The 71626-nt window shown below is 43.5% G+C and overlaps 6 protein-coding genes across 6 annotated transcripts; 3 read left to right on the forward strand and 3 right to left on the reverse strand.

The window, feature by feature from the left end:
* Positions 1 to 631: 631 nt before the first annotated feature.
* On the forward strand, positions 632 to 1576 carry LOC101530220 (olfactory receptor 2A12-like). The gene has a single exon (XM_004591674.2). It carries the CDS (start codon positions 632 to 634, stop codon positions 1574 to 1576), a length of 945 nt encoding a protein of 314 aa, XP_004591731.2.
* Positions 1577 to 13655: 12079 nt separating this feature from the next.
* On the reverse strand, positions 13656 to 14603 carry LOC101529971 (olfactory receptor 2A12-like). The gene has a single exon (XM_058660847.1). The coding sequence runs from the start codon at positions 14601 to 14603 to the stop codon at positions 13656 to 13658; it is 948 nt and encodes a 315-aa protein (XP_058516830.1).
* An 8307-nt stretch (positions 14604 to 22910) lies between these two features.
* On the reverse strand, positions 22911 to 23858 carry LOC101533516 (olfactory receptor 2B6-like). The gene has a single exon (XM_004591509.2). The coding sequence runs from the start codon at positions 23856 to 23858 to the stop codon at positions 22911 to 22913; it is 948 nt and encodes a 315-aa protein (XP_004591566.1).
* A 10107-nt stretch (positions 23859 to 33965) lies between these two features.
* Positions 33966 to 34904, reverse strand: LOC101533273 (olfactory receptor 2A12-like). Its single transcript, XM_004591508.2, has one exon. It carries the CDS (start codon positions 34902 to 34904, stop codon positions 33966 to 33968), a length of 939 nt encoding a protein of 312 aa, XP_004591565.2.
* Positions 34905 to 49158: 14254 nt separating this feature from the next.
* On the forward strand, positions 49159 to 50103 carry LOC101529471 (olfactory receptor 2A12-like). Its single transcript, XM_004591672.2, has one exon. The coding sequence runs from the start codon at positions 49159 to 49161 to the stop codon at positions 50101 to 50103; it is 945 nt and encodes a 314-aa protein (XP_004591729.1).
* A 14319-nt stretch (positions 50104 to 64422) lies between these two features.
* Positions 64423 to 65361, forward strand: LOC101529217 (olfactory receptor 2A12-like). Its single transcript, XM_004591671.2, has one exon. It carries the CDS (start codon positions 64423 to 64425, stop codon positions 65359 to 65361), a length of 939 nt encoding a protein of 312 aa, XP_004591728.2.
* Positions 65362 to 71626: the final 6265 nt, after the last annotated feature.

The following is a 71626-nucleotide window of genomic DNA, read 5'->3' on the forward strand; positions in this document are numbered from 1 at the left end:
AAATCTTATGAGATGGGTGTTATTGTCTACAATTTCCAAATGAGGAGACTGAGATCCAGAGAGGTTAAGAAATTGCTCACACAGCAAGGGCCAACTCTGTGGTGTATCAAGTTAAGCCTTGGTTTGTAGTGCCAGCCTCCCATATGCCAGCTCAAATTCCAACTGCTCCACTTCTGCTCCCTGATAATGGGCTAGGGAAGCCACAGAGGATGGCCCATGTGCATGGACTCTTGCACCAACATGGGAGACTCAGCGGAAGTTGCTGGCTTCTGGCTTCAGATCAGTCCAACTCCAGCTATTGAGGCCATGTGGGGAGTGTATCAGTGGGTGGAAGATCTCTCTCTGTCTCTCTCAGTAGCTTTAACCTTGCTTTAGGCTGTAGGCCTGACTGAGTACATCTTCTTTGTAGTCATGGCTTATGACCAATATGTGACCATTTACTACCCACTGCATTACATGGTCATCCTTAACTGGGGCCTGTCACACAGTTGATATATGTATAGAAAAACTACACATCAAGAGAGCAGGGAGGCTAGAATTAGTCCTACCCAATCTATCTCTTCATTCTTACCAGGCTGCCATATTTCAGATAATGAGAATATGAGTGTGATTCTTACAGGATCCTCCAATCATGTGGACTCTTACAGAGCATAACGAAAGCTGGGTTTCTGAATTTGTTCTGCTTGGCTTCTCCGGTGAGCCCCTGACCAACAGGATCCTCTTCATTGCCTTTCTTCTCCTCTACTTGAGCTCAGTCCTGGGAAACGGGCTCATCATGACCCTGATCTTCCTAGACCTGCATCTCCACACACCTATGTACTTCTTCCTCTGCATCCTCTCCTTACTGGATATAAGCGCCATTACCACCACTATGCCTCAGATGTTGGTGCATCTGCTGTCTTACTCTAAGACCATCACTTTTGCTGGCTGTTGGCTGCAGATGTATGTGTTTGGTGCCCTAGGCCTGACTGAGTGCATCTTTTTTGTAGTCATGGCTTATGACCGATATGTGGCCATTTACTACCCACTGCGTTATATGGTCATCCTCAACTGGGGCCTGTGTACACAGCTGGCAGCTGGGACATTGGTTTGTGGTTTTGCCTTCTCACTGGTCCATACTTATCTCACCATGAGATTGCCATATTGTGGGCCCAATGTGGTCAACCACTACTTCTGTGAAGGCCCCTCTGTGCGGAGCTTGGCTTGCATGGATACCCACCTCATTGAATTGGTGGACCAGGTCATCAGTGTCTTTATGATCGTAATTCCTGTATCTCTCATTGTGGCTTCCTATGTTCGCATTGCCATGGCTATTCTCAAAATCAAGTCCACCCAGGGACGCTGTAAGACATTTTCCACCTGTGCCTCCCACCTGACCATGGTCACATTCTACTATGTTCCAGCCACTTACATCTACATGAGGCCCAGCTCCAGCTATTCCCCTGAGCAAGACAAGCAGCTCTCCCTCTTTTACAATGTTTTCACTGTCCTGCTTAACCCAGTGGTCTATAGCCTGAGGAACAAGGATATTAAGGAAGCTTTTTTCAAGACCGTGGGTTGTGGAAATGTTGCCTAGTGATATAGGAAAGGACTAAAAAGACTGCCCAATACTGAAGGAAGTCTGTAATTATGCAATATAGTGTGTTTGAACCAACATAGTCCTTCTCAATGGAACAAATGTACATGAAGCAAACATGGCTGTCTTGATCATGTTGGGACATTGTGTGACAACTGCAATAATGGCTTGCAATAACAGTTTATTTATTGCTAGTATTTCAGATACGAGCTGCTATGGCCTTTCTGTTGTCTCAGATGCGCCCTGAAGGAGGAGCCCTTATCTGGAACATGGCACACTTACTACAGAGGGAAAGGAATATGGCCAAAACATATGTTACCCTTAAAGCTTCTGATAAGGAGAGAGACACATGTAGTTGCTCACGTCTCGTTGGTCAAAGTAAGTCACATGGCCAAGCATGGTGGCAAAGGGGTAGCAAGTCTTCTTTCTACAGAGAAATACTGCAAATCACACGGCAATGGGCTGGCAAGTCTAATTCCTCTATAGAAGGGGCAACAGAGGACAGGGATAATAAAATAACCTGTTGTAATATCACAGAAACTCATAGAATACATGTTAATAAGCACAAAACATTTGATCTGTAAGTCTTGTGGTACATAGAAATGGCAGAGAACCATGGTGATATAAAAAACATCATTCATGTCAATAATATTTGTTGTTGGTATTGAACACTAAAGCAATAAGGTATGGAACCCATACAGCTCCTGGACCTAACTTGGTGCCCAGAATCCAATATGGCTCATGAGGCTGATCCAACACTGTGTTGTGTTGTGACTGGACGAGGGACTTGATGTTAAGTGACCTGATCCTGCCCAAGCCTGCTGTCTTGCTGTTTGTGTGATTTTTGTCCTTTCTCTGGACCTCACTTTATTCATCTATAAAAATCACACTTTGAATTTAATGTTCTCCAAACCCCCATATGCCTTTAAAATTCTGTGTTACAGTAGGTGAAATAGAAGCCATATGAAACTCAAAGGTGATAAACTTGTCAAAGTCCTCTGTGACCCATAACAGTAAAAAGGAAAACACAGAAAGACAGGTCACTGTTCTGGATGCTACTCCAGGTACACCCTAATGGGTAGCACATGTGGCAGCAACTTGTGTTCTTTCTGGAGAACTGAATCACACACAGGGATCTCTAGAGTTTCTTTTTTTCTTTTTTTTTCTTTTTTTTTGAGGTTCAACATTTAAGAAAGATTTATTGATTTTCTCCTCTCTAAATCTGTCTTTCCAATAAAATAACCTTTTTTGTTACATTTTTATTTTGAGTTTTTGAATTTTGTGGTACAATTTTATATAGACTGGAATTCCTCCCCAAACTCCTCGACAGATTTTCCCCCGTGTTGCTACAATAGTATAGTCCTTCATAAGGAGTCATAATTCCATCAGTCTCTTATTTAAGTGTGCCCCAATATTGCTGGTACAATGTCAGGCAGTCTAGCATCTCATGGTCAACACATTTCCAACAGTTTAATTGAGAGTCCATCTTTTGCTTGGAAGCAGGGATGCATGTTGTATTGTACCCCAACTCTGGATGTGGTAGACCCCAGTATTCCATCACTATCCATTTCCATAATTGAGAAGCCATGAAACAAGGTCAACCACTGGTATGAATTAGAACAACAACAACACAAGAAATTACAGCACCATGAAAAAACACGCCACCGAGTAACCAACACATGGGTGACAAAAAGTGAGCCAACTGACGGCTCACTCCCCAGATAGCTGCAACAGCTAGGGCTGTGCCAGGCTAGAACCAGGCACCAAGAGCTTCATCTGGTTCTCACAGATGGGTGCAGGAGTCCAGGTATTTAGGTCATTTTCTGCTGCTTTTCTGGGCCATTAGCAGGGAGTTGAATCAGAAGTGGAGAACTGAAACTCCAACTGATGTGCACATAAGTTGCTGGAGTCCCCGATGATGGCTTCACCCACTATGCCACAACATTGGCCCTGATTTTGCAGTTAACTGAAGTGACTAGTGATATCATGGGAATGAGGTTTTTTCCCACAGGTGATAGACAAGGAGGATCCCACATGAGCCACCATTATGTGGCTTTGCAAGAGCTCCAGAATTGGAATTAGGTAGGATGAAGGATGACATAAATGGAAATGTGTCTTTTCAGACCTTAATAAATAAAATGAAATGAGGTCATAAATTTTGAGGCCTAATCTTGATAGAACTGACATCCTCATATGTATATATAAAAAACTGTGGCTCTTGTCTCCCATGCTTCATCATGTGGGAATCTCACCATCTACGAACCAGGAAGAGAGCCCTAGCCAGAATTTGATCATGCTGGCCCTTGATCTCAGACTTTCTTCTAGCATTCAAAACTGGAAGAGAATACATTTTTGTTATTTAGCCTACCTAGTTGAGGATATTTTGTGATAATCTGAGCTAATTAATATATAAGCCAACTCTAAGAAAATATTGTTTCTAGTAGTTGAGGAATAAGAGCTTAAAATAGAAGTCAGGTTCAGCTATGAAAATGGATTTGCAGAACTCTGAAGGAAATGGAGTTTTGTGATAAAGAAAATGAGGGATAGGAACTACTTATTGAACATGGACTAGTAAGATTTTAGAACTAGGAATTTAATTTATGTCCAAGGATAAGCAGGAAACATTCATGGAAGGAGCCAAGGAGGGAATTTTCAGGCAGGGGCAGTCTCTGTACATGACCATAAGTCAGGAAAGCACTTTGTATTGTTTGATAATGGGAGAAAACTTGTGTGGTCAGCATAAAGTGAGTAGAAGCAGGAGAGGTGGAGATGTTAGGGAACAGTGCAAATGCCAGTCCTGAAGAGCCCTATTTAAAAATGCTTACTGTGTGTGAAGCCCAGTGAATTAGATTCTGGTGAGGGAAGTGGTGCAAGTTGGGTAAATCAGATTCCAGTGTGTGTCTGACTTTAGGAAAGGGGACTGAAAAGGGAGTAGGTAGAAAAGGAGGGAGGCTTTAGGGGACTCATGGACCAGGAGTGAGGATAAATAACCCCTTTGGAAGAGCCATAGGAAGGGAGAATTCAAGGTTCAGGCTATTGGAAGGAGTTTTTTTTTTTCTTTTCTTACACTACTGCAAATTACACGTCAAAAATAGGAAAAGGAGAAAGGTGGAGTTGGTCAATGCGGGGATGAGCAGAGTGATCAATGAGAAATAGGGGCCTGGGGATAATGAGTGAGTAGAGGGTTCTCAATTAGTCTCTGCTGCCAATGCACAAATTCAGGCAGAATGGTCCAAAGCATTTGCCTGGAGATGTAACAGGACTGGACAAGGCAGATGTTCTGGGAACCAGGTGGGCACAGATGCACCAATGAGCTCTACGTACTGGGATGATTACTCAGTGAGAACAGAATGTTGGCTGTGGCTGAAGAGGTCTATGGAGAGGTGAATCTTGTGGTTAAAGTGTGATGAGGTCTCGTTTGTTTCTCTCCCAAGATAGAGTGTAATATATTTTGAAATTGAGGATGTTATATGATTTCATTCTGAAGTTGATAAGCATCTTATTTGGTTCCAAGGGTAAAGAACAAGTAGAGAAGAGGTAGTGACAGTGTTAACATATTGGTGGCCAGTACAGTGGTGCAGCCAGAAAAGCCATCACCTGCAGCACCGGCAATCCATATGGACCCTGGCTTGAGTCACAGCTGTTCCACTTCTCATCAAGCTCCCTGCTAATGTACCCAGGATGGCCCAAGTGCTAGGGTCCCTGAACCCATGTGGGAGACCCAGAAGAAATTCCTGACTCATGGCTATGGCCTTGCTCAGCCCATCATTTGTGTCTTTTGGGGAATGAATCAGCAGAGGGAAGATTGATCAATCTCTCGCTCTCTTTCTCTGCCTTTCCTCTCTGTAACTCTGCCTTTCAAATAAATAAAGAAATCACTTTTAGTTTTAAAAATTGATTATACTTCTATTTGAAAAGGGGAGAGAGAGAGAGAGAGAGATCCTCCATCTGTTGGTTCCCAAAGGGCTTCAATAGCCAAAGCTGAGCTGATCCAAAGCCAGGTGTCATGAGTCTCCTCCAAGTCTTCCATTTTGGTGCAGGGGCCCAAGGACTTGATCCATCCTTTGTTGCTTTATCAGTCCGCATGCGAGAACCTGGAAGTGGAGCAGCTGGGACACAAACCGGTGCCCACCTGTGGAATCTTAGCCTACTACTGCACTGTGCTGGCCCCCATAAATAAATCTTTTTAGAACAATATTTTCATAATGCTTACAGGAAATTGATAAAGAGATGGGGTTGAGGAGGAGGACTGAGTAGGGGAAACCTGGCATAGTAAGTGAAGGTCCTGGACTTGGAGGGTGGCTGTGAGTGGACAGATGTTGAGAGACAAAGGTGAGGAAAGAAGCAAGAGCATTCGATGGGGTGGATGTGTTGGTGAAAGAAAGAGGAGTCAGGGAAACTAGCAAAACTTTCAGTCAGTCCTGGCATGGTCTCTGCTTCCCACAGCTCCCTGATGGGGGCAAATTTCCTGTCAGCTGTCACTCCCTGATGCCTAACCCTGCTGAAAAAGTCATTGTCTTTTCTCATGGAAACTGCAGTCCACAAACTAGCACAGTTCATGGGAAGCGCAGATGTGCGTAGGGGTGGGTTTTTGTAAATATTGCTATCAAAAGAATTCTTTATTTGGGTCACTGCGTTTTGTTTTGTTTTCTTACTCTGGGTTTCCTTTAATGAAGAACATGGATGTGGAGTGGTTGGCGGCTGCCCAAGTCTGGTGGGACACATGCCTGACACTTGAGAGAAGCAGCCTTTTACTAAGCTAAAATGTCTCCCTCCTTTTGGTCTCATGCATAGCTTGGTCAGCCGTAGACTCGTCAGACTCATTAGAATAGATGCTACAGCTTATTAGCTGTTGGCCTCTCAACAAGAAATGTAAGTTTCCCCAAACTCCAGTTTTCTCTTTTAATAATAAGCCATTTGTTGTAGAATGAATGCTTGTGTTCTCTCGTCTGTTGAAATCCAGTCTTGCATGTGGCCTTTGGGAGGTGACTATACCAATGAAGCTGTGCAGTCAGCGTTCTTACCAATCAGGCTCCAGGAAGCTTCCTGCCCTCTTCCGTCTTGTGGAGTTCCGGGAAGGAGGGGCTCTCTATGAGTCATCCAGCAGATTCTCACTATACCCTGAGTCTTCCCTGCCTTGACCCTGGGCTTTCCAGCCCCCAAAACTATGAGAATAAATTTCTGCGGTTATAAACCACCCAGTCTGTGATACTCTGCAGTAGCACCCTGAACACACTGAAGCTAGGAAAGCATAAGAAATCTAAAAACCAACCAACCAACAAAAAAGTCCCACAAAAACCTCATCAGTGACTTACTTTCAGAGCTCTGTTAGATGAAGTGACTAATTTTCTAGGGAAATGCAGATCACAAACATTAACCCCTTAAAGATAGAAAGTTTCAATGGGCACATTTTCATAGATGGATAAGAGAAATAGATAGATATTAAGCAACTGCTAGGTGAGGCTGTTTGTGCACAATCCCAAATCCATGTTTTGAAATCTTATCCCCTCCTCCAGGTGATGATATTGGAAGGCAGGACCTGGAGAAGTGACAGTCACGAGGGCTCTGCCCCGGTCTTAGGTCAGCATTGCCCTTATACAAGAGGTTCCAGGAGCTTGTCACCCTTCTCTGTGTGGGGTTACAGTAAGCAGACATCCATCTCTGCAACAATTGAATGCTCACCACACCCTGATCATCCAGGTATTTGGATCTTCCAAACCTCCAGAAATGGGAGAAATAAATTGCTGTTCTTACAAGTCATTTGGCTTGGTGTGTCCTGTGATGGCAAGCCCACATGGACTCAGACAGCAACTACTTCCCAAGATTGGAAGACTGATAGCGAGGAGGCTCAGGGAGGAGGGAGAAGCTGTGGACAGACCTCTCATAGTGTGTACCCCACGCAAACAGCCATAAGGGGCACATCTGAGTCTTTGAGTCCAAGACCATGTGTGGTGGTGCTTCCTAGTTAGCGAGAAAATTTGAGTTCAGGAATCAAGTGGTTAAAGTGCAAGTGGATCCTCTTGTTATTATGCCTGGTAACTCACACAAGAGTTTCTTCTTTTGCCACGTGGGCTCCGCTAGCTTGAAGATATGAATCCCTAAGAATGTTTTCACCAGTGGATAAAACAATGGTTCCAGGGAATCACAAAATGGCATTTTCATCTGGCTATTTTGGAGCATCATATGCCACTGGACCAACAGGCAAAATAAGGAGCTCATCTACGGCTGGAATGATTGATCCTGAGTATATTTTTTTACTAATTGCTGATACACAATTGCAGCCAGAATCATTATCACTGGAATCCTTAGGATTCCCTAGGGGGCATTCCTTAGAATTTCCACACCCAACAAGAAAACCATGGACATTCGGAAAGGCAAAAATCCAGCATGACTGAGGATTCAAACCCTGCAGGAATGAAAATTCCAGTTGATGCAAGGCATATATTAAATGATAAATAAAGAAGTATAGATGTCAACTATGATGTCACAACCAGTTACTGAAACCAAGATTGTAGTTTTACATATTTTTCTATGCTTGTAACATGCATATGTTTTTCTGTATATAATAATGTACATGTTATATTTAATAATCATCTTTTCACCTCACTCATTCCTATTGAAAGTTATTTTATAGGACTTACATGGCAGCCTGTTGGCTGAAGCCCTTACCTTTTATGCACTGGGATCCATATGGGTGCTGGTTTGTATCCTGGCTGCTCTACATCCCATCCAGCTCCATGGTTGTAGCCTGGGAGAACAGTAGAGGATGGCCCAAAGCATTGGGACCCTGCACCCTCATGGGAGACTCCAAAAGAGTCTCCTGTATCCTGGGTTTGGATCGGCTCAGCTGCGGCCATTGTAGCCACTTGGGGAGTGAACCAGTGGACGGAAAATTTTTCTCTGTGTCTCTCCTTCTCTCTATAAATCTGCCTTTCAAAATAAAATAAACAAATCTTGAAAACAGTTATTTTATGCACATGTGATTGGAAGTTAACTTTACAATTTTGTCTTTATGTCTTGGATCATTCCATAAAGTTGTGACTCAGTTTGAGGAGTAATTCATAAAGCCTGTGTGGGAAACAGCGAGTATTGGTACTACACACCATAAGGAGAGTGACAACCACATTTGTGAGAAAGATCAATGTGTCTTGTTAAAAGTAAACAGTTGTTTTGGTGTTGTGTAAAAGGGTTTGAGTGTTCATAGAAGGGTGCATATGAAAGCTGAATAGGCAGAAGGGTGGACTCTATCAGTTGTCCATTTATTGCCTCTCAGTTCAGAATGTAGTCTGCAATGCATGCTCTGTAAGAAAAAACAGTATTCCTATAAACATATCTTCTTGAATATGATGTTTAACTCTCTCAGTAGAGGTCCTGGAGGGTCATGGCAGGAGAAGGATGTCTTCTGTTGTTTTTGTTTGAGCCACAGATTCAGAATGCACTGGAATTTGGCAGCCTTGGATCTAGCCACCCTCTCAGCTTGGAAACGAGATCCCCACCACAGCCAATCACTTGCCTGATGCCTGAGTATCCTGCATCCAGACAACTGGTGAACTAATTTAGGAAGCCCCCACACCACACGTGAAGTCTGTAGGGTCACACATGGGGAAGTCATTTCTGTAAACGTCACACACACTGTGTCTTTGAAAGGGTCTTCTGCTCCCCAGAGCACCTTGCAGCTCACTACGTGTACCTAGTGCTGGTTTCCTGCCCCATTCTCTGTGATGTGGGAGAAAGGCTTCCATTTCTCCATTAACTCCAGAGTGCTGCTGGCCTGGCCACCTATTAAATGCTCCTGCAGTTCAGCATGTGAACCTTAACTACCCTGATAAAATCTAAATCCTTTCCAAGTCTGTCCTTCTTTAGCCCCAGGATACCACTTATGGTTAATACAAATTTTATTAAATTTCCCCTGTTTGGCCTACTTGGATAGTTTCTGTCAGAGTTACAGTTTCTCCAGGTTCCTCAGTGAATAGAGTAACCTCTATTTTTCTGAAGAGAAAAACTAAAGTTCAAAAAACTAGTTCTTGGAGTGGATAGGAACCGTACCTGAAGTCCTGTGCCTTGTAGAAGAAGGAGCTGTTATTTCAGTGTGTTCTGTCTGCTCCATCTCTGGTCATTTCCATTCCAAACACCTCCAGAGCTTCTTGGCATCTCCTAGATCATTTCCTATAGTGAGATTCACCTCCTCTTACAGCTTTTCTTTGAAATCTCTTTCCCCTAAAAGACATCCAAATCTTCCCCCCACTGGCTGTTCCCTTTATCCCTTTAACAAAATTTAAATTTCCCGTATAGGCAGCACATTTGAATAGGTTTTTTTCTTTTCTTTTTTTTTAATTTTTAATTATATTTTTGATAATCTTTACATAGTTAACTACCGTAAAAAGGTTCAAGGGCTATAGGGAAGTGGGTAAGACTATTATTTCCATATTGTTTCCTTCATGTATCTGAGGTAAAGGCAGATATTGAGGGAGAAGCCCCACCCAGTTTCCCACCCACCCCAAGTCCCAGATGTGAGGCATGCTCTGAGATACTTGCTTAAGTGGTTTTGGTAGTTCACCAGTTATGAATCGCTGCCAATCTCGCCATTCCAAGCATGATGAGGTCGTTGAAGAATCCATTGATTGACATAGTCCATCATAGAGTCTCTGTTTGCCAAGTATTTTGCTGCCAACATATAGCTGAGGTGGTTGATTGACTTGTTTTGTCTTCTGTCTTTTCTTGGTTAGGGTTCTGAGTCCGGTTTTTCGATTGGGGAGATCTCCAAAGAAACTTTGAGGTATTCCCAGACCAGATTCTTGTATGTTCTAGCAAGCACAGGGCCCGATACAGTCCATCACCCCAACCAGCTGGTGGTTGCAATTGCTGGGTTGGTTCTGTTTTCAGTCCCGACTTCAACTGGAACCAGCAGGTGTTGCAGTCCAGCCTGGTTCTGTCCAGCACATACTCTGCCCTCGCATAAACCAGTGGGGGCTGCAGCCTAGTCAGAGCGACCCACAATAACCCCCACCAGGCCTGCCCCCTACCCTGGTTTGCCAGTATGTGTAGCAGACTAGTCCAGTCTGTCCCACGAATAAGTTTTTTTCATAATTACCTGGAATACAAGGGTGCTTCAAAAAGTTAATGGATAAAATTGAGTTAAAAGATAAATATATTTTGGTGAAAATTGGTACCAAAACAGCCAGTTGATTATACTATGTACATCAAAATAGTGGGGGTGCAATGGAACAAAATGGAGGATAAAGGGAGTTGATTAGATGAGAGAACAGATACAGTGAAAAGGATACAGAAGAACAAGAAGGAATTGTTGGAAAATAATTGGATACAAGAAGCTTGTATTTCAGAATGAAGAGTACAGGAGCGCTTTCAGTAGTATATGGAATGTGTACAACTCCTATAATGTCGCTGTTGCCCTCCCCTTTGTCTTTGAGGTTTAGAGACTTGCTATGTCTACCAATCCTACATGGCTCCTGCCTCTCCCACCGTCTCAGCATCTTTTTTTTCCCAAGTCCCCTTCCTTATTACTTTCTATTTTTAATTTGTTTTATTTATATTAGAAAGACAGATTTACAGAGAGAGGAAGATACAGAGAGAAAGATCATCCATCTGATGATTCACTCCCGAAGTGATTGCAACAGCCAAAGCGGAGCCAATCTGAAGCCAGGAGCCAGGAGCTTCCTCCATGTCTCCCACACAAGTGCAGGGTCCCAAGGCTTTAAGTCATCCTCTACTGCTTTCCGAGGCCACAAGCATGGAGCTGTAAGAGAAGTGGATATGAACCAGCCCCGATATGTGATCTGGCATGTGCAAGGCGAGAATTTAGCCACTGAGCCATTATGCTGGGCCCTTCTTATTACTTTCTGAAACAAGCTCAGCAATTTTTCTAGGCACAGTTGTGACACACGAAACCAAATATCATTTTCCTTTTTTTAACATATTTTTTAAAGATTTTTATTATCATTGGAAAGCCGGATATACAGAGAGGAGGAGAGACAGAGAGGAAGATCTTCCATCCGATGTTTCACTCCCCAAGTGAGCTGCATCAGGCCTGTACGTGCCGATCCAAAGCCGGGACAAGGAACCTCTTCCGGGTCTCCCACGCGGGTGCAGGGTCCCAAAGCTTTGGGCCGTCCTCCACTGCTTTCTTAGGCCACAAGCAGGAATCTGGATGGGAAGCGGAGCTGCCGGGATTAGAACCGGTGCCCATATGGGATTCCGGGGCTTTCAAGGCGAGGACTTTAGCCACTAGGCCACGCCGCCGGGCCCACAAATATCGTTTTTCTTATAGCAGTGACCATCATCATAACTGCCATCAAGACCACAATCATCATTATTAAGCTCGAGGTACCTTCACTGACACATAGATGGACTGATTTGGCATCCCCTTCTCTGCAACCTTAAGTGCTTTCCTGTGGACAGTGAGTTAATGAAGGTTCAAAAATCCTGATCTTGAAGAGGTTGATTATTAAGAGTTTTGTGCAAAAAAGAATCAGACAATATTTCATCATTGCCTTACATAACCTGGTATCTGTATCCATTTTTGCTGTCAAAAGTCAAAGTCAAATTTGAAGCAAAAAAAAAATCTGTTATAGCTTTATGAGCCAAGAGATAGCATAATGATGGCATGGGTTAGCTAGGGATTTCTGCTTCTTTCTCCCCCTCTCCCCCTTGGATGGTGGAAAAGGGGAAAAGTTGGAGTACGGGAAGGGATTGTGGAAAGCTGGTTAGAGGCTCCATATGGAAGCCTCCCGCTCTGAATCAGGTTTTATTTGCACATCACCTCGTTTCTTGTTGTGATATGTGCTGTGTGGTCACACAGCTCCTAAGGTTCCGTGGGACAGCTTGTCTTCCTTTTCTAAGGTGCCAGAACCTCTAACGCCATGGTTTGGATACTGATGAGAGAGCCCAACCGCATTGTGATGATCTCACTCTACCATTTCTATCAGCAGCCTCTTGATCAAATACATTGTTAACAGTATTATTGCTCAACTAAGATTGGAGAAAATATGTATTAAAAACTCTACTAGGTGGAAATATCAATGAAGAGAGATGTGAGGAAGTGCTGGCCGGTTGCAACCAGGGTCTCTTCATGCAGCATCTGGAGGGGCTCTCACGTCTTAAAGTTCTGAGCTTCCTCACATTAACTAAATTCACAGCAGACTGAAGTATATACATATGCCACCTTTTTCATTTTCCATGTTAGTTACCCTTTTCCAAAAAGCAGAATGGCTCTCTTCCTCTAAGCCAAGGTGATCTTGGGTGTGTGTTTGGAACAGTAGTATTAAACAAGAGAAATAGGATACAAAAGAAAAACAGTAGTGTTTATAGAGAGATGTCAATGTGTAAGCACTTCTTTAAGAACTTACCTCTATTAACTATTCACAACAATTCTACAAGGTGATGATTTGCTGCTGCTTATCATCAGCCCAATATTATAGCTAAGGAGAGAGTTGGTCTTTAAAGTATAAGCTTTTGACCACTATGATACAGTTTGGGAAATGTTTCAATTGAGAGTGAGAGACGCCTCAAAACATCTCTTCATCTTTCCAGGGTGGATGCTTTGTGTGCCCTTAGATTCTCATTCCCCTCCACAGTGCTGTATAAATAGAGGCCAATTCTGAACTCTATTCTTAACATCACTTTTTCTTTCTTCAAAGACAATGTTTCTTCACTGTTCATGCTCCTGATTGAAACAAAATAGTATGACTCTCTGGGGTCCTCTGGGTCATCTTGTCTCAGCCATCCTGAATTAATAGAACCAATTGTGATGCAGTCACTCATCAGCAAATATTATTGAGGCTTTGTCCCATACCCTTTGCTGGGCCCTGAGGAAACATAAACAAATCAAACATGAGTCTTGCTTGGCACTTTGTCTACAGTTGGGTACCTTAATGTCTGTGGATAATTCAGCTGCTGGAGTTAGTAGCAGGTCCATACCAAGTAACCACCTTAACAAATTGTTTCCCTTAACTAACAGCCAATGATTCTTGCCTTTCCGCTGAGTTACAGGAAAAAATTGAGTGGAAGGGCCACAGACTCTGCAGTTCCAGGCTTGGTTGTGGCCCTCTGTGCTCCAAGGACCTCATTCAGGGGCTCTGCCCCAGCCAGTCACTTTGAGGAAAGCTCTCTTCACATCCTTGTTTCTGAGGCTGTAGATGATGGGGTTGAGAAAGGCTGAGATAACGTTGTAGAACAGAGCCAGCTTCTTGTCCCTCTCTGGAGAGGCATTGGCTCCAGGATTCATGTACATAAACATGGCAGGTCCACAGAACATGGTGACCACAGTGATGTGGGATGCACAGGTGGAAAAGGCCTTGAGTCGACCTTGGGCTGAGCGGATTTTCATAATGGCTGAAAAGATGCGGACATATGAGGCCAGAATGAAGGAAAGAGGTACCAGGAGAAGGATAAAGCCCAGGATGAAATCTACTCGGTCATTGAGAGATGTATCTGCACAGGCCAACTTCAGAACAGCGGGGACCTCACAGAAGAAGTGATTGATCTCATTGGGGCCACAATAAGGAAGGCGCATGGTGAAGACGGTGTAGACTAGGGAACAGCTGACACCCCACAGTCCACAAAAGATAACCATTGCCCCACACAGCCATGGATTCATAATAAGCTTGTACCTCAGTGGGTAGCAGATAGCTACATACCTATCATAGGCCATGACAGAGAACAACCAGCCCTCAGTGATACCCAATACCAGGAAGATATACATCTGGGCCACACATCCAACATAGGAGATAGTTTTTTCCTGACAGACTAGATGCATTAACATCTGGGGCACAGTGGTGGTGACATAGCTCATATCCAGCATGGAAAGAACACTGAGGAAGAAGTACATGGGAGTGTGGAGGCGGGAGTCCAGGTGGATCAAGGTGACGATGAGCCCATTGCCCGCAAGTGTACAGAGGTAGAGGAAGAAGAAGATGTTGAAGAGGATTAGATTAATTTGGGGATCCCTGGAGAAGCCCAGAAGAATGAACTCAGACACCGAGCTGTAGTTCTTCCAGGGGAAGTCCTGCATTCTCCTTTAGCTGCAGAAAGAGAAATGGACATTCTACTGGCCAGGCTTCAAATGCGTTTTCAGATATCAAGACCACTCAGCTCCTGGAAAATCCTGGGATTATCTGAATCCTGTTCATGGTTTGTCACTACAGAGAACAAAGTCTACCTGGCATAAAAGTGAGTTTGGGTAGGGAAGGGAAATGGAGATATTTGGCTTCTTGGGCAAAACTGCTTTCTCTGAACTCCAAAGGTAACATTCCAACCTTCCATCAACCCCAGAGAGGCCACCTGATTTCTGTTTTAGGAGCTGCCATGATGTCATATCTCAGGGATCTTCCCCTAAGCTTGCCTCTGGAGTCAGATGATGGATACTTGAAGCACCAATTCCTCTTCTCTGGAAGCAAGGTTTCAGAACCACTTCTTACTTTTACTCACTATAGAGAAATAGGAGGAGTCTGCAGTATGAGGGAAAATATATGGCTCCAAAATTATGTAAAGTTCTTAGAAAATTTTACATAGACCCATGTTTCTTGGCTTTTTAAGGGTCTCTGCAAGTTTTCTTATACATGATTTTTTAAAGATTTTTTTTTTAATTTTTGTTGGAAAGGTGGATATACAGAGAAGAGGAGAGAGAGAGAGAGAGAGAGAGAGAGAGAGAGAGAGAGAGAGAGAGAGAGAGAGAGGAAGATCTGGTGTCCGGTGATGGTTCACTCCCCAAGTGACTGCAACGACCAGTGCTGCCCTGATCATAAGGAGTTCTTCTGAGTCTTCCACGCGGGTGCAGGGTCCCCAAGGCTTTGGGACATCCTCAACTGCTTTCCCAGGCCACAAACAGGGAGCTGGATGGGAAGCAGGGCTGCTGGGATTAGAACTGACGATCATATGGGATTCTGGCATGTGCAAAGAGAGGACTTTAACCACTATGCTATCGCTCTGGGCCCTCTTATGCGTGATTTTATTCTAGGTCATGTTTCGCACCAATCCTAACTCTTTCTGACTTTACCCATACCAGAAGGAGGGCTTTTCTTGTATGATTTTATAACTGACTCTTCTTGGAGCAGAACGGTAGTTGTTTTGATCACTTGAAGGCATCTATGGCACCTTTGAATCCCTCCAGATTGATGGGAGTAATGATATCTATCCATTGCATTCTTGAGATGTATGACTGGTAGGATGACCACAGTATAGTTTATATACGAGCCTGGGAATTAGTCATAAAATATTCAAGAAACACTGACTGAACATCTACTTACCAGACCTTGTTCTGGGATGAACACAAACAAGTATAAGGTATATTCCTAATCCTCAAGGATCTTACAGTCTAGTTGGGGAAATCAGAGTAGATAACAAAGTAATGTCCAATGTGATTGGCACTATTATGAAAATATGTGCAGTCACTCAGCTCTGTATAAGCACCATGGATGCAGACATAGAAATTTCTTTGTAGAGCACACAGTGAAGAAACAGATGAACAATGGGAGGCAGCTAGGTAATGCATGTATGACAGGAGTAAATTCCAGGTATCCTGAGGCTCCAAAAAAGGAGCAATGGTCATCCTTTCTGAGTCTGATTTCCCCAGGAACAGAATAACTGATATGAATAATATGGGTGGATCTGGAATTAGCCAAACAAGAACCCAGGAAAGAGTTTTACTAACAGAAGAAGCATCAGATACAAAAACAAAACAAAACAAAAAACTACAAATAAGGGAGAACTTTGTACAACCAGGAAACACAAAGAGTAAAACATGAGGGCAACCTAGTCTGCACGGGGTAGGAGGAATGAAAACTTTAGGATGACCTTTCTAAAAAATCCCTCATGTGTCACAAAGATGACACGTGGGTGGTCTCAAGAGGGGCAGTTGGAAAGAAAGCAAATTTCAGCTTAATAAGTCAGTTTACATTGATGAGGGCAGTCCACATATAGGGCCATTTGTCCTGAAAGATAATGAGCTTTCTGAACCTCACAAGAGAACTGAATACAAGCCAGATGACCTCATTGTATAGATGGCAGGGTAGGCAGGCCTCTGTTCCACTTCAGCTGGAAGAGTTGAGAAGCCAAGCTCCTCACTCAACGCTTTGAGGGCCCCCATTCCTCCTCTCTACCATGCCCCTCTGGGTCTTGGTCTGTGTTGTATCCAGACATTTTATGGTACCAAAAGACCGTGGCTTCCTGAAGGAGACAGAATATGACCCACATGGTGGTGATTTCACAGATCCTGGCTCAGGATGAAGTGACTGATGGATGCTCTACATGGAATACCATCCCTCCTTCCTCTCGCTATACAGATTCACTTGGACCTGATGCTTGTACCACAGTAGCAGTTTCTCAACAGGTGACCCTATTCATTCTGTTTTAGGCTGAGAAGAGTATGATGCTCAATGGAGAAAATGGAGGAGCATATGTGGGGTGCAGGGAGAGAAGGGCTACAAATAACTGAATGAGCATCTGAAGGTCCGATTTGACATTCTTTCCACCACCCTTATCCTGGCCTGAGCCCCTGGCAGAGAGGAATGTCAGGACTCATCATCCTATTGGCTACTTCCTTCCTCTTCTGAGGCGAGGGTACTGTAACTCTTCCCAGTGTCAATGTCTCACCCTAGCTTCCAACTCTCAAAGAGCCCTTTCCCCAACCCCCATAACTAGTCATCCCCAACTTTATTAGTGGTACTAATCCCTTATCCTGAACCCTATGCTACAGATCCAAATCCCGATTAGTGAGACATTGTGGAGAGCCAATAGTCTCAGTTTCATAGCAACAGCCTTCACTTCCTTCCGCTTGTCTCTCACAAATTAGGAACAGGTCCAAAAGGAAAAGAGGGAGGGAGACTGAGAGAAACAAACAACTGTGCAAAGAGGAGTCCATGAACAAAGAACCAAGGTCAGAAAGAAGAGCAGATGTAGGCCTGAAAGTCCTGGTGTGAATAGAAGGGAGTTGGAAATAGGCAGGTGCCCAGTCAGAGACAGGAACAGGTGGGGAGCATCAGGCAGGGATGGCCCAGGTACGGAGATTCCATGGCTCAGGCCTACCGCTGTCCCTCCCCTCCTTACCTGGTGCTGGGTTCTCCTTGAGGGATAAGCCAGGATCTTTCTGGGTCCTCTTTTATTGTTTTTCTTCCAGTCCTCTGGGAGAGCATATCAGGCAGCTTCTTAATGAGTCTTTTGTGTCTTGGGATTCTCTAAACCTCACCACCACCCTTCCAAGCACTGAGCATGTCTCTAACCCCCTCCGCTTGGCACCTGGGGCATCCACACAGATGTCTCTTGACTCTTCCAAACTGATGCCCCTGCTCTCGCCCCTCCTTATTCCACATCACAATTCAGTGGAGACATTTGTGTGAACATCAATTAGAGTAAGTCCATGTGTCGAGACATACAAAGGATGAATAGGGACCTTCCAGGAGGTGGAAGGTGAAGGCAGGGTTCCTTACTGCTCTCAAAACCCAAGTGCCGCACTCCACACTCTCCACTATGTCCTGCTGTGTCCTGGTCTATGTTGTATCCTGAAATCTTATGGTACCAAAAAGATGGTGAATTCTTTTTTTTTTCTTAAAGATTTATTTATTTCTATTGCAAACTCATTTATACATAGAGTAGGAGAGAGAGAGGAAGATCTTTCATCCATTTCATTTCCCAAGAGGCCACAACAGCTGGAGCTTTGCCAAAGCCAGACCCAGGAGCTTCTTCCAGGTCTCCCATGTGGGTGCAGTGTTCCAAGTCTTTGGGTCGCCTTCAACTGCTTTCCCAGCCACAAGCAGAAAGCTGGATGGGAAGCAGGGCTGCGGGGATTAGAACCAGTAACCATATGGGATCCCACTGTGTCCAAGGCTAGGACTTTATTCGCCAGGCTACCGCTCTCAGCCCAAGATGGTGAATTCTTAAGGAAAAGGAATATACTGGAAACAATGGTGACACCCTTCACAGAACCTGCCTCATGATGAAACAACTGATCAATATCCACGTGGTAGCAAGCTAGAAGAACTGAGATCAGCTTCTGCCTGGCACTTACTAATGATTGAATATTGGACAACATACCTATCTCCTTCTACTTCGGTTTCCTAATCAGTAAAACGCCCCAATGATAGTATAGACTAGTTGTATGGATTAACTACAATCAGACGGAAATTATATAGCAAGATTTACCTATAATTTATGCTTGATCTGACTCCCTATTGTGACATACATCAAATGATTGATCTGCTTGTCCTATAAACATTTTCAGAGTTTGCCGCTGACCCACAATGACACTTAAATGACGAGGATGGTCTGGGAAAACATGAACCGCCACCACAACTGGAACATGAACGAACGACACGAACACACACGCATGAACAAATGAACAAACCAACCAACAAACCAACAACTGAAAACCTTTATTGCCAAAAGTGGGCTGCTTATATACAGTTCTCCACCAATCTCTTCTCCCCATGGGTCCACTTGGCACTACCTGATAGGCTGATAGCCATGACATAATCACAGCGAGGGCATTAGCCTATCCCCGTGACTTCCTGTTTGCCTACTGGAGGGACCAACCCCGCCTCCTGGCCCTCGGCCAGCCACCATCTTGGGACGGCCTATCATATGCGTGGGGTCAGCTCCTGGAGCACTGCTACCCACAAGAGTTAAACTCAGAGCAGGCCAGCACAATAAACTCTGATCTTAAATGGGGCAGGTACCTCATCGCTATGATTAGAGTTCATCCCAAGCAGAGTTCATCCCTTGGATGATGTCACATGGAACATCTGAAGTCGCCTTCTACGATTGGAGATCATTGCCACTGGAGCAACATATTGGTACCACACAAGACGGCAAATAGTGTCATCTTATTTCAGACTCTGGTTGGCCATGATTGCCTAGAGCCTGGGTTGCAACAAATTGTGTGCCACATCAAGACACTGAGGACGACTGCTGAGATCAATCAGGGCTCTCAACCTGGCAGACTACTGGGTGTAGTTTAGGATCACACAATTGGAACTCAAAGAATCTATGGTGTTGGTGCTGATTCCCCTCACATGGCCTGTTACAGGCCTATTCAGATTTTCTCATTCTTTTCAAGTCATTCTTCATAGTTTATGGAAATTTGTCTCTATATTCTAGGTTGTTTTTTTTTTAAAGATTTTATTATTATTGGAAAGCCGGACATACAGAGAGGAGGAGAGACAGAGAGGAAGATCTTCTATCTGATGTTTCACTCCCCAAGTGAGCTGCAACGGGCCGGTGCACACCGAACCGATGCCGGGAACCTGGAACCTCTTCCGGGTCTCCCACACGGGTGCAGTGTCCCAAAGCTTTGGGCCGTCCTCCACTGCTTTCCCAGGCCACAGGCAGGGAACTGGATGGGAAGTGGAGCTGCTGGGATTAGAACTGGCGCCCATATGGGATCCCGGGGCGTTGAAGGCGAGGACTTTAGCCACTAGGCCACACCGCCGGGCCCGTCTATAGTCTAGGTTGTTGTGAGCGCAAAATTGTTAATAGTACTTTTGTATTCATTTTTAAAATATTCATTTATTTAAAAGGCAGAGTGATAGAGAAGAACGAACGCACACACACACACCCCTTCAATTTTCTGTTTCACTCCCCAAAGGGCCACAATAGCTGGGCTAGGCCAGACTGAAACTAGAAGCCAGAAACTCTACTGGGTTTCCCGTGTAGTGGCAGGGGTCAAAGTACTTAGACCATCTTCTGCTGTTCCGGGCACAGTAGCAAGGAGTTGAATCAGAAGTGGTGCAGCTAGGACTTGAACCAGCATGCCAACTATGGTATGCTGGCATCACAACGGGTAACAACCCACTGTGATTGCCACATCACCAATCCCATATTAGGCTACTGACTTAAGAGCTTTCTTTTTTCTTTATATGAACATTTACAGCTATAAATTTCCTTCTAAGCTATCTTTAATGTATCCTGTTAAGGTTTGATATGCTGCATCCTACAATGTTGCTAAGATTCATTAATTGGCTCTAAGAGTTTTCATGTAGAATCTTTCTGGGTTTGTTTTTAGTTTTGATTTTACATAGACAATTAAGTTACCTGCAAATATTGACAGTCTCACTTGTTTGTTTTGAGTCTTCTTTGTTGACTGGCTTACACTTTCAGTATCATTTGGATGTGAGCAGTAAGAACAAGCAGTGCTGTCTTAGGATTGGTTTTAGGGGCAAAGCACTCAGTGTTTCTACCAGTATGTGTTATATAAGCTGAATGTTTTTGTAGATTCAAAAAATCAGTGTGAAGAAGTTTATTTCCATTTCCAGTTTTCTGATTGCATATATGTGTACACATGTTTGTTATGAAAGAATAGTCTAAACCACATGCATTTGAAATAATTTTGTGAGAGGTCCAATATGATAACTAGTAGCTAAAGTCCTTGCCTTGCATGTGCCAGGATCCCATATTGGTGACAGTTTGTGTCCCAAATGCCCTACTTCCCATCCAGCTCCGTGCTTGTGGACTGGGAAAGCAGTAGAGGCCCAAAGCCTTGGGACCCTGCACTTGCATGGGAGACCCAGAAGAAGATCCTGGATCCTGGCTTTGGAGTGGCTCAGCTCTGGCCATTGTGGCCTCTTGAGGAGTGAACCATCAACAGACGCAAGATCTTCCTCTCTGTCTCTCCTTCTCTCTGCTAATCTTTCCAATAAAAAAAAAAAAAACAAATCTTAGAAAAAGAAAGAAAATATATGTATTAGCTTTTTTTTTCTCTCTCTCAAAGGGTCTCAAGACTAAGATGCAGGCTGGACTCTTCAAGATCTTTTCCAGCCTGTCATTCTGTGAAACTCGAGTTGATTGTACAATTCATGGTTGGAAAGCAGAAATTTTCATCTAGGTTGAACATGATTGGGGAACTTTTGAATAGCTCTATATGCAATGTTTGTGAATGAGTAGACACAGATGAGAAGTGAAAGGAGAGGGGAGTTCAGGTGGAATAGCCTAACTGCCTACCTGAAAAGTGAAGACTGGCCGGAGGAGGTGGAAATCCGATGGGCCTGCTGAGTGTTCTAACAAGGAAGCTCCACTGATCCCAGCAGATTCTCCTTATGTGCCCCGGCTAATGCTTCCAGAGCAATTTTCCTAACAAGCCCCAAAAAACCCCATCAGAATGCCTTGCTGATCATTCTGTTTCTGTCTCCACAAAATCAAGGTTGTTCTTTCCCCAGGGTTTGCCCCCTGAGAGGCTGTGGCCTCCAGGCAGGAAACGCTGGCATTGAGGACTCATCATTCTCCTCACAGTTCTAACATACTCTTAAAATTTGCATCCATTACTGCTTGGGGAATGTCAAAGACTTTCTAGACTGGCAAACCCGCCAAATTTAACTTTTGCAGAACATTATAACAAGCAAAACACATTATCAGCATTTATTTGTCTTCTGTGTTTTCTTAACTTTTAGATGTTCTCTGGTTTACGGATAAATTTATTTCAAAGAACAACTGCATTATTTTATGAATTAAAACCTACAAGAAAGACATATAATAAAAACAGCTACCTTAAAATATTAACCTTTCGCAATGTGATTTAATAGTTAACTGAAACTAGAGGGGTAGAAATTTGATTTTCTTTGTTGGTTGGCTATTGATGTGTGTGTGTGAGACAGAGAGAGAGAGAGAGAAAGAGAAAGAGAGAGATGGCTCTCTGAGTATGTTATCACTTGTTATCATGAACATCAAATACCTATTTCCTGACTTCCCAAGGATTCTTAACATTAAAATGGATACATACAATCAATTATTAATAATCTAATGAAAATGTCTAAGATAATTTGATTTTTAAATTTTATGATACAGTTCCAAAGGTTCTGGGATTTCCCTTACCCACTCCCTTAATCCTCTCCCCCCACCCACTGATATCTGCTATATGTTACAATAGTATTATTCTTCATCAACAGTCATTAGTCCATAATTCTGCTGTTTAAGTGTATCCTGACATTGCAGGCATGGAAAAAGGCAGAATCTATGATTGTCAAGATATATTTAACAGTTTCATTGGGAGCCCATCTTTGATCTGGAAGTAGAAATGTATAAAATTTAACTGTAGACCTATGGGTGACACACTTGGAGACCTGCCCTAAGGAGAAGATTCTGCTAACCAGATGTACAATGATCAGAAGCAAAAGAAGAGACAGAGGCACAATGAATGGGACTGAAGACTGAAGACTACCCTGCAAACGAACAAGAGCCTTTGCCAACCTCAGAGTTCACAGGGGATAAAGAACTTTTAAAACTTGTTATAAAGCTTCTTATCAACAATGAGAAGCACATGCAAGAATTTAAGGAGTATATTACACAGAGAGTATCAACACTGAAACAAAATCAAGCCATGGTCCTAGTCCATTGTCTATTGAGTGTCTTCACCCATTCTGATGAATTTGAGGAAAGCTTTCTTCACATCTTTGTTCCGGAGGCTGTAGATAATGGGGTTAAGAAAAGCAGAGATGACATTGTAGAACAGGGCCAACTTCTTGTCATCCTCTGGGGAGGCTTCAGAGCCAGGCCTCATATACATGATCATACATGGAATACAAAACATGGTGACCACAGTGATATGTGAAGCACAGGTGGAAAAGGCCTTGATCCGTCCTTGGGTGGAGCGAATCCTTAGAATAGCCCTGAAGATGCGAATGTATGAGGCCAGGATGAGGAATAATGGGATAAGGAGCAATATGAAACCCAAGATGAAGTCTACTTGGTCATTAAGGGATGTGTCTGCACAAGCCAGTTTCAAGACAGCAGGAATTTCACAAAAGAAGTGGTTGATCTCATTGGGCCCACAGTAGGGAAGATTCATTGCAAAGACTGTGTAAACGAGGGCACAGATGAGACCGCAGAGGGCAGAGCTGACCACCAGTAGTACACACAGGGTTTGGCTCATCTTGACCCCATAGTGGAGTGGATAGCATATGGCAATGTATCTGTCATAGGCCATGGCTGCAAAAATCCAGGTCTCAGTGATGCCCAAGGTCAGAAAAATGTACATCTGGATCACACACCCAATGTAAGAGATGGTCTTTCTTGTACTTACTAGATGAATCAGCATCTGGGGCACTGTGGTGGTGGCATAGCTGAGATCCAGTAGGGAGAGGATGCTGAGGAAGAAGTACATGGGTGTGTGGAGACATGCATCTACTCTGATTAGAGTGACAATGAGTCCATTACCCAGGACTGTAAATGAGTAAATGAAGAGAAAGAGGAAGAAAAGGATCCAGTTGGTCTTGGGATTTCTGGAGAAGCCCAGTAGGATAAACTCAGTTACAGAGCTGTGATTTCTCCAACCCTGTCTGTGCATGTTTCCTTCTGAGGAAAGAGGAAAACACAACATATTCCTGACTCCCTTGCAGTCTCAATGAGAATATGCCGTATCAAATCCCCAGAAGTAGCCACCAAAACCCATACATGACCCTCTATGTACAAGGAGTGTTCTATCCAGATTAATCTAGCATAACTCTAGGAACTTAGTAGGAATTTTATAATTATTGCTTTGTCAATTGGTTTAACTAGCCCAGCTAAAATTCCCAGTGCTCTTGGTGAGAACAATACAGAAGAAAACTCACATTTTGAAACACACACACACACACACACACACACACACACACCCCATAAACCAGTCAAAATAAGATATCTTGGGGCTTGGCAGCGTGGCCTAGTGGCTAAGGTCCTCGCCTTGATCCCATATGGCTGCTGGTTCTAATCCCGGCAGCTCCACTTCCTCTCTGTCTCTCCTCCTCTCAGTATATCTGACTTTGTAATGAAAATAAAATAAATCTTAAAAAAAAAAAAAAAAATAAGATATCTTAGAAAATACAAAACATTTCACAGTAAACAAAAACATCTGCAAGCTTTCTATAGTTCCTATAGTTTTTATTTTTTAATCTTGTTTATTTATTTATTTTTATTGGAAAGTTAGATATATAGAGAGGAGGAGAGAGAGGAAGACAGAGAGGAAGATCTTCCATTCGTTGATTCACTGAGCCGATCCAAAGCCAGGAGGAACCTGGAGCCTCTTCCGGGTCTCCCATGAGTGCAGGGTCCCAAGGCTTTGGGTCATGCTCAACTGCTTTCCCAGGCCACAGACAGGGAACTGGACAGGAAGCAGGGCCGCCAGGATGCAAACTGGCACCCATATGGGATCCTGACGCTTTCAAGGTGAGGACTTTAACTGCTAGGCTACCACGCTAGGCCCCCTATAGTTTTAATTCTAAATAGGAAGACACATAGGTGCTACAAGAGACTTTGTAAATGTAAAACAAACAACCAAAAATCAGCTATTTTCTTTGCCTTGCTTATCTCTGATGCTGTATTTTTGAGAACTTACCCCCAAAAAAGAAAATTTCAGAAAATAGCTTTTTCAGGAGGAAAGAATTTTTCACTACAGTGCTTTTTTTCCTCTCACCTGCACCTTCCCAGCCCTACCTGCAGTAGTTAAAATTGTAAAAGGTAAGTTGACATATAAAATGATGGCTGCAGAGACAAAATAACTGACACCTAGAGAAAATTGCTATTGATCTAGCAGTTTTCAAAAAGATAGAACATATTTACCTGAAAATGAGGTGCCTGTGTCTCTGGAAAACTTTTCTTTAAGAATTAGTAAAGAGTTCTCCATGGCTCTGCTGTTCACATGAGAGCTGAATGTCAGATAGTAGTGGATCTTCAGCTTAATCTGGACTCAGTCTTCTATCCCAGATGGGAAGCCCAGACAAGACAGTATATAACTGATCATACCTTTTCTCTTTCTTTATATCTTTTTTGGCTCTTAAATGATTAGGAGTGTCCATTTTTAGCATGGTGGTCTAGTGGCTAAAGTCCTCACCTTGAATGTGCGGGGATCCCATATGGGCACCAGTTCTAATCCCAGCAGCCCTGCTTCCCATCAGGCTCCCTGCTTGTGTCCTGGGAAAGCAGTGGAGGACGGCCCAAAGCCTTGGGACCCTGTACCCATGTGGGAGACCTGGAGGAAGTTCCTGGCTCCTGGCTTCAGATTGGTGCAGCACCAGCTGTTGCGGTCACTTGGGGAGTGAATCATCAGATGGAAGATATTCCTCTCTGTCTCTCCTCCTCTATATGTATCTGACTTTGCAATAAAAAAATAAATAAATCTTTTTTTAAAAAAAGAATATATTGTGTATTGACAAGTAAATGAACCATATCGGAACTCTGACCTGTTAGGTAAGAGCCACTGGTGTTGCTAGAGGAGGAGCTATCCTTGGTGCTGAATTATTTGTGTCTAAGGCTGCTTTTGTCCTCCAGCAAGAGTTGAGAAATTGCAACAGATGATGAGTGTCCCACAAAGTCTAAAATTCAGTTTTTAGCATCCAGTTGTTTATGAGAAAAGGAACTCATTCACTATCCTGTGTACTCTCACAAAGCCGTGGTTTGTGAGATAGGGTGTGTCGGGGAGAATGAACGGCTTTAAAGTAAAAATAATGTCTGGGATCCAGCTCTGCCACTTATTAACAGCATAAACTGGAAAAATTCATTGACTTTATCAAACTTATACTTCATTATCTGTAAAAGTAAACACACACACATGTTGAGGGGTTTTGAAGATATAATTAAATTTAGGTACCTAGTACTAGAGCAATAAACATGTTGTAATTACTACTGTTAATAAGTTACTCCTCTAGCTGAAATGTCCTTCTCTTCTCTCTGCTCTTAGTTAAGTCCAGTCATTGAAGCCTTTGTGATTCCTGCCATACTTCACCTGGGCTCTGGTTTCACCTTGAGAAATTTCTAGCACTACCTATACCTATTTGATACTCATTGATGAGTGGAGTTATTTAAAGATACAACACTATGTCTTAACCTTTTTATTTCTACTTTCTAGTATAGGGAATGAATAGAGGTTAACCAACATCTGACTACTAGCTCTATGGATTTGTTCCAATGGTATAAGAGTGAATTAGCTGGGCCTGGCGGCGTGGCCTAGCGGCTAAAGTCCTCGCCTTGAAAGCCCCGGGATCCCATATGGGCGCCGGTTCTAATCCCGGCAGCTCCACTTCCCATCCAGCTCCCTGCTTGTGGCCTGGGAAAGCAGTTGAGGACGGCCCAATGCTTTGGGACCCTGCACCTGCACCCGCGTGGGAAACCTGGAAGAGGTTCCTGGTTCTCGGCTTCGGATCAGCGTAGCATCGGCCCGTTGCAGCTCACTTGGGGAGTGAATCATCGGATAGAAGATCTTCTTCTCTGTCTCTCCTCCTCTGTGTATATCTGGCTGTAATAAAATGAATAAATCTTAAAAAAAAAAAACAGTCCCTCCACTTGGACCATAGTCCCTTTTGTACCCTGCTCCATCCATCCCTGTCAATTTAGAAAAAAAAAAAAAAGAGTGAATTAGCTACAAGAATGGACTCTCAAACCAAAAGATGTCTCCAGCAATTTTTGTTTCAAAGCTATGTCTCCTTCCGTGAAGATGTCTACCTAGGTTATCCACTCACAGTCCAACCAAAATTCTCTTCTCAGAAATTGTTAACAGATGAACAAATTAGGTGGAAAGTAGGAGAGACAAAATCAGGAACACAGAGACAGGCCTTGTATTTCTCATATGCGCTCATCTCCCAGTTAGTGTTGCTTGAAATGGCATGAAAGAGAGTAAAGGGGCAGGAGTAGAATCCATACTCATTGAATGCTTAGTATGAACCAGTTGCTTATGTAAGGATAATAGTTAAGAGCATGGACACTAGAATCAGACCTGGGCTCTAATTCTAACTCCATTGCTGACTAGTAGAATGACCTTGGACAAATTACCTAATATCCGTTTCCAGAAACCAGCAATGACAGCACTAGCCATCTCAAGAGATAGTTACTGAATATTAACTGAAATAGTACATCTCACGTTGTTTAACCCTGTGTCTGTGGAGTAGACAGTGCTTAAGAATGAGTGGTTATTATTGCTTTAATAATAACAGTACTTTATCTTCACAATAAATTTTTTTGGAAATTCCAACTTTTAAGAAGAAAGAAAAGTCAGACTTAGAGTAAATAAACGACTCTCAAGACGGTCCACAGTTGTTCAGCACATAGTCTGGACCTATCTTTCTCCTATGACCTCTTCCACTGGACCCTGTTATAGCTTCCACGGGCGTCACTGCCTGACCTTCTCAGGTACCTGGTTTTGTTCATCATGCACCTTAGGAAGCTCCCAGCCCTGATCCAAGATCCAATACACATACTTCCTTCATACTCATGTCCTGCAGCTTCCTTGAGCAGTTTCCGCAACCATATTCTGGCTACAAGAAGACTCTATTTCAGTCATTCCTTGGGAGTTTTCACATGTAACAGCTCTGTGGAAATTACCTTGATTGGGGTATAAATGAGTCTCCTGGGTGTTAGGGATCAAACAGTCGCTAAGAGTGTGGCTAATAGGATCCCAGCACCACCTCAGGGGCATTCCAATCCTGAGGGGATTCAGCAATGAGGAAGCCAGCAAGATGGAGAGAAGTACTCAGTGTGACTCCAAGCAATCCTAAGACTCTGGAGAGCTAGAACTCCAGGAATAAATGTGGCAACTGATCCTTTACCATGGGTCCCGTTTTCAGTAAGTACAGGCGAGTGTACAATACAAGAACCCAAACTCTAGCTATTCTGCCGCTTTATCTGAACTTCATTTGGGGTTTCCATAAAAAATAATGTCAGAACTTGAAATAACCTAAGCCCTGCCTTTTCAAACTTACATTGTAGAGTTGAAAGGAAATTGAGTCAGTTTGGTTAATGATGTTGGAAATAAAGGACAGTTGGAGGCTGCTATGGCTTGCATATACTTTTTCCCTCAAGTGCTCATGTCCCAGGGTCTTGGTCCCTAGTATGGTTGAGGAGAGCTAATGAAAGCTTTTGTAGATGGGACTTAGTGGAAGATGGTTCCATCATTGGAGCCTCTCCTCTTGGCAGGGATTAAAGTAGTTCTTATGGAACTCTGACAAATTCTGGGAGGATGGGTTGTCATAGAAAAAAAAAGACTAATAATTTCCCAATATCTGGCCTCCTGTATTGCCTACATAATATTTTCTGCACATAAACATTTCCCATCTCACTTCTCTCTCCCATGTTGTAATGTATTCAAGGGGCCTTAAACAGAGATTAAACAAATAGGAACACCAGTCTCTGTCTCTCACATCTGGAACTGTGAATTGAATAAATTCTCGTGACTTATTATCAAATATTTGGTACAGCAACAGAAGATAGACTCAATATGAATGCTTGTAAAGTAATCCAAGTGAGAAATTGTTAGGTCTTATTCACCAAGTATAGTGGGGATGAGGAAAGGGGGTTAAGGTAGGACAGAAATAATGATGCTGAACGTTGACTACACTGGGTGTGGGACATTAGTTGGTTTGGCCACTGGGAGAATGGTGATGCCCTCTACTAAAGTCAGGAATCCAAGAAGAATGCAGATTTCCTTTCAGATACACTGAATCTGAGCTGTCTGAGGCACTGAGATGTCAGCCAAGAAGGTGGACAAAGATGCATGCTCATTAAATTCAATATTGCAAAGGAGAGAGATTTATTATACCAGATGCCAATATTCAATCAGAATCAGAATCAACTTTCCTTACTTGGAATTTCCCTCCATGTTGCCGCTCCCCACCCTCATCACTCGTATTGCTGATATCTGTGATCCTGGTTGTCAAGCTGGAATTCGTTCTAACTCAGAGACTAGGTGGTTCTACAGTCAGTAGTTCTCATTTAAAGCTAGACCTAAGGGCAAGCAGCTTTCTCCTTTCAGACAGTTCATGATGCAGAACGGTCTACACACCTGTCCTTCCCAAGAAGAAATCTCATGTCACAGCTCCAGATTTAGTATGTCTTCTATTAAGATAGCACTTATCCCTGGGGTAGAGTTGGGGGAAATATTTTTACAACCTGAGACATCTAGTTTCATAATACTTCAAAGAATTCAAGAAGATATGATCAAAAAAGAGGCTTCAGAGCTGGATCCTAGAGAGAAGAAAAGTTAGAGTGAAGACTTTAAAGCCACAGCATGTTCCATGCCGTAAAAAGGAATACTTCACATAAGTATTTGACACTGTAACTCTGCTTATATACCAACTCACATCAATACAGTCATTCTTAGCTCCTGATTTTAGTTTTTATCATGAGTGGGATAGAATCTCAAAAACCAAATTGAAATAGGTTATGGATAACATCATTTATATTTCAGACTTCTTCTCTAAATTTTATATAGCAGATATAAATATATATATGTGTGTATATATGTATATATATACATATATATGTATATATGTGTATATATATATATATATAATAGGAAATAAGTAGCATAATCATTTCTTTCCAAATCAAGCAATAAGTGCAAGTTAGGAGTCAGACATAAAGGATTTGTAAGCTTAAAAAAAAGTGGATGTCACTCACCTGGATTCTCTTGTTAACTGTGTTGCTGTTATTGTTAGACCCTACCACCAATGACAGTGCAAAGGATAGGGGAAAAATTAGATTTTATAGGCTATCCTTTATGTGCCACCTTTTTTTTTTTTACCCTTAGCTCAATTCAACTTACTTCAAATAATATTTACATAACATAAGTTGTAATATATAGGGCCTGGTGTGATGTCTCAGTGGCTAAATTCTCACCTTATACCTGCTGGGATCCCATTTGGGCACCAGTTTGTGTCCCAGCTGATTCACTTCCCATCCAGCTCCCTGCTTGTGGCCTGGGAAAGCAGTGGAGGATGGACCAAAGCCTTGGGACACTACACTTGTGTGGGAGACCTGGAGGAAGCTCCTGGCTCCCGGCCTCGGATCAGCTCAGTTCCAGCTATTGTAGCCATTTGGGGAGTGGACCAACAGATGGAAAATCTTTCTCTGTCTCTCCTCTCTTCGTAAATCTGATCTGCCTTTCCAATAAGAATAAACAAATATTTTAAAAATATATAATCAAAGCCAACAGACTTAAGGTGAAAATTGTGGAAATTCATAGTGGCATAGCGACAACTATAATTCATGGAGCCGCAAAGTTTCCAAACAGTGAAATTCCGCAGAGTATGCTAATTGAATGCAATGGAATTAATTCAAAATCAGCAAAAGAATAACAACAGAACAGCCCCAAATGTTGGAATTTGAACAATACATTCTGAATAACTCCTGTGCCAAGGAGAAAATCTTAACAAGAATCAGAACATATTTTGAACTAATAGCGAAAATATGACATATTAAGACCCATTGATACAGGAACATGGAAAAAACCAATCAAATAAGAGTGGAAAGATGATAGTGAGGATGGAGAGTATCATTCTACTTTGACATTGTGTTTATTAGATGCTAATATAAACAAGTATAAAAAAGGTAAATCAATGAAACCCAAAGTTTTCTAAAGGTTCAATAATAATGACAGGTTTCTGATCGATAAAGATAAAAACAGAGAGAACACAAGTTATCAATTTCAAGAATAAAGATGAGCTGTCACAAGGCCATGAAGATATTAAAAGAATAACAAAGAGGCAAGCGTTGTGGCACATCAGGCTGGGCAGTCTCTTGCCACACTGGAACCTTCTATGAGTGCTAGCTGGAGTCTTGAGCTCCACTTCCCATCTAGTTCCAGCTCAAGTGCTTGTGCCCCAGCCACTCACATGAGACACAGTCTGGATTCTTGGATTTGACCTGGACCAGTCCAGCCACTGTGGCCACTTGAGGAGTGAGCCAGCAGACACACGTTCTCTCATTCTCTGTCTCTTCCTCTCTGCCTTTTAAGCAAATACATAAATAAATATTTAACAAAATGACAGAGTTTATGAATAACTTTATGTCAATAAAATCAACAACTAGATGAAACAGATGCTGAAAATGCAACTTTAAATGACCAGAAGGGAAGGAAAGCTGGAAGCTTCGTCATGTGCTTAAAATCGTATACATAAAATACGTGGAATCCAGTCTCTTTCCATGTCTGCTTCTCTTTATATAAATACATTTTAAGGTTTTAAATTATACATATAATATATGATTATATATGGAATCCTTTTCAAGTGTAATGCATCTCTAATAAAACACAGCGATTTTGGGCCCGGCGGCGTGGCCTAGCGGCTAAAGTCCTCGCCTTGAAAGCCCCGGGATCCCATATGGGCGCCGGTTCTAATCCCAGCAGCTCCACTTCCCATCCAGCTCCCTGCTTGTGGCCTGGGAAAGCAGTGGAGGACGGCCCAATGCATTGGGACCCTGCACCCGCGTGGGAGACCCGGAAGAGGTTCCTGGTTCCCGGCATCGAATCGACACGCACCGGCCCGTTGCGGCTCACTTGGGGAGTGAATCATCGGACAGAAGATCTTCCTCTCTGTCTCTCCTCCTCTCTGTATATCTGGCTTTCCAATAACAATAAAAATCTTAAAAAAAAATACAGCGATTTTGATTTTGAAAATGACCATGAGACGAAACAGAACATCTAAATAGTTCTGTGTATCTATGGTAGTCAGGACTCGCCAGAGAAACAGACTGCTAGAATATGAATAAGTATATATGAAAAATGTATTATGGGAATCTATTGACGCAATTGCAGAAACTACGAAGTCCCATGACATGGTATCTTCTTGCTGATGATGATCCAGAAAGAGTGGAAGCAAAATTCTGTTTCAGTCAAAGACCTAAACCAGGGAAACTGATGGTTTAACACTCACCCTAAGGCTGAAGACACGAGAACCAGCAATAGGGGAGCTGGCATTGTTCTGAGTCTGCAGATGTGAAGGCCCAGGCATCGGAACCTCAAAGCTCAGAGGCAGAAGATGGGTGGTGTTTTGGCATGAGATGAAAACAAGACAACCCACCTGTCCTTCGACTTTGTGTTATATTGGGATCCACAATGGATCGGATGCTGCCCATCCACACTGGTGACGGTGAGGGTGGGTGTTTTCTGTTCGTCTGTTGTTTTATAATGTAAAAAGGCTTTATTGGTGGGGATGCAGAGTCTAGTCAAACAGGTCGAGCCCCATGTCATCATACCACTGCTCTGACTTCCTTCTGCTCGGCTGCCGCAGAGGCCAACCTGGCAGCCGGGCCTGCAGAGTCCAGGGCTGCAGACTCGGCCATGGTCCTCCAGGAGCACGCTGGCCAGCTTGAAGATGGCCTGTGTGATCGCATCCTCAATGTTCTTGCCACTCCACTCGCTGATGACCTTGTTGAGCCGGTTGTCGTCCACCTCAATGCCCACACTGACCAGGATCTTCTTGATGTCCTTGGCTCTGGGCGAGGCACTGTCCGCGGGAGTGGCCAGCAGGTAGAGGTGCCCTAGTGCATAGTGGCCGCAGCTTCAGGGCGGAGCTTCTTTATGCAGAGACTAGGAAGCCAGTCTTCAAGAAGTGTCTTCATATTCACACCCAGCTGGCTGTTGTACCTTAAACCAATCAAGTTGATGCATACCATTAACTGAAAAGCAGTACTCAAGAAATTAAATTCAGAATAAAAAGTTTCCCACAAAAAAAACCTTAATGGTGGCTCCCCAGGGAGTGGAAAGATGGCAATTGGGGAATCATTTTCAAATAATTTTTGTGTTATAGGAAAAGGGTCATGATATTCTATTACAACACAGCTGAGGAACGGAGAAGCTGAGCTTGGGAAGATGGGAGGATGGAGACTGGACTTGAATCAGCTTGAGAGTGATGACCCCGGGGACCATCTCAAACTTCTAGCTTTAGGCCTCAGGGCACTGTACGAGTTGATCTGAATTTCTGAATCTTTCCTTAGGACCAAGTTCTCCAGGTGAAATTTCTAGATCAAGCACATGGCCATCATAAAGGTTCATTGTAAATGTTCTTAAGTGATTTCTGTTTGTTGGTATTTAAATTTTTTTCACTTATTGATTTATTTATTACAGAGAGAGAACATAAGCACCCTCATCCCCCATACCCACACAGCCCAAGCAAAAAGCCAGGAACGGGGGACAGAATCCAGGTCTGTTCCATAGGGTAGCATTGCTCCCATCACAAAGCCGCCACAGCTTCCTAACAAGGCCTGCACTAGCAGAAAACCAGGACCCTACCAGCAGCTTAAAATCTAGGCCAAATGTCTGTCCTTCATTTTTTATATTTTCATGAAACAGACTAATGAATTTGTGTAACCATCTTGAAACTATATTTGGCATATACCCATTATGTATGGATGTGATTTCCAGAGGATAGATTTTTGTCACATGTCATAGCCCCAAGCTCATGCTTTAATCTCAGTAAGATATTTTCATATGTCAGACATCCCCTATTATTAAACCCTAGAGTAAAAGGAAAGTAAAGGACTGCTGTGGCTAAAAGACATTCATAGCGTCATTCTGTCAGCCAAATAGTAGAGTGGCTCTGAATGACCCTTATAGAGCTGAAATCAGGACTGATGTGGTCCTGGATATACTGAAAGAGTGTAATACACCATGAGTCTTATTTCCCTGTTCTCCACATATCTTTCCAGAGTCTCATTCTGGAGCTCTGCCCCAGCTTGTGACCTTGAAGAAAGCTGTCTTGACATCCTTGTTCCGGAGGCTATAGATGATAGGGTTAAGTAAAGCAGAGACGATATTATAGAACAGGGCCAGCTTCTTGTCTTGTTCCGGGGTGGCTTTAGAGCCAGGTTTCATGTACATGATCATGGCTGGCACACAGAACATAGTCACCACAGTGATGTGGGAAGCACAGGTGGAAAAGGCTTTCAGCCGTCCCTGTGCTGAACGGATTTTTAAGATGGCAATGAAGATATTGACATACACGACTAGGATGAGGGACAGTGGGATCAATATGACGCTAAAACCAAGAACGAAGTCTACCCAGTCATTGATTGAGGTATCTGCACAAGCTAGCTTTAACACTGCAGGGACTTCACAGAAGAAGTGATTGATTTTGTTAGGACCACAGTAGGGTAATCTCATGGCAAAGATGGTGTAGATGAGAGCAGAGGTAACACCCCAGAGTGCACAGAAAGTGACCATCACTCCACACAGCCCTGGGCTCATGATGACCTTGTACCTGAGTGGGTGGCAGATGGCCACAAATCTGTCTATAGACATGATGGCGAAGAGCCAGGACTCAGTGACACCTAGCACCAAGAAAATGTACATCTGGGCCACACAACGCACAAAGGAGATAGTCTTCTTTTCACTGGTCAGGTGTGCCAGCATCTGGGGCACAGTTGTAGTTGTATATCCCAGGTCCAACATAGAAAGAATGCCAATGAAGAAGTACATGGGGGTGTGGAGGCGTGAATCCAGGAAGATGAGGAGAGCAATCAAGCTGTTGCCCAAAATAATCAATAGGTAGATCACCAGAAAGGCCGAGAAGAGCAGAGGAGTGGCCCTGGGACCCAGGGAGAATCCCAGAAGGATGAATTCGGTCACAAAGGACTGGTTAGGCTCTTGCATTGTGTTCTGCCTCTCAATGAAAAAGAAAAGCACAGATTTAGACAAAAGACTAGCTAAGTATTCACCAGAGCTCTGGTTATAGATGGAATTGGCTGGTTGTTACTGTTATGATGAAACCCTGCAATGCTCTCCTAGCAAAACAAACAAACAACCACCAAAAAAAACCTGTTTCGCTATCTCTTGTCCACAGCCACTACTCCCAGGAAATTCATGAAGAAGAGATTTTCACATCTAGTATTGGCTCTTCCTTTAAACTATCAATAATTCCCTATCTGGGCCAAAACATTTTTAACTGTGAAATGAAAGCACTGGACTAGCTGATTTCTAAGTTCCCTTAGTATCCTCCTGTCTTGTAAAGCATTTAAGTTTCCTTGTTGCAGTCAGGTGGCTAGAGAAGAGTATTGGTTTATAGTCTGCAAGGAATTTCAGAAGCCTAAAGCAAGGAGAAAACCTATGTGGTTCTTTGGAAGACAGTGATTTGTGTTTCCACAGCCTGGGACTCCCCACCGACCCCATCCCAGGTCATGTCATATATAAGAGCTCTGATTTCTAAATCATGACTGTATAATAATTACCCTAAGAAATGACCCTGAGCAAGCCATCTACTCTTTGCCCTGTTCCTTCAGGATTCCTTCCATAAGTACAAAATTAAAAGAACAGTCTTTATGTTGAATACTACTGCAAGGCTTGTTAATTTGGCTTGGAAAACATCACAAAGAAGGCATCACCAGTGGCATATGTTTAATATGTGTCACCTGCATGACTGTATGATTCTGTGTAACAGCAGTGGCATCCAGAGCAAAGCTAAGCAAGCAAACACCGGTCAAACAAGATGCCCTCCATCAATTTTCCTTTTTTTAAGATTTATTTATTTTATTACAAAGTCAGATATACAGAGAGGAAGATCTTCCATCCGATGATTCACTCCCCAAGTGAGCTGCGTGCTGCGCCGATCTGAAGCCAGGAGCCAGGAACTTCCTCTGGGTCTCCCATGCCGGTGCAGGGTCCCAAAGCTTTGGGCTGTTTTCAACTGCTTTCCCAGGCCACAGGCAGGGAGCTGGATGAGAAGTGGAGCTGCCGGGATTAGAATCGGCGCCCATATGGGATCCTGGGGTGTTGAAGGCGAGGACTTTAGCCTCTAGGCCACGCTGCCGGGCCCCCTCTATCAATTTTCAACCTCTTAGATCTTTAACATCTCACTTTTCCTCGAGAAATCCAGCACTCCATTCACTGGTTTAGCCTTTTCCTGATGCTTAGCCTTGGCTCAACCCCCCTAAAATCTGGTTTTTCATGGGGACAGGGAGAGGGCAGCGTTTCCAGAGATGTAATGTGCCTGGTCAGTACTTAGGGAATGGAGTAGTCTTTGTGCTGAGTTACTCCTCCTTCTGACCCCACACTACTAGTCCAATCTACATGCTTTCTTTTGAAGCAAGTGAGCTTACCATAACTCTGCCTGTCTTTGGTACATTAAACGATTTCTCAACCTTGGCAAACTGAGCAGTTTGAATTCCTGGGTGGCAAGCACATGCCCAGGATTCACAAAGCTGATCTGAGAGCTGGCAGGTAGTTTTATTAACTCCTCATCTTTCGCCAAACAGCCATTGCACATCACACTGTTGGCTTCAGTGTTTCCCATATGTGTAAAAGATATCAGAGACCATTGTGCCCAGGGAAATAAGCCAATATGAAAGGGACAAATATCATAAATTCCCTATAAGACAGCCTTCCTGTAAAGTACAAAATAGATATATAGGTAATCAAGTGTATACATATATTCTCATAGATGAACTTTTTTTTTTTTTACTGGAAACTAACATCTAGCATACTGGAAGGTGACGATACAGGACAGTACATGTCTCTACTTCTGAATGAGAAAAGGAATCCCATTGAAACAGTGAAATGGGGCCCGGAAGCGTGGCCTAGTGGCTAAAGTCCTCACCTTGAAAGCCCCGGGATCCCATATGGGCACCGGTTCTAATCCCGGCAGCTCCACTTCCCATCCAGCTCCCTGCCTGTGGCCTGGGAAAGCAGTCGAGGACGGCCCAAAGCTTTGGGACCCTGCACCCTCGTGGGAGACCCGGAAGAGGTTCCAGGTTCCCGGCATCGGATCGGCGCGTACCGGCCCGCTGCGGCTCACTTGGGGAGTGAAACATCGGATGGAAGATCTTCCTCTCTGTCTCTCCTCCTCTCTGTATATCCGGCTTTCCAATAATAATAAAATCTTAAAAAAAAAAAAAAAAGTAACAGTGAAATGTATCTTGGTAGTATGGTACTAGATTTTCTACCTTTGCCTACGTCTGCAATGCCATAAAACACTTAAATAGCAGAAAGTTAAACTTGCCACTGTTTCTAAAGGATTCCATCACCGTGACAATATGGGGGAAATGGCAGGAGGGAAGAATGTAGAGGAAGGAATCCTTATATCTACAAAACCAAATCATGGAAGATAATAAACAAACAAATGAAAGATAATGGTGCTTGAGCCAGTTAGGTTATATCTGAATTTGTAATAAAATAAATAAATCTTTAATAAATAAATACTTTGCAAGCCACATTCTTCCTTCAAGGACACAGTTTAAAAACATCATCAAATTCCAGCTGGAGCTCTAAGGGGAACATGTGCTGGTAGTTTTCACTTTTCTTCTTTTGCACAGGAATAATGGGTATGATATTCCTTTGGGGTCTGATGTTTAGAAGTGTTTACCAGTGGGCCTGGTGTGCTACCGCCTAGTGGCTAAAGTCTTAACCTTACATTGTACTAAGATCCCATGTGGGTGCCGGTTCATATCTCAGCTTCTCAACTTTCCATCCAGCTCCCTGCTTATGGCCTGAGAAAGCAGTCGAGGACAGTCTAGGTCCCAAGACCTTGGGAGCCTGCTCCCATGTGGGAGACCCGGAGAAAGTTCCTGGCTCCTGGCTTCAAATTGGCTCAGCTCTAGTCATTGCGATCACTTGGGGAGTGAACCAGTGGAAAGAAGATCTTTCTGTATCTCCTTCTCTTTCTAGATCTGACTTTCCAATAAAAATAATAAATAACTCTTTTTTTTTTTAAAAAAAAAAGTGTTTACTTAGCCGGACTGTGAGAGCAGGTGTGATTAACCGTCACAAGCTGTCTACAAACTGGAGATGCATGTCCAGAGATGTGCTGCTGTTCTACAATCAGCCGTGGATGGTAAGCTCATGTCCCTGGTTCCTCAGTCCCATCTTGCAAAACTGACCCAGTTGAGAGCATACAACAGCCTCTATGAAGTACTCAGAAGGAGAAGGGGAAAACTGGTTGACCCTCAGACCGAGGAAGCATAAGTAAGGAGTAACATCATCCCCTATCATCAAGACCCTGGTCTGTCTCCACTTGGGCCAACATTATAGAATTCAGTTTCGAACTCCATTTTACGTCTTCAGACCAGAGAGGGTATACCTAAGAAGACGCTGAACTTGACTGGACAATAAGATGCTGGACTCTATGTTTGGTGTATGCTTGCAATGGGGGAATCTCAACTGAACTTGAGCTGTGGTTATGCAACAAGGTGGAGGAATCCACCATGGTGGGAGGGTTTGGGGAGGGGTGGGAGAACCCAAGTATCTATGTAACTGTGTCACATAATACAATGTAATTACTGAAGTTAAATAATAAAAAAATAAATAAATAAATAAATAAATAAATAAATAAAAAACAAAATATCCTGACATTCTTTCTCTCATTGAGCCTTGTGATGGGGAAACTGCAGCTCCAAGAGCACATGCCTGGAAGACACAGAATTTCACTCATTCTTTAGCAACCATAGAATTTTCTATGCACAGCAAAATTGTAGCTAAGTTGACCTTTCAACCTACTGGAATGTTTTCTGTCCTTGGTACTTTTAAAATTTTTTAATTAATTTTGCTTATTTATTTGAGCACCATTTTCATTTCTCATGATACAGTTTTGTAGGTATAGGCCCAGTCTCAAAAGAACAAATGTCCTTGGTTCTTAGGAGGAAAGGGAAATCATGGGAACAAATCATGGATTTAATTATGTGAGGATGCATCAAAAAGTTTGTTGAAATTAGTGGGTAAATTATTTTGGTGCAAGAAAATTGAAATTTATGCATAAGAAGGGTCTTCAAAAGTTCATGGAAATGTGTTTCGTGGAAAAATCCTTGCACAGATTTCAAGTTTTTTCTGCAGCAAAAAAAAAAAAAAAGCTTTTATCTTCTGATTCCATTTGCCACAAACTCTTTAAAGTGCCCTCACATGTGTTCATGTTTTGTGTGTACATTATAGATGTACACAGTAACTGACAGCATCTGTAAGAACTTGGACAAACTCTTCCAGCTCCCATCTCATCCCCAGCATCCTACTCACTCCCACGCTCTCCCAGCTCCCATCGCTGCCACTTCCTAAATGCTTCTCCCAGTGATTGGACCCTCCCCAATCACACTGCCAATGTTCATCTCAGAAACTTAGCATGTTTCTCTCACCTTAACTCATCTCAGAACTCTCAGTGGACCTCTCTGTGCCCAATCCATCTTCTGCCCTGGTGTTCAGGGTGTTCCTTCTAAAGCAAAATTCTGACTAGCTGCTCCTTCATGATTCCCCCTGTCTCCAGAGGCAGTGGGGGGAATCAAAGAGCAAAGATCAACCCTGCTTCACTTCTTAGAGCCAGACTGTTTGGACCTCCAGGCTCCCAGGAAGGTTGGTGAGCTCAACACAGTAGAGCAGGTGTGGGGGATATCCAGCCCACTAGCTGTGAAAGGACTGTGAAATCATTTGGTCCGGCCCTGTCAAGGCAACCAGAGGAAAGTCTTGAAATTCAGTATGTTTATAGCAGGGTAATTTCTAAGTTGATCATTCTATATGGTCATGAATGACTTTAGAGACATCCAAATGGCCCTTGGCAGAAGGCAGTTTCCCCGATCCCTAGCTCGAGATCTTTGGTGAGCTGCAAGACCTGCCACAGAAAGCATCCCAGTACTCCAGGATCTATTTCCAGAGAAGAGATGTTGAAACTGACTCACAATTGAAGGACGTCCACCCTGGTCACAATGGGATGTGGGGAGCAGAACTGAAATGAGCATCCAAAATTCCTGTCTGCAAGATGGTCAGAAACGTGAGCTCATAGTTCAAGGCAAGCCCAAGCTGACCTGAATTTTCTGTGGGTCAGACACAGATCCCCTGAGCAACTTGACTCCTCTGAGCCTGACAATCTCCATACTTAATATAGAGCTTGGCATAATATGTGACCCAACAGATGCTTCCTGAGTAGTGTACATTCTGGTAAACTCTGGGAATCCAGAAGGAAAAAAAGAGAGAGAAAGGGAATGGCTACATTCTGTTTCTCTCTGTGGTTTCACCTCCTTTTACCCAAAGGTCAAAGAAAAAAAATCATCTCTGCTAAAGGTCATGCCATATCCTACCTCTAAGAGACACCAAGGCTAATGTTAATGATGGAGAGGGCTGGGGGATGCTGGTGCTAAATTCTGTGAATCTTACTATCCATTCTCTCAAGGCCCGCCAATGGTAATAATTCTGATAATAGTAGCTTCCTATATGCCAGGTACTATAACACGTGATTTATAGTCCTTATTGCTGAGATAAAAGTTGAAAAATTTAACAATGAACATGAGTATCCTACAATCAATATTGTTGCTAGCCATAGGAAGCAAGTAAAACTGTACCAGTGTACCTGACAGCTGAACAGGAGCCCTGCATATAGCCAGCCCATTAGATACACATTATTACTGCACCCATTTTACAGAGAAGGCAAGAGGTGATGTTTTGTACCCAGCAGCAGCTGAGGCAGACCTGAACTTCAAACATGAGCCAGCACCACCTCTCTGAGCATGGTTGGCTGACCTACTTGAAAGCAGCATTCTCTCCCTGTACCACTTACTCATTTACACACTTGTTCTTGCCTCTTCCACAGTTGAAGCTTAATGAAAGGGAGCATGATGAACAGGGATAATGGCCCAAAAACTGGACAATTGATGTTGGGTAGATGTGAATCAGACTGAGCAGGTGCAGGGACAGAACAATGCTGGGTTTATTCCCAAGGTTTCTGGTACCACCTGCACATAGAGGAATGGCCATATGCTACCCATTCTAAGTCTGTGTGTTTATTGGTGTCCCCTGCCTCCACACAATGGTCTTCTTAGCGCAGGGAAATGATTTCTTAAGGGAGGTCAGAGGCCAAGCTGGTAGGGTTAGAGTTGGCCCCTCTCTATACTTCCTTCTGCTATGTTTAGGCAGAGTCATCAGTGTCTTTAGGGAGAAGGATGCAGGGCTGGTTCAGGTCCATAAGGGCAAGTGAGTATGTCCCTTTTGGAAGGAATAGGGTCTGCTGTACTAGGATGCTGACCCCTAAGTTGGGGCAGTTGCCCTCTGCCCATGCTGTTCTGGCATGAGCATGTCTCACTTGACTGAAATCATCCACCTTCCCAAGTACTACAGATAGATGCTGTCTTCAGAGTAGCAAGCAGCCCCAGCCCATGGCCCCCACCCCTGGCCTTGCCCTTCCAGTGGAGGAAGACAATCCTGGACCTGCACAGAGCCTCTTGGTCTGGTAGGAGTTTGTATCTGGGCAGCTAAGTCCTGCTTTCAGTTTCTCTGAGGGTGCAGACACTTCATGAGTCTTCAGCATCACCCTATTGGTTTGCTCTGGACAGCTTTGGAGATTTACAGAACTTGAAACTAGAAGTGATCTTGGAGACTCAAGCTGCTACCCGGTATTCCTCTTCTCTGCAGCCTAACTGGCAAAAGATGTCCAACTGCCATTCACATATCATCAGGGACAGGAGACTAAAGATGACTTAGTCAGCTATGACTCTGCTTTTTCTTATACTCAGGTAACAACAAATAGGTCCTGGTTGACATCAATGGTGAGTTCTCTAAAGAACCTCATATTCTGGGGCCCAGTGTGATAGCGTAGCAGTTAAAGTCATCACCTTGAACGTGCCAGGATCCCATATGGGCGCTGGTTCTAATCCCAGCTGCCCTACTTCCAATCCAGCTCCCTGTCTGTGGCCTGGGAAAGCAGTTGAGGATGGCCCAAAGCTTTGGGACCCTGCACCCATGTGGGAGACCCAGAGGAAGTTTCTGGCTCCTGGCTTCAGACCAGCACAGCTCTAACCGTTGCAGCTGCTTGGGGAGTGAACCATCGGATGGAAGATCTTCCTCTCTGTCTCTCCTCCTCTCTGTATATATGACTTTCCAAATAAAAATAATCATTTTAAAAAGAAAGAACCTCATATTCTGTCCCTCCACCCTTCCATCTCCAATCCCATTCCTCTGTCTGCACTATTATGAAGTAGCCCCACCCCTTCTCTTACCTTTCGTTGGAGTGAGTAGAGCTGTCTGGATTATTCCCTCCTCTTCATAAATCCTTCTCATCCTGACCCCCTCACAATCCCCAAGCTGGATCCTTTCTTCCTCCCAACATCTAATGCCAGGTGGCAGCCCCAGCAGGCATGTCCCACAGCAGCCAGGGTGATCACCCCAGCCCTCCGCTCGGCAGCTGAAGACTCCGAAGAGTAACCCCAGGGGAAGCAGCTATTGCTGTAACAGAACAGGGGATTTGCAGTCAGACACATTAGGTCACTGACCTGGGCGAGTCGCTTCCTAGAGGCTCCGTTTCCTCTGCAAATTGGAGCTGTGTTCCTGATGTTATACTCAAGCTTGCAAAGGTATGGGTTAGACATACAATATATCTGAGAGTATTACAAAAATTCCATGGAAGTGGAATTAAAAGATGGTTTTGTTTTGATATGAATATTTTTGAAATCTACACAAATGACAGGTTTCAGATCTGTGGAAAATGAATGTTAAAAATGGACACAAGAACTTTAATACCATGAAACAAAAGCCTGGCAGCACATGGACTGTGCTCCTAATGAATGTTCAAACACATTCTGTGATCCGATACAAGTCAGCTCAGAGACAAGGAGCCATCAGGACTCTCAGGTCACACAGGACAGAGTCACACATGAAGGTGTTGAGGGGTGATGGCTGATGGACTAATGGATTCTACATTCAAAGGAAGCATCTTCTGCGAAAGGGTTCCACATTGACTGTGCACTTTCACCTGTGCAATTTCATTCCCTTCTCCAGCGGCTCCCCAAGTGGCCACAACAGCCAGAACTGAGCCAATCTGAAGTCAGGTGCTTCTTCTGGGTCTCCCACGTGGGTGCAGGGTCCCAAGGCTTTGGGCCATCTTCAACTGCTTTCCCAGGCCACAAGCAGGGAGCTGGATTGGAAGTAGGGCAGCTGGGGTTAGAACTGGCGCCCATATGGGATTCCGGCACATGCAAGGTGAGGCCTTTAGCCACTAGGCTACAACACCGGGCCCACAATTCTACCTTTCAAACAGCAAATAAATAAATACATATTTTAAAAATGTAATATATGATAAGCATTTTGCAATCCACTTCTTTATTCCTTATAATCATTTTCAGGTAACTATTCAGCTACTATAAAAAACTAACAATATTTTCAGGCTATGTTCTCAACAATGATGAAGAAACTGATAGCAGAATTATCTTCATATCTGTTTTTAAAAAATATTAATGAAATATATAAAATATTTGTTCAGATTGATTGATTTTGAAAGTCAGTTATGGACACACACCACACACACACACACACATACACACACACCCCTTCTATCAGCTAGTTCATGTCCCAATTGCCCAATTACTACAACAACTAGCGCTTGACCTGGCTAAAGTCAGGCGCTTCTTCTAGATCTCCAACATGGTGACAGGGAACAAGGTACATAATAATCTGCCTTCCTGGGGCATTAGCAGGAAGCTGAATTGAAAGTGGAGCAGCCAGGACACAAACTCCTTGAAGCACTCACATCTCATGTAGGGTGCCTGAGGCAGAGTCCTGGCTCCAGCCTAGATTCCAGATCTCTGATAACATGCTCCCTGCGAGGCAGCAAGCGAAGACTCGTGTCTAGATCCTTGCCACCCACTTGGGAGACCCAGCCTGAGCTTCTGGCCAATCCAGATCCACTGATGGAGAATAAATCAGTAGGTAGAAAGTTTCTGGTTCTGTATCTCTGTATCACTGTATGCTTTATCTATCCACTTGAAAGGCAGAGTTACACACACACACACAGAAGGAGACTGAAGGAGAGAAAGAGGGAAGGAGAAAAACTCAAATAACCATCTCTCCCAAGGTGTTGATGTGGTTTGACAGCAAGGAGTGGGACTCCCCTTCTCCCTGTCCTCCACCCCTTCACCTGCCCCCCAAGACACAGGAAATAAAAAATAAGTGAAACATTAGTCTCACTCACCTTCCCCCACACCTGGATCCTTCCGACAATAATCAGAGGCCTTTCACTTGCGTAATTGATATTAAAAATTTAAAAGAAAACTGAAAAGTGAGAGAAAAATAGAAGGGAAAATTAATCTTTAAATAAGAAAGGGAAATTATATTTAGAAAATCAATGAAATAAAGAAAAAACACAGAGAATCAATTAAACAGAAAATGATGTCTTGTTGGTTTTTGTTTTCTGAGAAAATAAATAGTATTAACAATGCTACAGCCAGATTGATCAGATAAAAGTCACAAATTTCCAATAATAGAAATTAGAAGTGTAATATTACAATGGATCTCATAAATGTTTAAAAAAATGAAGGAATATTGTGATCAATGTTTTTCTAAAAGATTAAATAATTTAGATGAGATGGATAAGTCCATTCAAGGATAAAAACTAACAAAGCTCACTAGAAAAAGAAATAGATAGAGCTCGGCACAGTAGCCTAGTGGCCAAGTCCTTGCCTTGAACGTGCCAGGATCCCATATGGGCGCCAGGTCTAATCCCAGCTGCCCCACATCCAATCCAGCTCCTTGCTTGTGGCCTGGGAAAGCAGTTGAGGATGGCCCAAAGTTTTGGGACCCTGCACCCGCGTGGGAGACCTGGAGGAAACAGTGCAATTTCAGTTTATATATAATATACATAAAGGATTTTAAATGAGCAATTAAAACACCACACAAGAAAAAAAATCTAGATTCAGATGGTTTAACTTGTGAGTTATGTTAGTCACTAGGAAGAGATGTTTCCATGTCTGCAGACTCTTCTAAAAGTTTTAAGAGGATGATTTGCAACTCATTTTTTTAGAACAATGTCCCTGTACCTAAGCCAGAGAAAGATGTTACAAGAACAGCACACTGCAGACACATATCCCTCATGAACACAGCTGCAAAAATTCTTCTTTTTATTTTCCTTTATTTTCTTTTCTCAAAAAAAAAAAAAAAAGAATCCAAACAAACATGTATTTCATCTAGGAAACTGAGGCTGTGGAAGGTTAAGTCAAAGGTGCTGGATCTACGTGGCTCCTGGATCAACCGTGTTTCCCAGCATGACTATACACACCCACTAAATCATGTCCTTCCTTAGCAGTAGAAACCTTATAGTAGAACCCTTTTGGTGGCTGGCAGATAGAGGTTCAAATTTGGGCTACAAAATGTATCTGCTATGTGATGTGAATACGCCATTTAATTTCTTTTTTAAAAAAGATTTATTTATTCTTATTGCAAAGTCATATAGAGAGAAGAGGAGAGACAGAAAGGATGATCTTCTGTCCACTGATTCACTCCCCAACTGACCACAATGGCCAGAACTGCACTGATCTGAAGCCAGGAACCAGGAACTTCCTACAGGTCTCCCACGTGGATGCAGGGTCCCAAGGCTTTCGGCCACCGTTGACTGCTTTCCCAGGCCACAACCAAGGAGCTGGATGGGAAGTGGGGCAGCTGGGATTAGGACCGGAGCCCATATGGGATCCCAACAGGTTCAATGCAAGGACTTTAGCCGCTAGGCCATGGTGCAGGAGCTCTCCATTTAATTTCTTAAACTCTCTGAGCCTCTAGATCTTACCAATAAAGAGTAACTATATTTTGTGTGCTGCCCGGTCTAGCATCTGGTAAGAGTTAGGCATTCAGTAGTAGGTAGTAGTTGCTGTTATAGCAAGAGGTTGTAGACATGAGTGGGCTTGGATAGGTGCCTGAGGATAATTGTAGTTCTTAGAGAATTAGTAGCTATGAGGACCCCAGTAAATATCAAAAGCATTTGTGTTATCTGTTTTCAAGCCTTAGTTTTTCCTTTATTAGATGCGTGGCCTTAGATAAAAAGCCTGGGTTTGGAAAAGCACACCAAAGTGCTTCAGAAGAAAACAAAGCCGTCTTGTTAGTGTTACCGATGCATCATACAGAAAGGCGGCAGCTCCACCATAGGCTCCCTCCCTTCTGTAAGTCTCTGTGGCATAACATTTCAGGCCCCCAAAGGCAACTTCAGAAAGATGCCCAACTCACCAGCTCCAGGGGCCATGCCTGAAATGTCTTAAGGGCATTAAACTTTATGGCTGTGTCTCCAAGCTACCCTTATCAACATGGACAAGGAACCCCCTGGGTTTTTCAAGAATTGAAAATTTACTCTCTAACTCTGCCCTGGTACAAAAAGGACTCCTGGGTCTGTCAACTGGATTCCCTCTCCAGGACTTCTCTGGATCCAATACATGTAAGAGAGGCTCATACCTGCTCTGCATTGCTGCCATACCAAGGAGCCTTCTACTACTACAAGGGAACAGGTTGATGCTTCTGCAGTAATGAAGAATGAGAAAGCTTGTATGTGCAGGTGGGACTGAGGGAGAGGTTGGGGATCCCAAGAGAGAACAGAGAAGGCCCACTCTTTTCTGTCCTTCGTTCTGAGGAGGAGAGAGTGAAAACCTACCCCTACTGGATGGGAGTTGACTCCAGACCACTTCTGAGGTCATTTCCAGTTCTGTGCACATCATTCTTAGCATCTCAGCCCATCCTTTCAACCCAGAATGTGTCCCAAGGCTGCCTTTACCTCTTCTCGCTTAAAAGTGCAGGGTGTTTGGAGGGTCACAGCAATGTTAGCAGGTAGAGGAAAGAGAATAGATGTGATGATAGAATCTGTTTCCTAGTCCGCACCCCTGATGCGATTGCTCCTCTATGTGCCTTTGAGAGAGATGGAAGCACAGTTGTTAGGAGCCTGGCTTTCTATGAAGGCAGAGACCCATGTTTGAGTACCGATCCTACCATTTACTAGTTTGGTAGAAAGCAACTCAGAATCTGGTTTTGAAGCAGAGAAGATAAATGCTGAGGCAGGATCCCAAAAAGAAGTCTGCTGGCACCTACTCAACCTGGCCGGGAGGAGGACCTTTACACACCTTTCTCCAAGCACCAACAATCTTTAGCTCAAGGTTTGTACCTGAACAGGCAGCTTCCTTGTGCTGGGTATGTGACTCAAAAGAGGCAGCCTGGCTAGGAAGACAGCGCACACATTAAATGAACAAGCCTGGACTGGTCAGCTAAGGAGGAAGAACACCTGAGCTGGATCTTTTAGGTTGGTGGAATCTAAGGAAGCAGAAAGGATTAGGGAAGGCACTCCCAACATAGAAACAGCTAGCACATAGGGTAATGTGTATGTATGGGAAAGCCAGCTAGTTTGTGGCTCCAACAGTGGGTGATTCCAACTGCCCAGATTAGGCTCCTGTACATGGTTGAGTTACCAGCACCATGGCTCAGAAATCTCACTGAGTAATGGAGAATCACATATAGGCAGAATGAAAAAGGCCTTGAACCCAAGCCTGAGGATACATAAAAAGGCGATAGATGGATAGATAGATAGATAGATAGATAGATAGATAGATAGATAAGATAGATGAGATAGATCGATAGATAGATAGACAGACAGATAGATAATAGAAAATAGAACCTTTTATTGTGTGTACCAGGAAGTCAGGCCACCAGGAGACCACCATAAAGGCCTGGTCTGGAGTGTGGGTGGTGGAAAGGAGAATGTATAGACATTACCTTGTTCTCAGCTTCATGGTCTTGGCTTCAGGGTTGGCTGTGTGCATTATTGAGCAAACCTTATCTCTTGAGAGTTTCCCCATTTCTGTCTTATATGCTGAGCCATGCAGTATCTTACCCACACAGACATTCCTTTTCTGGGACATTTTCACCTTCATCCAATCCTTAGTATTCCTAAAAACTAGAACACGCATTGACCACTGTCTTTGTAATCCAGGCTCAAACCACTGATCCATCTTCCAAATTTCCAACATCATTTGTATCAAAAAGTTACACACTACTGTTTTCAGCCTTGAACCTCAAATTTTCTGCTCCTCTCTCCACTCATCTTTCTACCCAGCTTCTCATTTACTAAGTTTTCACTTGGCATAAACCATATTGATTTCATGTAGCCTTTATTTTGGAGGACATATAAGAGTACTCCAGAAAGTTCTCAGAAAAGAAATTTAAGGATGAGCTCATTTTGGTACAGAATAAAACTGAAATTCATGCATGAGTTTTCCACTATATGTATCTTTCATATATTAGAATAAGTCTTTTAAATTCATATTTTAAATTCCATTTTTCATATTTTTTAGAGTACCCATGAATTTCATGTATTACTTCATTTTGTGGATGAAGAACATGTACTGGTGAGAAGTTAAACAAGGTGGGAGTAAATAAAGAAGCTGGTGAGACCTGAATCTATTGATTTTGAGTCAAAGCTGAATGTGCTCTGGGGGCTCAGAGCTCATGTCTCTAACTCCCAGCCTGGAGCTCCTGCCAACACAATTCCTTTCCGCTGATGGCTTGACTCAGTCCTCTTTTGGCACTCAAGGCACAGAGGCATTAAGTATCAAAGAAGGAGTTGGACGGGCCCCTCTAGATGGTCAAATCTAACAGCTTCAGTTTTCAAATGGGGCCTTGAAGATCAAGAAGGAGTTTCTAAAGATCACAGCAAACCAGAGGCAAGGCCAAGACTAGCCCTCCGGTTTTCTGGTCTCCATATTTGTTTCACTGACACTGACCACTTTTATTTGCCATAAATTTTAGATGAATTTTAAATCTTGACAGAGGCACCTGCTTACTCCACACTGAGACAAGTTGCATCCATGGTAGGATTTGGCAGTAGTTGGGGGTTGCTGGGTTCCCTGCTGCAACCATAGTCACCTAGTGCCTTATCTTCTCTCAAAGAGGAAGATTTCCAGAGAAGGGGTTTTCTATAGTCAGGCATCCTGTGTTCTATTCCAGGTATGAACTTATGTCCCTGAATTATTGCCTGGTGCCACATCTGCCCTAGGTTGCTTCTGTTTTTCATTCAACTGAAAAAGGTTTGATCAAGTCTGTGAAAGTGGCTCTGTATGGTACAGGGTGTGTGGCTTGGCATCTATCAACTCTTATCTCACTTCCCAAGGCCAAGGACTGAATGAGAAAGTCTTTGTCTCTTCTCACCATGCAGAACCTTGGCCAGGAAAATAGCTCTGTGTCCGAGTTCATCCTCCTTGGCTTCTCCAGTGAGGCTCAGGTCAGAATGGCCCTGTTCACTTTTTTTCTCCTCCTCTATCTCATCACCCTTATGGGCAATGGGCTCATTGTCACCCTGATCTACTTAGACTCATGCCTCCACACGCCCATGTACTTCTTTCTCAGTATCCTCTCCTTGGTAGACATGAGCTATGTCACCACCACTGTGCCGCAGATGTTGATCAATATGGTGTTTCCTAGAAGGACCATCTCCTGGGGAGCCTGCGTAGCCCAGATGTTCATCTTCTTGGTTCTGGGTATTGCTGAGTGTGTGCTCTATGCCATTATGGCCTATGACAGGTATGTGGCCATTTGCTTTCCTCTTCACTACACAGTGCTCATGAACCGTCCTGTTTGTATCAAGATGGTCACAATATGTGGGTCAATTAGCATCAGTGGGGCCCTAATCTACACCATCTTCACCATGCGTCTGCCCTACTGTGGGCCCTACAAGATCAACCATTTCTTCTGTGAGGTCCCTGCAGTCCTGAAGTTGGCCTGTGCAGACACATCCTTCAATGACCGTCTGGACTTCATCTTGGGTTTCATCCTGCTCTTGGTCCCACTCTCCCTCATCTTAGCCTCTTATGTCCGCATCTTTGCCTCCATCTTAAGAATTCACTCAACCCAAGGGAGACTCAAGTGCTTCTCCACTTGCGCTTCTCATGTCACTGTAGTCACCATGTTCTATGGGCCTGCCATGATCATGTACATGAGGCCTGGCTCCTGGTATGACCCAGAGCGCGACAAGAAGTTGGCCCTCTTCTACAACGTCGTCTCTGCCTTCCTCAATCCCATCATCTACAGCCTCAGGAACAAGGATGTGAAGAGTGCTTTTCTGAAGGTGCTTGGAGACAGAGGGGCAGCTCCATGACTAAGAATGTCTCAGGATTGTTGGAAGGCATGAGCAAACTGGATGTCACTCTTCTGGTGTGATAAAGGTACATCCCTTCTCAACAAGCTGAAACCTCTTGGGATTATGAGCAAGCAGGAGAGAGTATGACCATCTATCTGACCAGGTGGAAGGTTTTCTACTGCCATCACCCAAAGATTTGGTACCAAGAACAATGTGTGTCTTCACAAAGGTAGGTCCTTGGGGCTTGTAACTCTTGCTGGATGCATGGGTTCTCTCCTTTGCTCTTATGTCAGTTCTGCATGATCACAGTCAAGTGTTTAGCAGGCAAACATGCTTCTCTAGTGTAAAGGAATTGAAAGTGAAAATGGCATAAAGGGCAGACAGATGATAGTCTTGAATTCCTTTCTAACAAGGATTTCCGAGTAATACCTAGCACTGCTTTTTGTGTTAGATTCTAAAAAATCTGAGCTAGAGTTATTTTAGACATATCTGTGAAACAACACATTTAATAATTGATTCTGTTTGAACTCAGCTTGTGACATGGACTCTTATCTGGACATTTTAAAATTTACATTTCAAATCTTAGTCTCAATTTGGGAGAAAAGATTGATCTATACCTATATACATATTTATAAAAGAAGATACATGTAAATATATAGACTTATATATAGATATGCACCTATATACACTTATGTCTACTAACTTATGTAGAGCGATAAGTGAGATACAGTTACAAAAAATAAGACAAACTCCATTTTCTCCCACCCTAAGCAAATATTTGTTACTATTTTGCTATCTTTCATCCAAGTCTTTTTAAAATTACTTTTTACAAAGTTGATTAAATGATAACAAGATCGAAACATTATTTGAATATTTTCAACTCCCCAATCAATTACTATTAAACTGAAGTCTATTCAGTCTTTTTTTAAACTTTTGTTTTCATATGGTTGTATTCATGCACTTGTTCTTTTATATGTTTAAATTATTTTTAAGATTGTTGTATCAATATGACATTGAACCATGATGCTTAACTTAGCATAATGTTTCTGTCATCTCTCTGCTTGATAATTACAGGTTTAGATTATTTTGTTCAGCAAGCATACATCACATTTTATTTTTCTAATACCCTATTGTTGTATTTCCAAATTTTTACTGCTTATGCAATTCTGCAGCAAATTACTTCTGGATTTCTCCACATGTAAGTCTTTTTTTTGTGGATTTATGTGTAATGAATTTTTCAGATTGTCATCTTCACCAACACAATGACCTATCTACCACAAACGTTCTTTTAAATGTTTATTTATTTATATACTTGAAAGGTAGTATGGTTAAGTTTCAGGGTCAGGAGTGATATCCTCCGTGTCTTAGCCCATTCCCCAAAGGCCAGCAATAACTGGAATCGGGCCAGGCCAAAACCAGGAGCCTAGAATTCCACAAGGGTCTCCACATTGGTGGCCAGGTAATTGAACCATCTCTACTGCCTTGCAGGGTGCATTCACAGGCAACCAGAACTCAAACTGGCACCCTGATGCGGGACGTGGACATCCCAAACAGCTGCTTAACCTGATGAGCTAGGCTAATGCTTATCCCTGTCTCAAACACAATAGTGTTTCTATCCATCTCATGGACTTTAAAAAGTAGTAACATTTTTTTAATGTCATTTGAAATTGCCTGTTTGCTAGTGAGTTTGCTTTCTTAAAACCTTATGTTTTTGGGTCTCAATTTCTTTATCTATAACTGAGAATAAAATAATATATACACCTTAGAAGATTTTCAGGGGCCTCAACTGCCTAATCCTCTGCCTGAAAGTGCCAGCATCCCATATGGGCTCCAGTTGTGCTCCAGCTACTCCACTTCTCATCCAGCTCCCTCTGTGAACTGGGAAAGCAGTGGAGGATAGCCCAAAACCTTAGGACCTTGTGCCTGTGTGGGAAACCCAGAAGAAACTCCTGGATCCTGACTTTAGATCAGCTCAGTTCTGGCCTTGGCAGCCATATGGGGAATGAGCAGAAAGTGATCTCTCTTGCTCTGGCTCTTCTTCTTTCTGTAAATCTGCCTTTCCAATAAAAATAAATAAATCTTTAAAAAAATAAGATTGTCAGAAGGATTATATGAGAATGTATGTGAATCACTTCATCACAGTGAGTAATGAGGAGTAAATGGAAATTAATAGGAGAGATGATTTTTTAGTCTTATAATAGTTGGGGAACACAACGTGGAAAATGGTATAGATGGCCTCTCCACATGAAACCAGATCCTTAAACAGAAATAAACTCATGCTGGCCTCCCACCAGCAAGACCGAAATGAAAGAACTTCTTGGGGCTGATCAGAGCAAGTAGCAAGGAATCCCGAGAGCGTGCAGTCCCCAGGCAGCCTGTCATTTGGATGACCCAACAGAGCTCACACTGAGAATAGTTTTTTTTTTTTTAATTATTTATTATTTAACTTCATTAATTACATTGTATTATGTGACACAGTTACATAGATACTTGGGTTCTCCCACCCCTCCCCAAACCCTCCCACCATGGTGGATTCCTCCACCTTGTTGCATAACCACAGCTCAAGTCCAGTTGAGATTCCCCCATTGCAAGCATATACCAAACATAGAGTCCAGCATCTTATTGTCCAGTCAAGTTCAACGGCTTCTACACTGAGAATAGTTTTTATCGCGGCCTCACCCTGGCAGAAATGAAACAGAAATTTGCAGGCGTGTGTCTCCATCTTAGCAGAAGATGTCACTCTATAGAATGAAATATTGGCGAGAACACCAAGGAAAAGAATCCATGACCATTAGAGCCACTGAAAGCAACAGGCAACATTGCATCCCGAAGTACTCAGAATTATCAGGCATGTAACTTGTGAAGCAACCACAGCACCTATTAGAAAGAATAGGTACTGTGAAGTAAAGAGAAATAAAACAGACTCTTTTTATTATTAATTTTTTTACTAATTACATTGCATTATGTAGTACATTTTTATATGCACTGGGATTCCCCCACCCCTTCCCAAACCCTCCCCCAATGGTGGATTGCTCCACCTTATTGCATTTCCATGGTTCAAATTCAGTTGAGATTCTTTCATTGGAGGTATTTACTAAGCATACAGTCCAACATCTTATTGTTCTGGTAAGTTCAATAGTTTCTTGGTGAGACCATCTCTGGTCTGAAGGTAGAGCCAGCAGCGTATCATCCCAATCAATTAAAAGCCCCAACATAATATTTACAACCAATTACAACGTTATGGCATTAATTGACATGGTATTGATTAACCAATATGTTAATAGTAAAATGCAGGTTCTCAACCACAACCTGTGACTTCTTCATAGACATTTCCATTTTGGTTTATATTCTACCGTGTTCTATACACCATAAAATGGCTATAGATTGCCATTCAGCTGTCTCATGTCTATTTCAGTTTTAGTATTTAGCAGTTTATAGCATTGAAGCATGGTTTCTCTGAACCTGGCTGGTTTTTTTTTTTTTTTTTTTTTTTGGTAGTCTAACTCTATAACAAGACATATGTCAACAGTTTAGGTGAGCATGTTTAGGAGGGGTGTGCAGAGAAATCTTCAATACCCCAGTGAGGAGTGACTAATCTTTGTGTCCCACCCAGTGAGTTATAGGTGCATCCCTGCTGACCGTTTCCTGTCTATAAAACAGACTCTTAAAAACACTTTCACAGCAGAGGAAGCCATGAGAAAAAAAAATGTGAGCAAAAGGTAAAAGTTCCAGTTCACCTTTCAATCCATCAAATTTCAAATCACCAAATGTGTATGTATTTATCTGGACTTTAAATGCATAAACGACACATCAAAAGAATAAATAAATCCATGATGATTGAGCTTTTTTTTTTTTTTTTGGAAGACTATCTTTGGAGTCTATTGTGCATCTAAGACATGAGTAGAGCTTAAGAGTTGATTTGTTTTTTAGAGTGAACTCACCTCCACAATTATCACCCAGATCAAGACACAGAGCACAGCCAGCCGCATCACAAGCCTCTTTCATACTCCCTCCCACCTACAATCCCACTGATGCTATCTGGATTAATATCACCTGCTCTGAATTCCTGTCAGTGCAGCCATACAGTGGGAACTCATGTCGTTTGTAATGGAAGTACAATGTTTGTCTTCTTCCTAGTCAAAAATTTCTACTGCCTGACTGTTAACACCAGATTCCCGTAAAATCTGCCACAGAGCTTGACTCATCATAGGTTCTTGAGAAATATTCAGATTGAATGAACAATAAATGAATGACATGCGAGAGAGATTAGAGGATATATTAGCATTTTATTACTTCATTAAGAAAGGTAGATTAAGTTCAGTGGCTCAAAACAACAAATATTTATCTTTACTCAGTTTAATATCAGGAAATCAGTGTCTTCCTTGGTCCCTCTGGTTCAGAGCCTCCCTCAAGGCCATGGTTAAAGGGCCATAAATTGCCACTTTCATCTCTTAGTGAGCAGGGAAGGACCTGCTTCCACACTCATGTGATTGTTGGCCAAAGTGTTTCTTAAAGGCTATTGGAACAACAATCTCAGCTTCTTGTCTGTTGAGCAAGGTTGCCTTCCGGTGGTATAGTAAGCTGCTTCCTCCATCAGAACAAATGACTAAGAAGAGAGCAGGAGTGGGTGGGGCAGAGTTAAAACTAAATGGAAGCCACAGTCATCGGTAACCAAGCTTCAGAAGTGACCTCTCATCACTTCTGCCTTATTCTCTGGACGAAAAGCATAGGCATCAGGGTGGAGACCAGACAGGAAGTGGGAGTTGGTAATCATCGGTGTTGTAGAAGTCTCTTCTTATCTGCAGCTTCACTTTCCGCAATTCTGTTGCCTGTGGTCAATCTGGGCCCAACATATTAAGTGCAAAATTCCAGAATTGAAGCAATTCACGTTTTAAATAGTGCACAGCTCTGAATCTCCTGTCATCCCACCTGCCCACGTGAGATGTGACTCATGAGCCACCTGCCAGTCGGTGCCCTATCCTTCAGTATCTGGGGGGGACTGTGGCAACGCAAATGGCACAGCAGTAGCTATTCTACTGCATTGCTTAGGGAATGATGACAAGAAGCACCACCTGTACACCTTCAGTGCCTATGAGGGCTTTTTTTTTTTCTTTCTTTTAATATGTTTGATCCTCAGTGTGCTGGGGCCGAGGATGCAGAGCTGGTGGACACAGACAACAAATGGAGAGTCAATAGCTCAGCCCCATCTGCCATTTCGGTCTTGGAAGGGACTCCTCCATGGCTAATGGGGAGGGGCTACTGTATCTAGAGGCTGAGGGAAGCCACACACTGGATAAGATTTCTCAAAGGAAGCACCCACTCATTGACCTCTAGAATGTCATTTCATTCTTGCAATAACCATATCTTCAAGGCTTCCATTGGTAGATGGGCATGACACAAAGAGCTCCCCTGACTTGCTCCACAGCCAGCAAGTGGGAAAAAGAAGACAAAACACCCAGCTCTGTCTTACTTCAAAAGCTTGCGTGCTTGTCACACCTGCTTCACCAAGAGCCATCACCGCATCCTGGGGCCCCTTGTTCCCTACCTTCCCATGGCTGATATTTGCTGGCAAGGCTTGTGGCTCAGTCTTTCATTTCTTCACAGGTAAGGTAAGGGAGGCATCTCCTGTTCAGGATTGTGTTTACTGAGAAGGTCAAGAGCATGCTGCATTCAGTCACTGCTTATTCCATCCCATCTGACGGAAAGACACTTTTCTTCTGTGTTTTCCAGTACAACACTGATTTGGGCAATTTTATTCTTTTTATTAGAAGGTATTTTGTTACATGCATGCTAGAAAGAATTTATTTTTACACCTTGGTAAAGCATTTCCTAATTGTTTGTTTATGCTCTTTTTTCCAGAAAGGGATCGTTTTTCCATATAAATAAAATTACCATCCTTTGTGGAACCAGTTATCTGAGTCTTAGGTTAGTGGATTATACTTGCCACCTTATGGGACTGGGAAGAGTGCAGCTCTTGGGAAGGAAGCTGCAATGCTGGGCACCGGTCACGGACCTAAGCCAGCAGCCAGTGCCCCACAGGAGAGCTTTCAGGGCCTGGAGACCTAGCTGGAGAGCCCATCTGACCAAACCTGAAATTGTAGCCATACTCTCCTTGAGCTGTGTCCTTCCCAGGAAACGGTGGGCAACTTCTCTCCCTATCTGTTCACCCTGAGCTCCTTTCTGGCCTCCCAATGCACCACGTGTACTTGAGTCTGTTCCCTCTGTCCTTGCAAATGCCTCCTGTGAGACTGGGCCTGTGCCACACACTAGAAGGACAGACACAAACTGCTGTCACCACCCTCATGTGGCTCAAAGGAGGAGATTCACGGCCTTCTTTCCTTCTTCTACGTCTCTACACACTTATTTCAGCCTTGTCCTTCTCCATTTACCAGACTTCTGTTTATCTCTCATGACCCAACTCCAATGCTAACCCTAACCCGAACCCTGGGAACCCTTGCTCACATCCCTCACAGAAAAGGAGTCACAAGGCACACCATTCTCTGGACCGCTAGAGCATCTTGGGCAGGCCCTTCCCCAGCCATCAAGACACTTACATCCATCCCCAGGCCCTGGTCCTGGAGCTCATTAGGGGCAGAGTCAGATACCAAGTCTGCTTATCTTTGGCCTCCAGCAACCATTTATGTCTAACTCATCACTGGTACCTGTGAGTGTAGGAACAGCTAGTGAAACCATGGGACAAAGAGGAATAGGATAAGTTGTGGGACTCTCATGAAAGCAGGCAGACATGGAGTGTTGGAAAGGAGCTGCGCAGGCCATGACGACAGGCGACAGCAGATGTTACCCAAGTTTGCAAAAGGCTTCATAGACTATTGAGTGCTGGAGGTGGGTTTTGATGTATACACAGGTGTTTTCCAGACAGCATGCCAGAGAAGGGCACGTTAGGCTGAGAAAGTGGCACGAGGCAGGGCATCCACAGGTGGTTTGAGTACAAAGCATGAGGAGATGAACTGTGGGCTTTGGGGAGGTTGGAGGCAGAGCGGGAGTCAGCTCAGGAACAGGTTTGGCTGCCCGATGGAAGAGCTGAGTTGGAATCCCATGAATGTAACCACGGATGGTTCTTGGGAGCAGAGAACAGTCAGACCTCCAGGTGGCTGCAGCCGCCATGAGGACACTTGTGGACGCTTGTAGCTGCCGAATTCAGGCCCAGCCACATCCGAAAGGAGATGAGATATAGATGTGAAATTTCTGGGTGCGTGGGACTGTGATCCAGGCTGGACCAGAAAAATGCCAGACAAGAAACGGCTCTCCCAAGGTGGAGGGCATCTCTGGGGTATGGGTCTCAGCAACAGCCTCTTGTGAACACCACTCAGTCCTAAGGTCCCCTCCACTGGGACAAGAACCCTCCATGGCCTGCCAGTGCTGCAGTGAGCCTTGAGCTGGGCCAGGCTCAGGGAAGAGGGAACAGAAAGGAGATCCTTTTACTGAGGCGGACATGCAATATGGCCCCAGAGTGGCCAAGGGACTAGGATAGGGGAGGGCCATCCCTCGGGACTGCAGAACAGCGAGGTTCCTGAGCAATCAGGCCTGGCTTCCCTCTGCCCTGTCTGGCCACAATGCAAGCAGCTCAGCCCAAGAAGTCCCCAGGCTGAGGCTTGGACAGAGGTCTCATCGGAGGCTCCCCTGTGCCCACCTGACTTCCTGCCCAAACCCAGCCTAGCACCTGGGGTAGCACACTGGGCTGGGTTCCATGTGTGTCTCAGTCCCTTGGCGGTATCCCTGGCCTCTGGGAGCCAGTGGAGCTCTGTGGTCTGTAGGGAAAGGTCGGAGCCACTATTGCGATCTGGACAGGATTGGCTCTTCCCATCCTTTGGTCCAGCAGCATTGCAGGAGGGGCTTCTGGGGTCTCCCCCACGGCCTCCCTCTGACTCAGAATTGCAGGATGTAAATGCTAACTGCCTCCTGTCTCAAATCTTGCATGCTATGGTTCTGGTCCCTTTTTACCTGCTCTGTTCTCCATGTGGACTATAAAAGCTCTCCTGAGTACCTGAAATACCTTCCAGGGCTGGGACCAGAGGCCATGAGACAGTGTGCAACATCCATGCCCACAGCGTCTATCAGCCAGGGTGAACAAGCCACTTCCTACACAAGTGTGGGAGAGCTTAATGAGTTGCCGATGGACAACCAACCAACCAACTAACTAACTTTGTATTTAATAATCACTGAAATATTTGCTTCTTTTTTTCTTTTGCAGGATCCCAATTGTTCAGCCAGTGATCATTTCCTTCCAGTCTCCAAGGTAACTGGAGACAGCCAAAACTCTAGGACGCTAGACACTTTGCGGTGCCTCACAGATGACACAGCTCTGGGGATGCCATCTGGCTAGAGAGGACAATTTCATGGCCTTCTTCACCCCAGACCTCCCCTGGCTCCTCATTTTATTTTTCCAGGAGGAGGAGGAGTTGCTGTGCCAAGCCCTGCCCTCGGGCCCCTGTAGAGCCTGGCTCACTGCTCTCCCCCCCTGCCTAGCACTCCAGCCCCACTGAGCCCTGAGCTCCCCAGCCTTACCTAATCTCCAGGAGAGCCCAAGGCCCTAGTGACCTTGGAGAGTGAGGCCCCAAAGGCTGCTGCTTCCTCCCTGAGCCCTAAGTGGCTTCAGGGACTGTCCTGGCCAAGGCCCTGGGGCCACATGCTTCTTGGAGTGGCCTCCTGAGTCTGAGGGAACTTGCACATTCAGGGTTATAAACTCAGGACCACCTTGTCCCCACAGGAGGAGCAAAGCAAGGCTGCGGCCATTCCCATCCCCAGCTCCGAGGCCCGGAGCTTCCGCCAGGAGCTCAGCCGGGGTCTGCAGCAGGCTTTACCTCCCTCTCTCTCGGCTGGCGTCCCTGTGAGTGGCTCGCGGCAGCCTTCCACCCTCTGTGCACATTTGTTTCTCTCTCTTTCCCTGCTGTGCGCTCCATCTTTGCTACTCCCTTGCTCTCCACACCCCACCTCCTGTCTCTCTCCACCGTTTTCTGTTTGCTGACTCGGTCCCTCCCGCCTCTCCCTCCTCTCTCTGCATTTCTGCCTTTGATATTCCTTGCTGGGCTCTTCTCTCCGTCTTCCTGCCGACTTTTCTCTGTGGGCTTCTGCCCTGTGCTCTCTGCCTCTGCCTGCAGCCCAGGTCCGCTCTAGCTGCCCCAGGTCCGCTCTAGCTGCCCCAGGTCTGCTCCTCCTTTTCCCTCTCCTGCCCACCAGTCTTTCCCTCTTGGCGCCACAGTTCCGGACTCTGCCTGCCGGTTCTCCACTATCCGGGCTCATCATCCCCATCCACTGTTCGGCTCCCTGCTGTCTGCACACGGTCAGGGTCACCCCTCTGTCTGAGACACGGGCCTGGTCCCTGCTTCTCTGACTGTGGCTCCCTTGTCTGCCTCACCGCTTTGCTTTCAACGCTCCATCCTCACCTCCTGCTGTCCCAGCGTCTCTGGCAGGCTTCCCTTCCTTCCCCTTTCTCTGCTGTCCCTGCTGCTGCTTTTCTTGTTTGTTTGTTTTGTTTTGTTTTCTGGCCACTGTGACAGTCTCCCACTGGGTCTCAATGTCTCTGCCCCCTTTCCCACTTCCAGCAGAGAGAAGAAGGGACTTGGCCCTCCTCCTGCTCCCGCCTTGGTCCTCCTCTTCCTCTCGTTCTCTCTCCTGCCGGTGTCCCTCTGGTTCCCCTACCTCACTGTATCCTTGAGTGTGTGTTCCTTCTGGGCCTCCCCATCGCTCCCCCATCATGGTCTCCCTTGGTGGCTGCCCAGCTCAGCCTGTTGCCTGAGCCACTCTTAGCCCCTACAGGTCTGTGCTGAAATGGGAGCAGGGCTTGTGTTGGGTGGGGGGAGGGAAAAGAAAGCATCTTCTTATAGGTAAGAAAACGTTGCATGCTCAGATTCACCACCAATTTAGAGTGAAATTCAAAACCAGTCTTTCAGCTCCTACTCTGTATTACGGGAGAAAAGATACGGGAAGAGGAGAGCAATAGAAGGAGTTGACGTGAAAGGCAAACACATTTGTTCTGATTTTCATCGCATCCTGGCAAGAGACAAAAACTGGTGCTCCCATGGGGCTATAAACTTGCCCTCTTCTTTGACCCTGTGATCACACAATCCATTTCTGTGTCTTCATCAGCCACAGGTCCTCATCAAACCTGGCTGTAAGAGAGTTGGAGTCCAAGGTTCAGAGAGGCCAAGCAATTGGCCCTAAGGCACACAGCAAGTCAGCCAAGGAAAGCAAGAAAAGAAACTGGTCCTCAGGTTCCACTCTGGACAGAGACGCCAACTCATCTAAGAGAAAGGAGCCCTGTGGGGCAGGAACCTGTCCGTGGCTTCTCTACTTTCTCTGCCCTCCCCCTGCAGGCACAAGCTGGAGGTAAGAGTTGGGTGAATGATAATCCTGATGACCTTTGGTTTAGAGCTAGAGGGAGCAATTAAAATTTACAGCAGCTCTGGGGCCTTTCCCTTTCGGGTTCCTGGAGCGCTCTCTTGAGGCTCCTGGAGGGGCTGGAGGCAGAGAAGTGCTTCCCCCTACGCTGGTGCAGCAGGAAACCCACATTCCTTTTCTCATTTCTGGAATTTACTCACCCGTCCTCCTTCATTCAGGGGTGTGAACCCAAACTTTTGTTATTCTCCAGCCCTCCAAGCAGCCCATAGGATCCCTCTTTTCAGGTGGGGCTGCTCAGGTTCAGGAAAGTGAAGTGGCCTCCACAGGCCACAGGTGCTGCCCACAGGTGGCACAGCAGGGATGGCACAGGGGCCGCTGGAGCCTCACTCCAAGTCTGGGCTCTCTCTGTCTCCTCACGCTGCCAGTGCGGCAGGGCCGGAGCTCGAACCCTGGATCTCCTTTGTTTTCCAGTCCCAAAGGTCTACCAGGCTCACGGAGCCAGGATCCCAGTTCTGCTCTCTTTAGGGCCACAGCCATCCCCTCTGTAACCTGTTCTTGTCTCACCCGATTGAGTCCTTCTAACTTGGGTTACCTACTGTCTCCCAACTAAACTTCTCTGCTGATGGAGTTGATGTATGCTTTCACCCCTGTTCTGCTTCCTCCAAAATGATCTTGTACCCCAAACACATTTACATTAACCAATAATTTCTTTATATAGAGACACATAAGTTGACTCCATGTACGACTCAGTGAAGCATGGCCTAGGCTGGCCAGAGAAGCTCTCTGCTCCATTTGGATGAAGCAGTCAAATCCCCATACACTTCCCCTTAGCACCAGGAACTGAATCAGAAAGTCTGTGGTACATATTTCAGCAAGTTCTGCAGGGATTCGGACAAAGGTGAAGTTTGAGGAGCCTGGGGATAGAGGGGTTGTGGTTGGTGGGTAGCTGCCTAGGTGCCAGGGAATAAGGAAGGGAAGGCAGAGGGGACCTCAGAGAGGGGACCAGGCCCCACTTGACTGGGGACGAAGAAATTGATAAAACAATACCACGACCCCAGGTAGAGACTTTACAGTATTGAATGTCTCGTTTTAATTGGTTTTCACTTCTGTCCTACTTTGTCAGTCATCCCTGCAGTCTCCACCACCTTAAAGACCTTACAAATAACAGCCTCGTGCTGGGGAGCTATAAGGTAGGATGAAGAATAGGGAGGGACTGCCGAAGAGGGCAAGGAGTCAGACAAGGCAGGGAACAAGCATGGATTATGAACTCAGTAAGAGCAGGAAGTTTGACGACTAAGTGACCAGGGACAGTCATGGAGCCCTCAAAGTTCCGGGGCAAAGTACTGCACATCTGCAACAATCAGATGGACACCTGTGTCATGTTGCTTGCCTACTAAAGGGACAAGGGTTGTCACCCAAGGAAATGCTGGTTATGTCTAAATAAGCATTTGCTTGTATTTTCTCCTAGGTGCTTTCCAGTAGTATTTTTTTTGCATTTAACTTCTTTTTAATACACACTGACTGTTTATCCCAGTACACAACACAGAATAACTTTGTCTACCCAAGTCGTTGGTTGCTTAAGCAGTATTTGTTGAGTAAATTCATCTTTTGTCACCTCTGGTTTATAGTGGTCTCTTCCACACAGGTAAGGTCTGTGCCTGCGGTCTTTTAGGTCCCTATGACTGACCTGTCTCTGAGCTTTTACTACATTTTTATTTCATGATGTTACGGGATTAATATATTAAAACCTGTCGTAGAAGACCACTTTGCAGTTTGGATTACCAGATAAAATACAGCTGTCTGATCAAATTTGAATTCAGTTTTACTTTTATTTGCTAAATCTGGCAACCTTACTCCACCTCATTATTCAGTTTTTCTTCTTCGGGATTTCCTTGGGAATATCCAGTTATTTTTTCATGAGATTTTTTTGAATCATAATAAGTTCTCACAAAGGCCATTCCACTGAGTTTTAATCGGATTTGTATGAAAGATATAATTAAGTTTGGTAATAAATTCCCCCCTTTTATTTTCAAATTTTAGTCTTTTAGTTCAGAAAAGCTTCTTTTATGTCTCTGAGTTTTGTGGTATTTGGTCTGTTTGCTTGATTTTCACTTTTGCTTCCCACATGGGTCCAAAACATTTCCGGTTATGTTTCTTCCTATTGATTTGTGTATATTTAGGCTGGTATATCTAATTTATTCCTGTATTTATTCTTTTTTATTATATAAAAACACATGCTCATTTTAGAAAACAGTAAACAAGACACAAATGTAAAAAAGCTACCATCACATTGTTAATGATATTTTGCAATTTATAAAATTTTATTTCTTTGTCTTAATTTTTTTGCTGGAGTTTTCTAAATAATGTTATATAACAATGATTACAATAAGATGTAGTTTTACTGAATTACTAGTACAGGAATCATTCAAATACGGTAGGAATCGAGCAGACAAGTGAGTATATAAAAACCAGTCTGTGAAAAACGATAAGGAATGACAATGAACATTCTGAACTGGGGAGCTGATATTCCACCAACAAAGAAAATCTCGCACATACTGACTAGTGCTGCTAACAGGAGCATGGGCCAACCATAGTCAAGTCTAATTTGTGATTACAAAAGTCTAGTTTTTTATAGGAAAGCTCAATATTTTAAAATATTGGCTATTAATTCAACTGTTAAAATAATCCAAGCAAAATATATGTGGGGTTTCTACATGACCTCTGCTTCACCAAAAGTATAAAGTATGCCATTGGCTGTTTGCCAGGATGCAGTAGTAAATGTTTCTGTGCCAGCTCACAAGGCAGAAGGTGAATCCAGCACTCCAGAGAGAGTGCCAGTCTGAGTGGGAGAGGAGTTAGGCTAAGATAATCCACCCAGACAACTGCATTTGGGAGCCACACTTTGCAAACACTTCCCAACAAACTGCCTTTTCACAAAACTCTGTTTTGTGGGCTTACTTCTGCAAAGTTTCCCTTAATCTCTAGAATGTTGAATAGGAGCAAAACATAAATCTTTCTAAGTCATAAGACCATGGGTATTGAAGGTAGATCCAACCACAGGGAAATATTTTAATTCCATTATGCACACTGTCTGTGATGAAAATGAAACCCAATTAATTCTGACTGTATTGGCAGTGTGAAGAAGAGATCCTTGAAATGCTTCTAATTAAGAAAGGTTGGCAAAGGAAAATAAATAAAGCAATTCATAATTATTAACTTAATATTGTATTTTCTTTGTATGATGTCCTGAGATTATGGTTTCTATTTTAGTAATTCTAAACCTTGTTTATAAAAGCTGTGCTTAATTTATTTAAAATCTTTCTTTGATTATAAAATAGTCTGCCCCAACGTTTTAGAAAAATAACCAACACATTTGGGAAGTTAACCATAGAGTGATCATCTTAGTAAAAACATGGGATGAATGACAAAATTAGCAAATGCTATTGAAGTCCAGTCATCAGAAAAAGAAAAATATTAAACATTGACATGACTGTTTATTCACTATAGCATTAATTATAATGCCTAATGTTTTTAACCCTAGTCCTAACAGTGATAAAAACTGTAACACAAATACTGAATATAATTGTCCCAACCTTGATTCTAATCTTAATCTATACAAGGTTTAGCAACCTCTGTAATCCCAAGAGAAAATAGAAAATGGGTTTTAAAAGTAAGGAAAAAGCAACTATGTGCCAGAGAAAGGAGAAACATACTACAGGTCAGATTGGAACAAAGCCCAGAATGTGACCTTGACTGACCCCCACCATTTTCACCAATATAACCCTCAACTAATCCTGAACCAAATTCCAATGGACCTCAAACTACAATTGGGACACATCTGTTGGCACCTCTAATTGCCAATCCAAAATTTCTTGATACATGGTTAGGAAATATAACAAACATGTATGCATATGCTTCACACACCCTTGGTGCAGACACTCAACATATCCTAAAAACTCTTCAAACAGGAAGATGACAATGCAGGAACTCAACCAGTCCACCGTGACAGAATTCATTCTGTTGGGCTTTGCTCCCAACCCCAAGACCAACCCTCTGCTCTTCACCTTCTTTTTAGTCTTTTACCTGCTGATCCTTGTAAGCAACAGCCTCCTTATCACCCTCATCTACCAGGACTCACGTCTCCACACACCCATGTACTTTTTCATCAGTGTCCTGTCCATGCTGGACGTGTGCTACACCACCACGACCGTGCCTCAGATGCTTGTGCACATTCTCAGCCACAAGAGAGCCATCTCCTTCGCTAGATGTGTGGCCCAGATGTACATCTTCCTGCTCTTTGGGGTCACTGAGTCCTGGCTTTTCTCCATCATGTCTGTGGACAGGTACATGGCCATCTGTCACCCTCTCAGGTACAAGGCCATCATGAACCGGTGGGTGTGTCTCCTCTTGGTGGGCATTTGTGCAGCCTATGGTGTGCTGGGTGGCCTGAGCTATACCTTCTTTGCTATGCGCCTGCCCTATTGTGGTCCCAATGAAATTGACCACTACTTTTGTGAGGTTCCTGCTGTTCTGAAACTGGCCTGTGCAGACACATCCCTCAATGACTTGGTGGATTTCATCACGGGCTTCAATGTGATTGTGGTGCCCCTCTCACTGGTTGTTGTCGTCTATGCCAACATTTTTGCCACCATTATGAAGATACGCTCAGCCCAGGGACGGATCAAGGCCTTCTCCACCTGCGCCTCCCACATCACTGTGGTCACCATGTTCGCCATCCCATGCATCATCATGTACATGGGCCCTGGATCTGGCTCTTTATCGAATAATGGCAAGAAAATGGCCCTTTTCTATAACATTGCCACAGCCTTCCTCAATCCTGTCATCTACAGTCTGAGAAACAAGGATGTGAAAAAAGCTTTCCTCAAATTGATCGGACGGAGCAGGGCCTTAGAGTGAGGCTCCTAAGCTGAAGATCTAGGGAGACTGTAGTCACCAACTCCCCAGGAACTTCTTCCATGAGACCTAGAAGAGCTGGACTCTATAAAGATAATTCAGTGGGAAAGGAACCTAGTGTTAGGACAGCTGCGGTATCCATGGTGATACTGATGAAGCCAGATACTGTTATGAAGGTGGAGAACAATGGTGAAGCACTTGAACTTCATTGCCAGGTGGGCCTCGATGGGAGACTTGATTTACCAGTTGTAGGTATGTGAGTTTGTGCAAATCATTTAACTGCTCTGAGCTTAAGTTCATCCTCACAGGGATAAGTTGTAATGACTAAGATAATACATGAAAAATGCTTAGTATGGAACCTGACATATCATATAAAACAAATATTAGTTTTAACTTTTATAACTTATGATTCAGGGATGAACTATTACCAGATAATCAGCCAGGATCCTTCTGGGCTATATGAAGGTGACCGGAGCCCCAGAGAGTAAAGGAGAATGAAGGGAGCGTGAACGCTGAAACTCAAAAACTGAAAGGTGGAGGTTGTCAGGATGAGAAGGACTTGAGAAAGAGATAATAATCCTGGATCTACCCACTTCTAGGAGGTGTTGCTGGTCAGAACAACTGATGTTCGCTAAAAGGATCTTGTGGGGAGGGCTGTTGAGTCATTTTTTTCTCCCCCTGTGCCTTTAAACAATTTGTATTTCTTGATTTGTCTTTTCTCTTCTTTTTAGTAAAGTGCAATTTGGAAAACTATAACCTGCTGATTCTGACCACATAGCAGTGAAGCAAATTACATATGGAAGAGAGGATATAATGCCATCACCACATGCAGAGTTTTAAGGATTCTGGGGAAAGGTTAAAAGCTTACGAGGTGGGGGCAGGTGGTGGCACCATGTTTGGTAGAGTTAAGTTCCCAGTTGCAGCGCTGGCATCCCATATGGATGCTAGTTTGACTCCGGCTGTTTGTTTAGAAAACCGAGTCCCTGTTTATGGCCTAGAAAGACAGAGGAGGAGGGTTCGGTCCTTGGGGCCTGCACCAAGGAGCCCCAGAGGAAGCTCCTGGATCCTGGCTTTAGATCAGCTCAGCTCAGGTCATTGCAGCCATTTGGGGAATTAACCAACAGATGGAAGAGTCCCGCTCTCTGCTCTCTGCCTCTCAAATAAAAATAAACTAAATCTTACCAAAAAAGTTTAGACTCTGCTTTTTTTTAGTTGGAGGAACTTTCCTCCTAACTGTATTCCTCACAGAATCCTCATATATGTGAATTGTTCTCTTAGGCTTCAGCACTCTGCAGGGTCACGGTACCAGGCAGCATCCTTGTTTACTGATGCTGTGTCTGCTTGGTTCTACAGGAAGCTTTGTACCCAACAATCACTGGGAGACCCTAGGGCTGTGACCCAGGAACTAACAAACAGCCTCCTCTGTGGTGTTTTTCCCCAGACTCTTGCTGATATAAACTGATCCTGGAACCCCTTGCAATATAAACAACTAGAATGACAAGAAAAAATCAATATGAGTGTCTGTGTCCCCAGTGACAGGTCAGAAGCTGTGCTTATGGTGCAGGTTCCTAATGTTCTAGAAAGTATTGCCTTACCTACCCACCCAAGAACTGGAGTGTTGTGCAAGTAATAAAGAAAAAAGTGAGAGACAGGTAGAGGATATAATTGCAGCATATTTGTTGAATATCATTAACATAGAGCTTTTTAAAATTAGTAAGATAAGTATGAACGCATCTGAAAATTGACAACGGATGTGAATAGTTCTTAAAAAAGAAATTCGAATTTCCAACAAATACGAAAATTTAAAACTATAAATTAAAATATCCATGAGATACCACTTTGTGACTTTTGAAACTGCCAAAGAATTTTTAAACATATTTTTAAATTGATTTTGAGTCAGAGTTATAGACAGCAGGCAAGACACAGAGAGAGAGAGAGAGAGAAATATCTTCCATCAGCTGATTCACTTCCCAGATAGGCGCAATGGTCAGTGCTGGGACATGTGGAAGCCAGGAGCCAGGAGTTTCATCTGGGTCTTCCAGGTGCCTGGCAATGGCCTGAATACTCGATTTGTCTTCTGTGTTTTTCCCAGGCCATTAGTAGGGAGCTGGATCAGGAGAGCAGCAGCTGGGACTCCAAGCAGTGTTTGCAAATGTTGGCGTCACAGATGGTGGCTTTACCAGCTAAGACAATATGGCCACCTGTCACAGAATGTTGGAACAGTAGATTAAGAGGTGACCAGCATATAATATATTATAATATAATATGGATGTTCAAAGAATGTCATTGGGAGTATGCACTGAACTTCTTGCAAGGTGATTCAGTTTTATGTATCTAGGATCTTAAACATGTTTATGATCTTCAACTCAGTAATTCTGCTTTTAGAGCATTTTGGGAAATAGATACCAGAAGCACAGGAAAAGAGCACAACAGTTTCTGTTGTGATACTTATAATAGGCACAGATCGGAAGCAATGGAAAACACCTCTATAATAGTGAGTTATTTAAATTTGTTATGGCCCATAATGGTATACTATGCAGCTACTAAAACATGTTTTATAAGAATATTAGATAACATGAGTGTTCACAAACAATGATATTAAGTGAACAGAAGAAACAGCTCTTGAACAACAGGCTGTTGTCATGTATTTATGGTTGAAAATGACTTCTCACCCTTGAAGTCAGACATCAACACTTATAAAAAGGGGAAAAGCCAACACTTCTCTGATCTCTCTCTCACCATCTCACCCTCTCTCTCTCTCTCATACACACACACACACACACACACACAATGTACTTTAATAATAATGCATTATTCTATATAAATCATTGTTACTTCAATAATGCTAATAATAATAATGCTAATGATAATACTAATAATGCTAATAATAATAATCCAATATGTCAATAATAATAACTGGTGTGTGAGAGGAGCGAAAAAGAAATATATGTGAACTCTGAGCTTTCTGTGCAATTTTTCTGAATACTGAAAGAAGTTCTGGTGTTTTGGAGCTGGCCCTGTAGTGTAGAAGTTAAGCCACCACTTGTAGCACCAGCATCCCATATGGGCACCAATCCAAGTTGCTTCACTTCCAATTCAACTCATAGCTAATGTGCCTAGCAAAGCAATGACAAATGACCCAAATGCTTGGACCCCTGTACCCCCCTTGGAGACCCAAAAGAATTTCTGGCTCCTGATTTCAACCCAGTCCAGCACCAGGCAATGCTCTTATGGCCAATAGGGAAGTGAACCAGCCGGTGGAAAACCTCTGCCTCTGTTTCTCTGTAGTTTTTTCTGTAAATTTCAAATAAGTAAAATAAATCTTTGAAAATAAAAACTTCTAGTGTTCTGTTGCACAATGGGATGACCACAGATAATGGCCATTTATTAAATAACCCAAAAGAAAGAATTTGGGATGTTTTCATGCAACAAACGATATGTTTACCTGATTGAAGATACAGAGTACCCTGAACTGAACATTGCACAATGCATGTGTGCCTTGGAGCATCACATGGTACTCCATATATGCAAGTTTATGTTAAACATTTTTAAACTTAGTATAAAATTCATAAAGCAAAAATGGATAAAATTAAAAACAGAACTACAAAAGTCCACAATTATTACAGGAGGCTTCAGCAACCTTCTTCAGGAACTGATAGAATAAGGAGACAAAAATTTTGTAAAGAAGAATTGAACAACTTAATCAACATTTGTGAGAAAATTCTGTTCAACATCAGAATAGAAATGGATTCTTTAGTTAGAGTTTTTAGTTACTTGCTAGTAATTGGCAGGTTTGGGATTGGAATCTAGGGGTCTGACTCTTGGCCCAATGCTTTACTGTCATCTGAATCTTATTTATATATGGAGTTTAAGGGGCCTCTGAGCCAAGATACTGGGGAGAAGGAAATGGTGAGTACCATAAGGAAGAGAACACTGCAGATTTGAATTTTTCTTCCCTAGCTTCCTCCAGTGACATCATGTTCTGAGGAGAGCAAGAGCTGCCCCTTCCAAGATCTGGAAGGATTTGTCCTTTTTTTCAGCTAGTCCAGCAGTCACTCTGACCTTCTGGGTGGCAGCATTCTCAGGCCACATTATTTTTTAGAAGAAAATTTAGAACCTTTAGCCCTGTGCCCCACACAGACCCCCTGATGCTGTCCAATGAGCAGATGTTTCTGTCCTCTCAACAGAAACATCTCAACCCATCCCGGTACCAAAAGATCCAGCTACTCAGAGGCCCTTGGGAGGTGTCAGACCTCAGGGAGTGAGCATTGCGCAAGGAATGCATTGACCCCGGTGGCCGTGGACAGCTTTCCTTACAGTGTAACAGGATCACTCATCTATGTACACTTCCTGGACTGACTCAGAGTATGGGAATGTTGGAAACAACTCGCCACCCACATCCCGTCGTCTGGAGTGATTGTGTGGGATGGGACAATGAATTGCCATCAGAGGAAAGTAGAATTTTGGGATACGTTTCCAGAGTGTTGCATGCAAGAGGAAGCTGGATCCAGTGCCTGCTGGTGCTTGGTGGAGGAAAACAGTAACAAATTATGTTACATCCAGCACTTATCATAGCTCTCACAGATAAATGCATTTCCTTCTCCAGGCAGTCCTGTGAGGTGGACAGGAATAATAACTCTTGTCCCTCATAGAGAAAGTCATAGAGAAATTCATAATGACATTTCTCTATGCCTTGCACTTGTATTCATTTTAAAAAAAAAGGTAATCATACAGTTTCACAGACTCAGGGATTTTCCTTACCCTCCTCCTCAAATCCCCTTTCCCCACTGATTTCCCCTATTTAACTACAATAGTGCAGCCCTTCAAAAACAGTCACAAGTCCGCCATTCTGCTATTTAAATGTATCCTGATATTGTAGGTATAGACAATGGTACAAAGTCCAGCATCCTATTGTCAAGATAACAATCTCATTGGAAGTCCATCTTTATTCAGAAGCAGAGATACATACTACAATGTATCTTTACTTCTTTATATGATAGTCACTATTATACAGCTCCTCCAGATGATCATATATGTACATATATTTTTACTTCTATGTATTTTGTGTGCAGGTTGCCCTACATCAGAGAGAACATTTATTTTTTCTTTTGGGATTGACTTATTACATTGAGTATAATGGTCCCTACTTAAAATGTCCATGGAAAAATGGAGCCAAAACATAAAAAAAAATACCAATTCTTTTTCTCAATATAATCTCCACCAAGTTCAAGACGATGACATTAGACTTCAATCTATCCCAAAGAACTGAGGGTCCAAGAAAGGAAAAGAATTAAAAACATAAATAAAGAACTCTTTGTAGGGGATATTCTCCTAGAGGGAGGAGGAAATGGATGGCTGTCAGATGGAACTAGGGTATTTTTCTTTCAAGTAATATAAAATTAGTGCTTTCTTTTTCTTTCTGCCAACTCAGCATAATTACACATCCTCTTTTTCTTTCCTCTAAGCAGAAATAAAGTGGGAGCATGCAAATAAAGAAACCAAAGACTCAAGTCAGGTTTTCCCCAGGATAAGGACAGAGAGCATCCAATGGGAGATCCACTGGAGACAGTGAATCAGCCAGCCAATGAAATCACAAGGCTGGATCCATATCTGTGTGTCTGAATGTTTCTCCTTTTGACTTTTCTAAAAATTTTATTCATTACGTAGCTTAACAAAAGGCTGGAGTTTATGGTATAGATTCACTTACATAGTTGGTATTATAATGTTCCAGCCATGTTGACTCAGTCATTGTCCTTGGCCCTGAAAGTGCACAGGAATCACCTATTTAATGTAATTTAAATGTGAAATGCAAACTGATTCCATAGTATGTGTGTGTATTAGAAGGGATAATTCCAGTATTCCGCGTTTCTTCACAACTCCCATGTGATGCTGGTAATGTTAATCCACAGACCGCTCCTTAGACTAGCAAGAGTCTAAATCACCGCAGGGGAACTTTGAGCCAACCTTTTTATCATCATGATTTTCACACCCTGGTAAAATTTCCTCCCTTTGAGTTTGGACCTAAACTCATAGTTTGCCTTGCATGGAAATAACATCCCCAAGTGACAGAAGTCACTTTCATGATTAGGACACAAAACACGTGGATTCCACATTGTTCACAACCTCTTTCCTCTCTCCTTGCTCACTCTGTTGAAGTCATTGCCAAGTGATAAGCTGCTCCTTGGAGAGGTCCACCCGCAAGGCACTAATAAATATTCTGAAAATCAGGAAGGAATAAAGCCCCTGAATTAAGCAGCCTAGTAAGAAT

The sequence above is a fragment of the Ochotona princeps genome, chromosome 2 (genome assembly GCF_030435755.1).
Source record: "Ochotona princeps isolate mOchPri1 chromosome 2, mOchPri1.hap1, whole genome shotgun sequence".
Taxonomy (NCBI): Eukaryota; Metazoa; Chordata; class Mammalia; order Lagomorpha; family Ochotonidae; genus Ochotona; species Ochotona princeps.

Bases quoted from the DNA above. Each gene is read 5' to 3' on its own strand.
- LOC101530220 (XM_004591674.2), top strand. From the start codon at position 632: ATGTGGACTCTTACAGAGCATAACGAAAGCTGGGTTTCTGAATTTGTT.
- LOC101529971 (XM_058660847.1), bottom strand. From the start codon at position 14,603: ATGCAGGACTTCCCCTGGAAGAACTACAGCTCGGTGTCTGAGTTCATT.
- LOC101533516 (XM_004591509.2), bottom strand. From the start codon at position 23,858: ATGCACAGACAGGGTTGGAGAAATCACAGCTCTGTAACTGAGTTTATC.
- LOC101533273 (XM_004591508.2), bottom strand. From the start codon at position 34,904: ATGCAAGAGCCTAACCAGTCCTTTGTGACCGAATTCATCCTTCTGGGA.
- LOC101529471 (XM_004591672.2), top strand. From the start codon at position 49,159: ATGCAGAACCTTGGCCAGGAAAATAGCTCTGTGTCCGAGTTCATCCTC.
- LOC101529217 (XM_004591671.2), top strand. From the start codon at position 64,423: ATGCAGGAACTCAACCAGTCCACCGTGACAGAATTCATTCTGTTGGGC.